The sequence below is a fragment of the Carassius auratus genome, chromosome 20 (assembly GCF_003368295.1).
Source record: "Carassius auratus strain Wakin chromosome 20, ASM336829v1, whole genome shotgun sequence".
NCBI classification, from domain to species: domain Eukaryota; kingdom Metazoa; phylum Chordata; class Actinopteri; order Cypriniformes; family Cyprinidae; genus Carassius; species Carassius auratus.
In genome coordinates, this window is record NC_039262.1 from 27638515 (window position 1) to 27700596 (window position 62082).

The 62082-nt window shown below is 39.4% G+C and overlaps 1 protein-coding gene across 4 annotated transcripts; it reads right to left on the bottom strand.

The window, feature by feature from the left end:
* Positions 1-6243: 6243 nt before the first annotated feature.
* LOC113037698 (mediator of RNA polymerase II transcription subunit 23) lies at positions 6244-59244 on the bottom strand. 4 transcript variants are annotated; one of them, XM_026195027.1, is made up of 31 exons: positions 59051-59244; positions 58882-58913; positions 58621-58708; positions 58353-58477; positions 58000-58111; positions 57557-57655; positions 56988-57089; positions 56837-56906; positions 56631-56743; positions 51633-51728; positions 51172-51189; positions 44836-45036; positions 43908-44051; positions 39457-39602; positions 38946-39191; positions 36444-36586; positions 36198-36372; positions 34895-35058; positions 34598-34722; positions 33218-33423; positions 28297-28477; positions 26060-26230; positions 24183-24399; positions 22892-23128; positions 21521-21686; positions 20389-20415; positions 20046-20118; positions 19573-19787; positions 16083-16203; positions 10061-10192; positions 6244-6672 (listed from the first exon to the last, which is right to left on the bottom strand). In XM_026195027.1, the coding sequence occupies exons 1-31, from the start codon at positions 59099-59101 to the stop codon at positions 6508-6510; spliced, it is 4161 nt and encodes a 1386-aa protein (XP_026050812.1). In that variant the 5' UTR covers positions 59102-59244; the 3' UTR covers positions 6244-6507. The 4 variants fall into 4 exon arrangements, with proteins under 4 accessions (XP_026050812.1, XP_026050814.1, XP_026050815.1 ...); XM_026195029.1 differs by lacking the exon at positions 51172-51189; XM_026195030.1 differs by lacking the exon at positions 20389-20415.
* Between the last annotated feature and the right edge of the window lie 2838 nt (positions 59245-62082).

Below are 62082 nucleotides of genomic sequence, written 5' to 3' on the forward strand. Positions count from 1 at the left end.
AGCTCTGTAAACATTTCACCATCATGTTCACAAATGTCCACTTAACAGCTCGCCCATAAACCAGCAGCAGTAACAATAAACACTGGAGCGCCACGGCAAACCTCTCAGCATCCACAGGGGGATCATTAAATCCCACAAATCAGTGTTAAAGGAGCCGCGGGACCCTGGAGGCTCGTTGAGCTGTGCGTATGGCCCAGCACTGCCTCGTCTGTGGAGACATTTCTCTACAATCATTCGCTTGTCAAAAACCAACTGCTCACAGTTATGAAGCACTGCCAAAAACTCTCTTTCAGTGAGGAGTGGTACTAAAAACGCTAAATATAACTATCCATATGGCATACTGCAAAACAAGAAGTTTATGAAAAGACTAAATAACTCAAGGCAGCTCATAATAACAATAAGAGGAAAGATGACTAAACGTCTTGATTAACCCAGTCCTAGATGTGTGCTAGCAGCCTTCACCAGCTATGTGTCATCTTAAACCTAACCTTAAAGTCATGTCATTTAAATCATGTTCATGGAGTTTTATAGAAAACTCAGTTTTTATATGGCTTCCTTAGTAAAAAAAAAAAAAAAAAAAAATTCTCTGTAGATATATTTAGTTCTTATTTTCTATTGTATTCAAGTTTGGATACACTTTCTTTCTCTGAAACCAGTCGAGAGTTTCCTTGGCTGTGTTTGAGATCATTGTCTTGTTTCATCTTCAACATCCTGGTACTTTAGGTGTTGAGACTGAAGCAGCTAATATTAATTTCCACTGCTTTCTAATTACTGACTGAATTACTGGCTTTCTGCGCCTCTCTTTCTTCATGTGTTCAATACTTTATCCCTGGGTCAGTCTACTTTATTACGCAGAACTTCATTTCTGAACTTATTGGTATTGTTTTATTTGTATGTATTAATTACTTGAATTGTTACCAACATCTGGTGAAACTTTAATCTCAACAGCAGCTTTAGAAATATATCTACTGAGAAAAATGCTGTGTTCAACACTAATTTTACTCACCATATTAATGTATACTTTGGATTAAATAAATGTATTTCAAATATATTTTAGAATATAAATTTTTTCTAAGGTTGTCATTTTAATTAAACAAAAATAAATAATCCATAAACATAAAAAGGTAAGTGCACAAATGTATAACATTGGCCCTAACTATAACCAAACTAATTCTGTAATCTGCAGAATTGTATGACATTTCACAAGCTCCTCTCACTGCAGATGACAAGCTGATTCATTCCCTGAAAAACCTGATGGTTATGGAGTAATTTGCTTCAAATGCAGTTTATAATTGCACATGAAAACACTAAATATAATGGTAGAAGACAAGGGAAATAACGGGAATTACAAGACAAAGTGTTAAAGATGTAAAGCAGAAAAAATACATTAACACAGGAAAAATGTGTAACACTAGATGCAAACAGGGTAAATAAGAGTTTTTGTGTCTATTTCTTAAGGGGTGGTCATACTGCACTTTTCGTTTCATTGATTTCCATTCATACGCATACGAATGCGTCAGACCGGAAATGCAGGCTCATGCGAAAATTTTCCCATTTCGCTGCGTTCGAAAGTTCAAGTTTGGTGAACTTTGACCTGCGAATTCGCATCACATGAAGTCGTGTGACCAGTAGATGATCGATACGTCACTGTGTGACCTCTCTGTACAGAAATTTAAAAAATGAAGTGCTAATTTTAGACAAAGCGCAGCATCCTATTTTATATCATTCATATTTAAAAGATAATAAAAAAAAGAAGCTGCATGGTTCGCAGTGTCAATGGAAACAGGAACAGATGGCACATTTGAATGAGAACACGTTCTATATTTTTTTATTGTTTAGTGTGTATATATTTATAGAGAAAGAGTACAATATAATAAGACGCTTTCGACGCCGTCACCAAAGACACAGTAAAAGCACAGATTAACCCATGTTGTGATAACTGAGGGGAAACCGTTATATTTTGCTCCCGCCCATATTCGCAGCGGCGTCCGAAATAATTTTGCACGTTCAAAGTGTGACTGCACCTTTAAAGGGTTAATTGGATGCAAAACTCACTTTTACATGTTGTTTGAAGATAAATGTGTGTTGAGAGTGTGTGTACACAACCAGCCTATAATGATAAATATCCACCCAGTGGTATTTTTTTAATCTCTAAAAATATCCTCTTTCAAATCAAGCTGATCTCAGACTCTTGGCTGTGTGACGTCACACAGACAGGCCCCTCCCACGGTTTTTGATTGACACTGGTGACACCACCCTGAGTAACTGTCATCAGACCTCCATTGTTTCACCGCTGGAGCAGATGTAGACAAGAATGACTCCTAAGAGATTGAGGTGCTTTGTTGTTGGATGTAATAATGAACATAGCAGTTGTCATTTACTCCTGACATCTGAGCAGCTGAAAATGCAGTAGATTATGTTTATTTCTGAAGGGAATGCACCCCCCATCTACCTAAATGCATCTATGTTCACACAAATCATTCATGATCCAGCAACACCAACAGATGAAGCGAGTCTAAGGATTTCTTTTTTTAATCTTAGCAAATTGTCTTTCCTTATAATGTGCTACTTAGCAAGTTTCACGGCTAAATGCAGCTAAATGCGGCTAATGTAAACAGGACGGCTCATCACCCCACGGAAGAGAGGGGCGGGGTAAGCAGAGCTCATTAGCATTTAAAGGAACATGCAACAATTCAGGTTGCTCTGAAAAGAGCTGTTTTTCCACAGGGTAAAAAGGGTGTTTTTTACGCTACTATTGAGAAATTTTAACCAAACTATGTTACAGACTTTTCATTAAGTCCCTAAAGAATCATATCAACTCGTGGAAAATGGGCATCCAATGACCCCTTTAAAATAAAGCTGGTTGTATGTCACATTATTTATTACTTATCATCAGAGTACAGTGATGTTGAAACTGGACATTTACACCACAGTCACATTGGACATTTTGGAACTGCTTTTGGCAAAATAACATCAATCCAAAAGAGATAAGTAAGTTGAACTTGCATGACTTGGAATGCAGTGTCAGCAGACGGTAATGCAGTTTCACAGCGTGGATGTGAAACTGCACTCTTGAACTTGAACTTTCATCCAGCACCATACTGAGACTAAGCCAAAGAAAACGCCATTTTGATTACAACAATTTGTTACGCTTCCTTTCGGGTTGTTCGGAGCGCCAGCCACTTTTCAGCGTGTCATGGACAGAACCCCCTGACTGCATACTGCCTATGCCACTTCCTGTTTGGGTGACATCATCATCACCTCCAGTCAGGATTGGCAGCGTCATATGGCATATCTGCGGGCTGTCCTACGAGTACTGAGAGGGACCGGGCTAACGATTAGCCTGAAGAAGTGTGCGTTGGGCGTGTGGAGGTCAGGTATCTGGTAAGGTGGCAGGAGTTGTGAACTGTATGAGAACCAAGACCAAAAAGGAGGTGAGACAGTTCTGGCGGGATATTATAGAAGGTTTGTAACTGATTATTCAGACCTCACCAGGCCGCTGGATTTGCGCATCTTCTCAGTTAACAACGGCTCTGTGTAGTAACAGCTGCTCTATGTGAAATCAAGCACCTGATGATATTTACCGCTGATTAGAGAACCAGCTTTACTGATGAGATGCACATTAATCATTGGCCGACATTTACTGCGCACCCCTACCTGTTTCCACACGCAGTCACTGCATCATCAAACTATGCTACATGATCTTTTTTTAATTTTAATACCTCCCTCTAGTGGCGAAAAATTACATATTGTGCCTTTAATAGTGTTCATTGTCTGTTTGATTACGTCTTTAATTGTTTTTACTGTTCATTTCTGCCATATGTACATAAACTCACAGTCACCACTGATAAGCTACTACTAAATATTGTAGAAACTTAATTTTCTGTAAAGTTCCTTTGCAGCAATCTGTATCGTAAAAAGTGCTATACAAATAAACTTAAATTGAATTTCTACATTTCTCGATTATCATTGCATTATATGTTTGGATCATTTTAATCTCATTTTACAAAAACAGACTAGTAGAGATATACTGTATATTGATCATTTTATGTCAGTATCTGCTGCACTGTTAAAGATCCTGAAATATTTGAAGGCCAAATTATGATGTTATGATGTTGCTTCACTTTATATCAACATCTCATTCAAATTCCTCAGTTTATAAAAGAAACACGTGATTTGTTCATGTGCTCAGTGATGTCATGGAAATATCTGCCTCATTTACTGACAGAAAAACATGACCATTTATTCAACAACAGTAAAATGTCAATTGCAATATCATAATGACATCTCTTCTACTATGAATACATTTGGAAATGTGTCAAAATGTGTCTGGTTCAGTTTTTAATTTCCATCGATAGAGGTTTAATGTTTTAAGAAGTTGGCTGGTTTACATGACACCAAAAACAAACAGCTGAACATTGACTGATCTTCTTCTGCAGGTAAATTCAGTATTGTGAAGTGTGAGGGGAGCAGATATACGTCACATGACTGTAAGAGCTCAAACCTCACGCACATGACAAAAACCAGATGCAGTGGAAATTAGTTAGCCAGCGTGTCCTAACGCCCGTTGAGTGCTTGACAGCACTTTCTGCATAAAACATGAAGCTATAAAGAGGTGATCTTAACATCTGATCCTTTTAACACTTCCATTGACTGAGTAAAGCACAAGCTCTCCATTATGAGTTATGTAAGCATGCTGTAAATGCTCAGGTGTTTCAGTAATGTGCATTACATTAACAGAGCTTCAGAAACACAAGCACTCCACGCTTCAGTCACGCTCTGATTCCTCCAGTCCTCCTCCAGACAGACCAGCATTAACTTCTGATGTACCTGAGAACAATAATGGCCATCAAACTGTTTTGCATGTTTCGCATAATTTATATTATATATAAACATAATTTTCTTAAATATATACATGCATGTGTGTGTATTTATATATTCAGAATAGATATACCCAGCACACACACATATTATGTAAACAAAAACCTTTATTTTGGACACGATTAATTGTTTGACAGCACTTATATATTTCTATCATGACAACTCTCAGAGTGATTGGCATTGTAATATACATTGCAATATTAACGTGTTTGGTCTTGGAGGAATAGATCTGCTAAGACTTGATACTGCCAGTACATCCACAACACGCTGCTGTGAGCATGGAGTAAATACTGCTGCTGCACATATAACATATGAATAACCCCCATATCATACATGATCACCCCAGAGCAGATCTTTACAGGTGGAGCTGGGGAAGGTGGAGGGTTTCTCCATGCCCACCTCCATCTGTCAGTGGATCACCAGCTTCCTGACAGACAGGCAGCAGCTAGTGAGGCTGGGAAAACTTACATCCAGCACCCGTACAATCAGCACCGGAGCTCCCCAGGGCTGCGTTCTCTCCCCACTGCTCTTCTCCCTGTACACTAACGACTGCACATCTAAGGACCCCTCTGTCAAGCTCCTGAAGTTTGCAGACGACACCACACTCATCGGCCTCATTCAGGACGGTGACGAGTCTGCTTACAGACAGGAGGTAAAAGAGCTGTCTGTCTGGTGCAGTCTTAACAACCTGGAGCTGAACACGCTCAAAACAGTGGAGATGATCGTGGACTTCAGGAGAAACCCCCCTGCACTCCCCCCACTCACCATCATGAACAGCACTGTGACTGCAGTGGAGTCATTCAGGTTCCTGGGCACCACTATCTCTCAGGACCTGAAGTGGGACATTCACATTGACTCCATTGTTAAAAAGGTGGACTTCCTTCACCAGCTGAGGAAGTTTAACCTGCCACAGGAGCTGCTGAAACAGTTCTGCTCAGCCTTCACGGAGTCTGTCCTCCAGGGGCATCATGCATTCATGATTTTTGAGGGGGCACATTTGGAGGGGGGGGGGGGTATAAGTCATGGTTGTCATGTGACACAGCAGCTATGACAGCACTGTATAACTGTTATAGTCTTATGTTTTATGTATTTTTCCTTTTGATTCAAAACAATTCCAAACATGCTTAATATATCAGGAAATACCTCGATTCTCAAATACGTGTAAGTAAACACGTTTTGCACCTTTATAGATTGTTATTTGATCAATATATGGTGATGGGAAAAGTATTGTAATCTATTAACATAAACCAGGCTTTTTATTTAAGTGTCATATCATGCCATAAAGTATTTATGATGTAGATTCACATACTATGATAGTGTGTCTAACAGACACATAAAAGGATAGAAACAAAAGCACAGGCATAAGTTTGGTTACCACATGATTACTCTTTAATACACACACACACACAAAATAAAAAAAAAAAGAGATGAAAAAAAACTACTCTACCAAAGTCCAAGCTAAAGGCTCCAGGAAAAATCTTGATAATAAACACAACACCCCTTCAGGGTCATTGCTCCATGAAAATAAGGCAGGCGCTAGAAGATTGTGCTGGTTTTTAAATGGAATCAAAGCCTCGCTCGTAAAGCACAGGTCAAGTCACATGATCTTCATACTGTGTCCAGAGCTCACTGGGCCACAGACAGAGGGATGCTGGGAGCCGCAGGGGACGAGACGCTGCTGGACGGAGGGACGGAGGACGCTGCCGCCGCAGGCTCCATCTTACTGATGTGAGTGATGAAGCGCAGACGGAGACACATCGCCGGCCTCAGAGAACAGATGATCCTCTCCACCTGCGTGCGCACACACACACACACACACACACACACACACACACACACACACACACATCAGCCCTGGCCACCTTCCTTCACAATCATATTAGACAGAAATGAAGCAGAGCGCCGATCTCCCAGTCACGTGACTTTCATAGTCAATCATCTCATTACACTTCGAATTACAGTATTGTTCAAAATAATAGCAGTACAATGTGACTAACCAGAATAATCAAGGTTTTTAGTATATTTTTTATTGCTACGTGGCAAACAAGTTACCAGTAGGTTCAGTAGATTGTCAGAAAACAAACAAGACCCAGCATTCATGATATGCACGCTCTTAAGGCTGTGCAATTGGGCAATTAGTTGAAAGGGGTGTGTTCAAAAAAATAGCAGTGTCTACCTTTGACTGTACAAACTCAAAACTATTTTGTACAAACATTTTTTTTTTCTGGGATTTAGCAATCCTGTGAATCACTAAACTAATATTTAGTTGTATGACCACAGTTTTTTAAAACTGCTTGACATCTGTGTGGCATGGAGTCAACCAACTTGTGGCACCTCTCAGCTGTTATTCCACTCCATGATTCTTTAACAACATTCCACAATTCATTCACATTTCTTGGTTTTGCTTCAGAAACAGCATTTTTGATATCACCCCACAAGTTCTCAATTGGATTAAGGTCTGGAGATTGGGCTGGCCACTCCATAACATTAATTTTGTTGGTTTGGAACCAAGACTTTGCCCGTTTACTAGTGTGTTTTGGGTCATTGTCTTGTTGAAACAACCATTTCAAGGGCATGTCCTCTTCAGCATAGGGCAACATGACCTCTTCAAGTATTTTAACATATGCAAACTGATCCATGATCCCTGGTATGCGATAAATAGGCCCAACACCATAGTAGGAGAAACATGCCCATATCATGATGCTTGCACCTCCATGCTTCACTGTCTTCACTGTGTACTGTGGCTTGAATTCAGAGTTTGGGGGTCGTCTCACAAACTGCCTGTGGCCCTTGGACCCAAAAAGAACAATTTTACTCTCATCAGTCCACAAAATGTTCCTCCATTTCTCTTTAGGCCAGTTGATGTGTTCTTTGGCAAATTGTAACCTCTTCTGCACATGCCTTTTTTTTAACAGAGGGACTTTGCGGGGGATTCTTGAAAATAGATTAGCTTCACACAGACGTCTTCTAACTGTCACAGTACTTACAGGTAACTCCAGACTGTCTTTGATCATCCTGGAGGTGATCATTGGCTGAGCCTTTGCCATTCTGGTTATTCTTCTATCCATTTTGATGGTTGTCTTCCGTTTTCTTCCACGTCTCTCTGGTTTTGCTCTCCATTTTAAGGCATTGGAGATCATTTTAGCTGAACAGCCTATCATTTTTTGCACCTCTTTATAGGTTTTCCCCTCTCTAATCAACTTTTTAATCAAAGTACGCTGTTCTTCTGAACAATGTCTTGAACGACCCATTTTCCTCAGCTTTCAAATGCATGTTCAACAAGTGTTGGCTTCATCTTTAAATAGGGGCCACCTGATTCACACCTGTTTCTTCACAAAATTGATGACCTCAGTGATTGAATGCCACACTGCTATTTTTTTGAACACACCCCTTTCAACTAATTCAACTAATTGCCCAATTGCACAGCCTTAAGAGCGTGCATATCATGAATGCTGGGTCTCATTTGTTTTCTGAGAATCTACTGAACCTACTGGTAACTTGTTTGCCACGTAGCAATAAAAAAATATACGAAAAACCTTGATTATTCTGGTTAGTCACATTGTACTGCTATTATTTTGAACAATACTGTATGTTTAGATCAGTCTTTTTACATGATCCGTGGTTCTGTACTGTTTAAAAGTCTGGGGACGGTACATATATAAAAAAAAAAACATTTTGAAAGAAGCCAGCTTGTTTACAAGCTCAAAAACACAGTAAAAGTAAAAATGGTAACATATTACTACAGTTAATAACATGTTTTCTGTGTGAATCTGTGTTAAAGTGTAATTTATTCCTATGATGCTCCGCTGTATTTTCAGCATCATTCCTGCAGTCTTCAGTGTCACATGATCTTCAGAAATCATGATAATATGCTAAAGAAGCATTTCTGATTATTATCAATGAAGAAAACAATATTTTTGTGGAAACTCTGATACATTAAATTTTTCAGGATTCACAGAAGAACAGCATTTATTTGAGACAGAAATCTTGTGGACCATTATAAATGTGTTTACTGTTATTTTTGAACTCCTTATTGAATAAGAGATCATTTTGGGTAATATTAGCTGTTAGCGTGTGCACAGATCTGCACTTTGAATTTCCAGCAGAAATAGTTAAACCATTCACAAATCTTCTGGTTACTCATTTCTTCATACTATGATTTGGGACACTCTATTTCTGATATCAAACACTACTCAGGATGGATAGTATGTGAGCTGGAGGGCAGATTTAGTAACATGTGATCCGATGAGTGGAGCTCTTCTCTGAGAGAGAAGCAAACAACACACGCAAACCAGAGGCTCACAAACACCCAGCTGCTCTGTGAAACCACACCTGATTAGAGAACCAGCTTTACCGATGAGATGCGCATCAATTATTGGCCGATATTTATTGTATTATTATTTATTATAAGGGTCAATTTATCAAAATGGAAATTTATACATCATCTGAAGCTGAATAAATGATCTCTCCATTGATGTGTGGTTTGTACGGAGGACAATATTTGTCTGAGATACAACTATTATAAATCTGGAATCTGAGGGAGCACAAAAATCTAGGCCAACTTTACAACAGACTTTAGTTGTTTTATTATTATCTTCCCTTCTTTTTTATTATTCCATTTAAATCCTTTGTTTCTTTTGTTTTAATAAAAGGACTTACCACAGGTTACACTATTTTAAGGTGACATTGTAAAAGTGTAATTAACACAAGTCTTGAGTAATAATAATTAACTACATTTACTTACCACAGAGTTAGAGTTGGGGTTATTAATATTTATAGCTATTAATATAGCAAGTACATGCAAAGTGTGAACGTCACGTTAAAATAAAGTGTTCCCCATTAGATTTGAGACCTGCTCCACCCTCAGTGTTCATGCTTACAGCTGTGAATCCACAAGAGCGTGTGTGTGAGTGTGTGTGTGTGTGTGTGTGAGAGAGAGAGTGTGTGTGTGAGAGAGAGAGTGTGTGTGTGTGAGAGAGAGAGTGTGTGTGTGTGTGTGTGAGAGAGTGTGTATGTATGTGTGTGTGAGTGTGTGTGTGTGTGTGCGTGTGCGTGCGTGTGTGTGTGTGCGCATGTGTGTGAGTGTGTGTGTGTGTGTGTGTGTGTGCGCGTGAGTGAGTGTGTGTGTGTGTGTGTGAGAGAGAGAGAGTGAGCGTGTGTGTGTGTGTGTGCGTGTTACCTGGTCCTTGACGCTGTCCCCAGTAAACATGTATTTGATGTGGTACAGGAAGTCACAGATGGGGTCCATATAGGCCAGGTGTTTACTGTGCTGGTCCACAGCCTGAAGCATCTCATAAAACGCCACTCCAATCTGAGAGAGGGCCGAACACACAGCGGTCACCACATTCAGCACAACACAGTCACAGCTACAGCTCTGTCATCACCAGAACCATCATCTAACTGAACACCAAACACTCAAACCAAACTCACATCTCATTACACTGACATCAACGCTATCAAAAACATCAGAACTGTGTAACTATGCACAAACTGACATTATTAAGCATGAATGCACATTTTCAACAGTTCAATACACAAGATGATATTAACCCTTTAAGCCCTGAAGGTGTCGTTGTTCTGAGTGACAAACAAACAAAAGGTTGCTATTATTTGATACAACAATTTGATTCACTTTTGTACTTTTGGCGAAAAAAAAAACAGACTCATCTGGACATTCTCCTGCTGAGAAACCGCTGATGATAGTGTGAGGAAAACGTTTTTCATATGAGTCTTATTTGACATTCAATACATATATCTCAGGACAGAAATAAGCTAGGAGGGAAATAGGTTCCCCAGCATGTTAGCTGCATCTGTTTCAGGTTTTGTGCTGGCGATAGCATTAAATATCCAAAAGTTACAGCATTTTAGAACAAAAGAGGCCTTTTTGACTCCCTGAAGACATTTAAAAAGCTGATGTTTTCTGTGTGACATGCTGAAAAATAATGACTCAGAACTCCAAGACCATCGCAAGGAGAGTCTAAAGGGAGGTGTCGTTCGATAGAAATCTTTCTATATTAAACTTTACATTTGGACATTCTCCTGCTGAGAAAATGGAAGGAAAATTAGTGTGGTCAAAAGAAAATATTCATATTCTTATTCATATCTTGCAAAAGAAATGAAATGGGTGATGTATGGTGATATATGGGTGATGTTCCCTATATATGTGCTGTATGTGTATTCACTTTTGTTGTGATATCATGAATGAATCAAAAGTTACCGCATTAGGAACCAAAGTAGCTCTTCTCTTAGCCCTTGACAGGTTTGAAATTAAAGTAATGCCTCACTCTGGTTTAGTCAAAGTCCCAAAAAATGATGTGTTTTACTCTACTCTGTGAGAGCTGTATGTTTTTGACAGAGTACATGGCACAAAAAACATTTTGTAAATTAAATAGTTTTTCACTACTTTGTAGTTAATCAAAGTGGCTACATGCATTGTAAAGCTCAGACTCCAAGCTTTCCAATGGTATCCATATTTTGGATATCTGATTAGTAATCTGATTATGAACTGTGCTGGAAAAATGAGTCTGAATGCACACAAGCTAATTTTGAGCTAAGAAAAAAAAATAAAAAAGGAAGATTTGGAAGCTTTTGGTTGCATTTCAGATTCCAAAATGAGTTAATTAAGCCCTCGTCTAGCGATCCCAATGCTCTAAATAGTAATTAACCCTTTTGGATTGTTCAAATTCCCTACCCTTTCGAGTTGTTCGTGGATGAAAACATCCACTCAATTAAACTGACTGCTGTAAAAATTTATCAGATTCATATTTTTTTTCAATTTTTTTTTGCATAAATCTGTTAATCAACTTCAGTCCTGATCAAAACTACCAAATGTTTAAAAAAAATCCAAGAATTTAAATCTTTAATTGCCAAGTTCATAAATTATGTCACTGATTTGGGGGGAAAAAACACACAAAATTACATATTTTCAATATAAAAGTAATTGTGGCTGGATTTTTTTTTTTAACTTTTTATAACAGTCTTGGGCATGTCAAAGATTAGTAGCAACATTGGCTTTGATGCATTTTTAGTTTTTGTGCAGCATTAGATTTACATTTTTTCTCCCTAATTAGTTGTTGGTGGCTGTTTTTGCCCCATTGACTTACATTATAACGACATTTTTTGATTGCAAAGCCATGACACCATATAATCACGCATTCTTGATTGTTTGTGGTTTGCCTTTTGGGAAGAGGTAAAATTTGTTATTTTTACAGTTGATCACTAGGTGGGACCATTAACCCTTTAGATAGGCCTGTGCAAAAAAAGGCTTAGTTTCTGGCTTGTATATGGAGTTATATGGAGTATAACAGCAAATTATAGTGTTTGTGTGTGTGAGAGATTCTTGATTGTTGGTGGTTTTCCCTGTTGGGAAGAGGTAAAATTTGTTATTTTTACAGTTGATCACTAGGTGGGACCATTAACCCTTTAGATAGGCCTGTGCAAAAAAAAGCTTAGTTTCTGACTTGTATATGAAGCTATATGGAGTATAACAGCAAATTATATTGAGTGTGTATGTGTGTGTGTGAGAAAGAGAGAGACCAAGTGTGTGAGAGAGACCTTTGCACACTTACCTTGATGTATTTCAGAAAATCAAAATGTACACCTCAGCTCTCAGAACTACATGGAGTAAACAAAAGTGTATTTATGCACCTGCTGCCTTTTAATGGTGGTGAAAGTATTCAGTTGTTAAGTGATGAAGTAAGAAGCGCTGTTTCCGGGCCCAGGCCTCAACTCGCTTCACTTGACAATATGAACTCAGCAGCCGTTTATGAGCACTGTTTATTCATATTGATAATTTAAGCTAAACGCTTTCAAACTTAGGGTATACACTACAGTCTCCGTGCTCACAGTGTCCCAAACACAAATAATTTGTATATATTTTTTTTATATTTAGATTTTCATTGTCTGGCTATCAGGGACTGGTATGGAGTTAAAGTTTAAGATTATAACTTTTTCGCTAGTATTCTATCACATTGTGAGTTTATATTAGCACCTTTTGTTGTTTTCTCGTGGTAACTGATAGAGCGTTTGGACACGGAAGCGCTGCTACGTGACATCAGACTTAACAAGGGAATAGACTAAACAAAAGCAAAGTACATGGATTTAAACACTTGCATGGCATCGTGCTGGTCATTTAATGGTGAGAAGAGCAGCAAGCAACTTGTACCAAAGTTTTAGAAATGATTATGCAGCTTGACCCCTTCAGCGAGCTGCAGCTTATTTGAAGTTGGTATTGCATTTGGGTTCATAATACATTATGTTCACAAATTTAATGCAAAGTAGATTTTTTTACAGGATTTTAAGGTTTTAAACTGGCTTTACCATCAAGAAAAGATGAGCATTTCACATATAGGCCATCTGTACTTTTCACCATCAAAAGGCAGCATGTGCATAAACACACTTCTTTTTTTATTGTTTACTCCATGTAGTTCTGAGAGCTGAGGTGTATATTTGGATTTTTTCCGATACTGTACATCAAGGTAAGTGCACAAAGGTCTCTCTCACAGCCTCTCTTTCTCTCTCTCTCTCACACACACACACACACACACACACACACACACACACACACTATAATTTGCTATTATACTCCATTTAACTCCATATACAAGCCAGAAACTAAGCCTTTTTTTGCACAGGCCTATCTAAAGGGTTAATGGTCCCACCTAGTGATCAACTGTAAAAATATTTTTTTTACCTCTTCCCAAAAGGGAAAACCACAAACAATCAAGAATGCATGATTATATGGTGTCATGGCTTTGCAATCAAATGTCATTATAATGGAATCAATGGGGCAAAAACAGCCACCAACAACTAATTAGGGAGAAAAAATTTTAATCTAATGCTGCACAAAAACTAACAATGCATCAAAGCCAATTTTGTTACTAATCTTTGACATGCCCAAGACTGTGATAAAAGGTAAAAAAATATCCAGTCCACAATCACTTCTTATATTGAAAATATGTAATCTTGTGTGTTTTTTTTCCCAAATCAGTGACATCATTTATGAATTTGGTTAATTAAAAAGTTAAAATCTTGGAATTTTTCTAAACATTTGGTAGTTTTGATCAGGACTGAGGTTGATTAATAGAGTTATGCAAAAAAAAATGAAAAAAATATTTATCTGGTACATTTTTACAGCAGTTTAATTGAGTGGATGTTTTCATCCACGAACAACTCGAAAGGGTAGTGAATTTGCCCAGAGTGTACCGTTGAGTTTTTGAAAAATTTCAAAGCATTTCCCCAAAATATGGGTCAAAATAAGATTCGTCACCAAAAATCAATCCATTAGCTCAAACACAGAGAAAGCTGTGGCCAAAATAAGACTCAACTTTACCCCCTAGTGGACGAAAACGTCCCCAACAACCCACAAGGGTTAAACATCTAAAATGATCTTTATTTGTACATTTTATGAGAGGAGTACCCTCTTCTCTACTCACTTCTAGCACATACTGTAGAGACAGAATTACAGTACATCAGTAGGCTATATGTTTTAAATGAACATTTGGGGAAATGCTGGGAAAAACATCTGTTGTGTAACATCATAGATGGTTTCTATGAACGGCAACAAAATAAACATGAACATGCATGCTTTTGTAGCCCAAACTTGATTTCTGGTAGAATTCTGCAAAGAAGTCCCTGTAGAGTACATTATTACTGATAACAAACTAAATGCATTTGCTGTGTAAATCAGACGTGCATACTGAACATGCAAACTCATTCTCTGCCAGCAGGAGGTGCTTTTGTAGCAGCAGAGATAGAGGTTTCCAGTTAACAGCTATAGCTACACAAAGCAGAGCTCCGCTCACAAACGCTGCTTTATCAGACATCACAGGCAAGATGAAATTAACTTGATATCCAACATTTTCTGAAGACGGTCGGTTTCCTGCAGAGATGCAGTGCCAGGTTTTGATTTGGAAACATGCAGTGCTCATGTTTATTCATGTATGCTCAAAGCCTTTTGGAAAATCAATTTGTGGCGGTCAGTTTTGATATTGTGACGGGCCACCACAAATAAATCAATGCATGAAAAACATCTCTCAGCACAACACCCCGAGCCCAACTTCAGTCTACTCTAAATCTTTTGCTCATTGTGATTCATTTTTCCAGCACAGGTCACAAGTTTTAGTGGGTTTTACATGTTAAGTCACATTTTAAGCGACACAATATTATCGTTTTTTGTCTATTTCAGAAAACAAAATAAATCCAAAGCCACAAGAGAACCAATGCATGTCTCTGAGCATCGCACTGGCGTTCAGTTACTAAATTAATTTTAATTAAATTAAGCAAATCAGTGAATGATTCAATGACACACTCATAAAAAACAGTCACTTTCTTTGCTCTTAAACGAATCATTGATCCATCTGAATGAAATGGTTAAGAGAATGATTCAACGACTCGTTTTGACTGTCATAATCATTATTAACTGTCATTTTAATCTTCATTTTTTAATTATAACATATTTAATAGCTTTTATTTTTGCTCACATTTTCATTTTTAATAATGAATCTACATGACAAGCACTTATTTATTTATGATGAGAACAGATGAGCAGAGACTGTGCATCACTCTTCATGATCAACAGCAGAAAAAAAGAGCAGCTGTTGACTTTTCTGACTGGCAGGATTTACTAAGCACTGCAGTTTACTAGATGCTCATTCATACTGATACAAGTGATCCATCTCGGCTATACAGTCTCTGATATTATGACATGTTTAACTGGTTCTAGTAAGAGTGGTAGGGGAGCGCAAGCAGAGCAGGGTCTTCACTGGAGTAGTGTTCAGAAACCCTTTACTGCCACTCCTGAAAACTGGTATGTGTTCATTTTTGATACTAGCATGTTTGATCAGGAGGGTGTGAATGCTGGCAGCGACATTCTGTACTGGTGAAACAGATGCGATCCAGACCTGTTTACCAAAGCAGAGTGTTCAGTGATGTAGAAAGAAGCGTGAGGGTTTCTGGGTAAAAGTGCAGTGTGTAGAGAGCACTTTCATTAGCTGGACTGCTTCAAACAGCCCCAGAGGAGTTCAGCATGAACTACTCCCCTCGGCTGGAGCGCTCTCTAAATGTGTGTGTGGGCTGCTTCACAGGCTTGTGTCTAATCAAGTCAGCTCCCTCTCCCATGAGGCTCTGCTTTGAAGAGTCAAGGTGAGTGACTGTGAAACGGGCAGGTGTGTGTGTGTGTGTGTGTGTGTGAGCATCTCTACCTCCAGCATGCATCTGGTCCTCTCCTGCTGGAAGCGCTGCAGAAACGGCCCCACCAGGTGATACACATACAGCAGCTGGAACTCTGTCTTCACGATGGGCTTCAGCACCTCCGAGAGGAACCTGACACACACACATACACACACACACACACACACACACACACACACACACACACACACACACACACACACACACACACACAATGAAGACACCAATGATCAATCAATAATCACAAACTATTCAAACCACATGATACTAACTGCTGGCCGTTTATGGAGGAAGAAATGCAGCAGTTTCAGCATGAATAGAGAATGAATCCATCTTTATTTGACAATCTAACTCTATAGCACTCTCTATTCTAATTCTATTCTTTAAAAAAATTAAAACTTTAAACTTGAACTCTATTCATTTACTTTCTGCTTGTTTTCTTAAAAAAAAAAACTAGCTTCTACATCCTTTACATTTAAGAACAAGCTAAAAAAAGGCCTGTAAAAGGGCTCTATTCTTTATATATAATAATAAAAAACCTTGTTACGTGTGCTGTGTTAAGTTAACAGACTGATTTTGTTTATTGTGATTGCTTCTATTGTCCTCATTTTTAAGTCGCTTTGGATAAAAGCGTCTGCTAAATGACTGAATGTAAATGTAATGAATTTGTAGTGGTGTGTTTTACTACTGCACTGAACACATTTGAGTCTCAGTGAGTGTGTAATGAAGATCTGTTCACAGCGGATGACATCATCATGACTCATGACATCATGATCGATTTGCCCTGAGCTCAACCAATCATTAAACCCATTTTTATGACTTTTTTGAACTCGTCGGCTTCTGTTATTGATCACGTGAGGACCGGAGCTTCATGAATCTGCTCACGGTGCAGTGTCACTCTGCTACGTTCAAACGCTTTCTCTCTGTCGTATGCTCAACACTGGAACTCAAATGAAGCGCGTCTCATTCACATGAGCTGCAGAGGTGTTTCATCAGACGTGTGCTGATAGACGGAGTGTGTCAGACTCTCACAGCTCCTGCAGATCCCAGACGTCACAGTGCTGTCAGCACAGGGCCAGCAGACACATTCACACAGACACATCAAAACAAACAGAGCATGTGACCGCTGCACTGACGCCTCACAGCACGCGCACACACACACACACACACCCAGCACAACTAGGGCCCCATGAAATCAATTCTGTTCCCAATTTCATTTTTTTCTTGTTTTATTTTTTTCCTGGACTTTTTCATGGCTGAATTAAATTGTATCAACCAAAAGCATGTCTAATTAAAATACTGAAACATACAATTCAACATCAATTTATTAAAAGTTTAACAAAAATAACATCTTTAGGGCCCCATGAAATGTTCTATTTTTTTCTTACTTTTTTTTTTTATCAAATGCATAAAAACAGCTTTGATGTATTCTTAACAATAGCCTTATGATTTTTTTTTTTTTTTTCAAAATTATGTTTCCTATCAAATGAAAACACGCTACATTAATTTATCTTTCAATTAAGGAAAATTAAACATTTTATTTTTTGGCAAACAAAGAGGATTTACTATTAAAAGTAAAACATGGAAGAAATAATATGTAATTATTCCTTAAAAGATAAAGTGGTAATAATTGTATTATTAGTAATATTACATTCTACTGAACATTCGTAATGTATTTCTTGCACAATGTCTTCAAGTTAAACTGAACTTTTATTTTGACAGGTTTCTGTTAATACCTGTCGTTTTCTGTTTGTATATGATATGATGCTAACCGTTAGTGTTAGCGGTTCTGGAGATGTTCATGTCCTCATTCAGTGAGGCAGCAGATGCTGAAGTCACTTCAGTATGTGTGTAATAAACAAGTAGCACAACTGTTTGATAATCAGAAATGTTTCTTGAGCAGTAAATCATCATATTTTCATGATATCTGAAGATCATGTGACACTGAAGATTGGAGGATGATGCTGAAAATACAGCTGTGCATCACAGAAATACATTACCTACACTTTAACAGAGATTCACTCAGAAAACAGCCGTTTTAAACTGAAATAAGATTTTACAAAATTATTGGTGTTTTTACTGTATTTTTGATCAAATAAACGAAGTATCGGAAACTTCAGAAACTTCATACCGACCCCAAACAACAGAAATTATAAACTGATCTTTTATTTACTTTTATAATGCACAGCTCCTACAGTGATTGAATAAACAGCATGTTAAGATGCTAAAAAAGGTTTGTTTTCATAATCTTTTATTAGAACCTGCTCTGTGACTGAAACTACTTTTCAGATGATGTTCCGAAATAATCTTTTTCAAAACCAGCTTCACTGTGGTACAAAACTGACCATCATTCAAAACCTCAACCTATTACTGAAGTAAAATGCATTGTGAACAACTAATGAAGAGTCGGTGCATGCACAGGGGGCATTCTGTCATAAACACACAGACTCGAGCACAGAAGCGTGTTCATACTTCATCTGAGCCCACAGATGTGTCTCTAAATGAGTTGTGTTGTGAGGGAAGAGATGAAGAGTGTGTGGAGGCAGCAGGTGAACTGATCTCAGCTCATCACTGACTCATCCTCACACAGCTACTCAACACAACATTTATCCATTCATCAGGGGATCTGCGGGGGGTTACAATCACAGTTTAGGCTTTTTAAGATCTGCACTAATAAAATGAATACTGTTTGTCCATTCAGAACAATCACATACAACCACTAGCAGCACCAGGATTTTTATTGTAGGTGGGCCTAAAGAAAACCTTCTCAGCAAAACAGGGTAACTGCAAGAGCATATTCAATATGCACTGAAATTAGGGTTGTGCCGATAGACGATAGTATCGTGTCTCGACGATAGTCAGAGATATCAACGTAAGCAGATTTCTCTGTCGATAGTCAAGACAATATTAGGCTCATTCTCCTATTAATGAATTAAATTACAATAATAACTATTATTATTTTTATTAGGCTGCCTATTATAATGCGGCTATCAAACTGCCCAGCTATTTCACTTCAGCACCGCATTTCTCACACACACACACACACACACACACCGCACACGCAGGAGGATTAGAGCCTGTATTTGGTGAAGTTGTAATGCTTTGACTCGAATAATACATAATATCCATGAAATGAACGAGATAGAAAATGACGAGTTGGTGTCCCACACATTTAACGGCTGGTTGACGGCATTGCCCTCTTTTCATACATGAGAGATTAACTCTTTCTTGCAGTTTCAAATAAAGTAATAATAACAAGGTGGCAGAGCAAACTTATCGTCCATAGAGGTTCTCACGCCTTGTTATTATTTTCATGCACTCCGCATTATAATGTGATGCATGCAAAATACATAGTTTTGGCCATTACAAAGTCTATAACACACACGAAAATAACACACAATCCAGTTTAATGGCTGCTAATAACAGTTCAAGGCCAGTAATGTCTGTCTGGCCCAGCGGTTCAGTGTGCAGGGTGTGTTTGAGACGGGCGTGAGGTCTTACTTGGGTATGAGTGAGAGCTGTCCGATGCTGGAGTGATGCCAGACGGCGTGAGACAGAGCCAGAACGTAGCTGCAGTGCATCTCTGAGTACGAGCGGTGACAGGCGGTGAAGTCCAGCAGCTGGAACGGGTAACCCACCCACTCCGTCTCCGAACTCAGAACCGCACTGCTGACCACACTCACGATACGGTCGTGAAGCACGATCCAGTACGGCTCCTGACACACAGAGACAGAAAGCTCCAGAAAATCACTTTACCTTGAACAGAGATGCTGAGTTCAAATCATCTGTCAATTACGGTTCCCAGAACAGTGACTACAAACACCATCAGGGATTGTAAATGAAGCAGGGTTATTACAGTTAACTAAAATTAAACTTGACTCTTACAGTCTCTAATGCTGAATGTAACCCTAGCAGTAGAATGCACATCGTGAAGCATGAGAGTAAGAGTAAATAAATGAAGATGGTGTGCGTACAGGCAGAGCTGTGATGACCAGGCCGATAGCATTCATCCACGCCGTGATGTTCTCCCGAGGAACCAGCGGCTGACTGCAAAACACACATCATTTATCATTCACAGGACTCTAATACAGGAATGGGTATAGCCCTATTCAGACAGGACTAGCTCCACTGGGGGTCGTTAGAGAAATCTGTGCTTCACAAGCCCTATTCAGACGGTAACTGTTTCTCAGGGGGACAGAAGTGATTTTCACCATTTACAGAGGTAGTGAGTGATTTAATCACCATCTGAATCCACATGACGTACGAACACTGTACGCTAACTTTTGTAGACTACTTTGGTGTATTGCATAGGCCTACCTATTTATTTCTTCTCCACCGCAGCGACTGGGAGCAGAAAGAGAAGAAAAGCATGCAGACATTAAAAATGAGTCTTTATTATGCAGCAGCAGATATGCAATACAATTTCAAAATGTGTATCATAAACAAACACATATATCGTAACTGTAGCGTATCTATTTTCCTTTTTCTAAACAGGAGATTTAAATAATCATATAATGAACAGGATTATGTGTTACAAATTATGCTTGGAATAATAAAAATACATTTTATTACATATTAAGGATACATTTTTAAAGATAATTATGTGGTTCGGAGGATCAGAGAACTTGCTCCTTCACTGTGAATAAATTGAGTTTTATCAATGAGGTGATATGTAGATTTATGCTTACAGATGTCAATATGAGAAACAATTACCATCTGAATCGGGCTACAGCTGTATTTCGTGATGTTAATTCTTCCATGTCTGTGTTTTTCCTCACACAATCTCTGTAATAATTCCAGAGCAAATGACCTACTCTTTTTCAGTGAACTCTGTGATCTTCTGAGAACTCTAATCCATCCTAATGTGAATATCTGTGATTGCTGATCATGTTTGTTTCACAACACGCTTCCTTGAGTGTTTTGGCCAAAGTGAATTAACATATACAGTCTTACCACACGCATGTTTGATATGTTTGCCTCCCGGTAAAGAAATGAAAAATACCAATAATAAAATGAAGAGCCAGATCACGTAAACTGTAAAGACTGGCTTCTGTAATATCAGCATCAGTTACTCACCTTCATTTCTGAACTCAATTACACCATGTGTTAATTACAGATGTACCTTTATAAAATTAAACATGGGTTTACTACTAATAAATGAGATAGTTAAACTAAAGTAGCCACACGTTAACATGGTTTTACTGTACTACTAGCGATACAGCTTCACCATGGTATCTGTAGTAAAGTTTTTGATTTACCATCAATCTGAATGACTGTACTGTACACAATGCATCTCTGTGACACCCAGGTGTCCAAAACAGACCCTCACACCTCTGTAATAAACACTGAGATAGATTTGAAATTCGCAGTTTAGAAATCTAGTCCTGTCCAAATAGGGTTTATGTCTGTGCATCTCCTGACACAACTCTCACAGCTCATGAACTCTGACCTCTTGAGCACGACATTGAGCAGAGCGTTGCCCACATCTTTCCCCGGCACGGCCAGAGCCATCAGCTCCACACAGGTGACGTGCAGCGCGTGAGCGGCCGGATTGGGGAACTCGTTAAACCTCCAGTCACAGTTGGGGAACGGCCCTGGAGATTTACCTGCCATGGGTGGCATGGGTTAAGGAAGCAATTCTTGACTCGTCTCTCACCACATTCAACACAAGACAACATCCACTGAGTGAACTTTGACCCTTCTGCAAGACTCTTTAAACTAGGAGTTCAGCTCCAGCCCTGATCAAACTCACATGGATTCAGGTTACTGTTTAGTTAGCCTTGATTCGCTGGTTCAGGTCTGTTAGATCGGGTCTACATCTAAATCTACATCGCTCTGTTTAGCCCCGCTCACCAATTCTACATCGCTCTGTTTAGCCCCGCTCACCAATTCTACATCACTCTGTTTAACCCCGCCCTCCAATTCTACATCACTCTGTTTAGCCCCGCCCTCCAATTCTTCATCACTCTGTTTAGCCCCGCCCACCATCTATACATCACATTGTTTAGCCCCGCCCACCATCTATACATCGCATTGTTTAGCCCCGCTCACCAATTCTACATCACTCTGTTTAGCCCCGCTCACCAATTCTACATCACTCTGTTTAACCCCGCCCTCCAATTCTACATCACTCTGTTTAGCCCCGCCCTCCAATTCTTCATCACTCTGTTTAGCCCCGCCCACCATCTATACATCACATTGTTTAGCCCCGCCCACCATCTATACATCGCATTGTTTAGCCCTGCTCACCAATTCTGCATCGCTCTGTTTAGCCCCACCCACCATCTCTAAATCGCTCTGTTTAGCCCCGCCCTCCAAATCTACATCACTCTTTTTAGCCCCGCCCTCCAAATCTACATTGCTCTGTTTAGCCCCGCCCTCCAAATATGCATTGCTCTCCCGCTCACCAATTCTACATGGCTCTGTTTAGCCCCGCCCATCATTTCTATATCACTGTCTGTTTCGTTTAACAGATCATTTGTACTGTACTGAGTATTTATGCGTTTTTAACCTAAATCACAGCAGCGTCCATCTGTGAAGGACAGAGTGTCAATTAACACAGCTCTCAGCCAATCACAGCAGAGGGTGTTTACTTCTGAGTCTACAATCCTCTGTTTCTATTCGACCAGAGTGCTCTGATGAAGGGGGTTAAAACAGGACAGAAAATAGTCTATTACTTCCAAATGATGATGTTATTTGATGTAAAAGTCTTGATAACATTATAAGTGGACCTCAGAGATCAGTACAAAATAAAAACCTGAGGCAGCTCATGACCCCTTTAAGGCCGTTTGGTGATCCTCACACGCTCAGTAAAGGATATTATCCACGAGCCGCCCGATGAGTTTGCAGTAGTACGTGTCATCGGGGATCCAGACGTTGTCTTCCCGAGGGTTCATGCCACACTTCAGGTAGGTCTCGCTGAGACACCAGCCAGGCGTGCGGTTGTCCTTGAGCGAGCTCATGATGGCGTGCACCAGCTTCCTCTTCAGACTGGTGCGATCCCGCAGGTGTCTCTCGTAATAGTGCAGCGTGTTGTACAGGTACGTCACCGGACGATCTGCACATAGACAGTTTTAGGATAACAGCAAAAAAAATTTGATTCATTTAATATCTACAATACCAGTCAAAAGTTTTTTTTTTAAGGAGTCTCTTTTACTCACTAAGCCTGCATTTATTTGACCTAAAATACAGTATTATACAGGCAGTATTAATAATAGTAATATTTTTACTATTTAACATAACTGCTTTCTATTTGAATATATTTTAAAACTTAATTTATTCCTGTGATTTCAAAGCCGAGCATCTTTACTCCAGTCACATGATCCTTCATTTATTATTATTATTATTATTATTATTATTATTATTGAAAACAGCTGAGCAGAATACTTTCAGGTTTCTTTGATGAATGGAAAGTCCAGAAGAACAGCATTTATCTGAAATAGAAATCTTTTGTAACATTATAAATGTCTGTATCATCACCTTTGATCAATTTAATGCATCCTTGCTGAATAAATGTATTATTTCTATATTTTCATTTTTGGTAAAGTGTATAATGCTACAAAAGCTTTTATATGAGATAAACACTGATCTTTGGATGTTTCTATTCATTAAAGAATCCTGAAAAATGTACTCAACGGTTTTAAATATTGATGATAATAAAAATGTTTCTTGAGCAGTAAATCATCATATTATTCTGATTTCTGAAGATCATGTGACACTGCAGACTGGAGGAATGATGCTGAAAATACAGCGGAGCATCACAGAAATACATTACACTTTAACACAGATTCACACAGAAAACAGATGTTTTAAATAGTACAAATATTTAACAATATTACTTCTTTCGCTGTATTTTGGATCAAATAAATGCAGGCTAAGTGAGCAGAGGCTACTTAAAAAAAATAATAATAAAGAAAAACTGATTCATTCAAACACTTGAATAAAACCATACCATATTTATATATAATTTTCTTATGTTTTGTATTCTTTAATGATTGCACTGTCCATGGAGCGGACCTGCCTCACATTTCACTGCTGGTCTCATGCTCTCCATATAAACATGTGTGTGACAAACTGAATCTCTACAAGCCGGTGCCCATCATGACTCTCACCGTGGAACTTGTAGAGCCCCCCCAGGTGATCGAGCAGCGTCTCCAGAGACTTGGACACAGGCAGCAGCTCCAGGAAGCGATGGATGACGATGTCGAACACAGGAAGGAAGCGCAGACACACGTTCCCGAAGTAGATGGGCAGGTACTGTAAGGGCAGCTGAATGGGAGGGTTGACCTGCTCTGCCAGGCCTTCGAAGTACAGCTTCTCTGGGTACTTCTGCACGGGACACAGCGAACCAGCTCAGTACGAACATAACCACCGTCCCAGAATAATATTACATCTTTACAACCTTACATGCGTCATGGTTTGAACATCATGCTCGGGTCAGATCAGGTCAAACTGTGTGCTGAATTATGTTTGCCATTCAGCACAAGTACACAACAGATGAAATGTCAAGGCAATCTGAGGTCAATCTCTCTTTGAAATGCCACAGAGAAGTGAAGATGGGAGGAGGATAATAACTGTGTGCTCGTGACATTTCAGACAGCCATCAAGCTTGATATGCAGCCGAATATCTTGAACTGAGATGGTTTCCTGTTTCATATCTAAAGGTCGAGAATAGTTTTATACACAAATCCATGACTAATGTACACCTGTGAGAGGACGGCTGCAGTCTCTGGGGTGTGTTTCATTATTTACACAGGTCTGAGAGTGAAGGGCACTAAGGACGGTAAATCAAGCACAGTACGGTCAGAAGAAAAGACACTGAATGACTGGAAGGAGACAGCTGCAACAACGAGTGTTCACTGGATTAGAGAAGGTTTGTGAGCTATATGCCATCAAATCTTCACTAGATATTCAGAGTTTTGTTGGTTAGGAAATGGTACATCCACACACACACTGTATTTTCCAGTTAGTTTAGTTATGTCCGGTAAATAGTCAGTAGTGGATGAATGGAAAATCTGAGCACAGACTCACCCCACCAATTCTACGGTAATAATTTGCGGTAAGAGCTTTATGGACACTGCTGCTGCCGCCATTATCCAATGTGTGCTTGCTGTGTGTTGTTAATGCTTGATCTTTCCCCTGTCAGTTCTAGTGCTGAATCCATACATAACGCTGAAACAAACTACTGACCTTAACCTGTACGGGGAGCATTAATGTTTGCTGCACTGCATCTTAGTGAAACGCATCAAATGTGAGCTGTCACACAGAGGATACTGGGAACGTCAGTTTACATTTTTTCTACTGTAGATTATAAAATGACTTGTTATTTCTCACTTCCCAAAACTGTGCATTTAAATTTCATCAAATGTCCCATAAGATCTTTTAACATATGTGACCGTGGACCACAAAACCAGTCATAAGGGTCAACTGTTTAAAACTGAGAATAAATCATCTCTCCATTGATGTGTGGTTTGTTCGGAGGACAATATTTGTCTGAGACACAACTATTATAAATCTGGAATCTGAGGGAGCAAAAAATCTAAATATTGAGAAAATCATCTTTAAAGATGTTCAGATGAAGTTCTTAGCAATGCATATTACTAATCAAACATTAAGTTTTAATATATTTACAGTAGGACATTTACAAAATATCTTCATGGAACATGATCTTTACTTAATATCCTAATGATTTTTGGCATAAAATAAAAATGTATAATTGTGTCCTATACAATGTATTGTTGTCTATTGCTATAAATATACGTCTGTGATACTGATGACTGCTTCTGTGCTGCAGGGACACGTATGGAGTAAGGGACATTACCGTTAAACAATTTGAACAGTTTTTACCATTAAAATTAGGCACATGGTTAGCATCCATGATATTACTGAACTCTGAAATGAGTCTGACTGGGTTGCCTAATGAAATCTGCTGTGGGCTGGGTTTGCACTGATCCCGTGTTGTTAGCGTGTAGCAGGCGGTGTGTGTTACCTTGTGGTAGGTCATGTGTTTGGTGTGCCAGTCGCTCTGCAGCCAGTGTTCGGGAGCGTTCTCCTTCACGAAATCACCGACGCGGTTGCGGAAGTCGTTGGGTTTGAGGAGGAGGAGCTGGATGATGAAGTAGCAGACCTGAGCCTCGTTCCCCTCGTGACTCCTCATCGCCTGCGTGCAAACACAGCCTTCAGTGCATATGTCTCAAAACGTTTGCTCAGTGAAGCGTGTTGAGACAGCAGTGCTCTCAGGAAATGTTTTTCAAAAGTTCAGGTTTTGGCCATCGGATTGGATTCAATCTTGAAAATGTGAAAAAAAGAGGATTCTAAATCCTCTGTTTGTGGTGTTCAAAACATTTCGTAAGATTGGGATACTTTTTATCCAAAAAAAACAGGATTATTCTAATCCCAGCAGAAGGGTGTATTTCAGGAACAAAAATGTACTGGTTCAAAAATCTGTAACGTGTAAATATCCCCAAATATTATATTTAATTTAAAGTTTTGCTTTTTTTTTAAATCACTGATTGTAAACTACATTGGCACAATCATCAGAGATGAACCAGAAATAGTTATTTGTTTAAATGCTGTGCTAAACATCTCATTGTTCCCATCAGCATGTCCCATGTACAAAAGTAAGATGGGTAACGTGATCCTGGATTCCTAAATCCAGATGAGACGTTCTGAACAGCTGGCCCCAGGATCTGCACAGAAGCGCAGCAGGGTCAGTGTCACTGATGTGATGTTCGATCGGACTGATAAATGCAGCGTGTGCGGTCCAGCAGGAAGCTGATTGATCAGTGCATGAGAAGGACAATCCTCAGGCTGTTTACTGGCCTTCTGTTAGCTTCTGACACACAGATCATGTTTCACATGCACTTGCTCTCACATGCTGTGCTAAAAGGCCAATACATCCATGAGTCAAACATGAAACGAAGCACAGCTGAATCACTGGAAATACAAACATAACGCTTTTTGGTAACAATTGTGTATGTAAATCAGAAACAATGAATCTGCATTGTGGATTTTGGAATTGATTTAAATAACGCCTCAGTAAACACAGTTTACTTTCCATTGATTAGGTCTTTTTCAACTATTTAATGATTGGTTTGAGTAATTGCTCACTCAAGTCCCATTGTCTCAGCTATTAGTGTGTCTGTTTAGCTTTAAATAAAGCAGCACTGCAACCAGAAAGAACTAAACCTGATGCTCATGTCCTCCAGCATGACCAGAGACCTTCCACAGAACAACCTGAAGAAAATCACATGATCAGTTACGTTCTCTAAGTTTACTGTTATTTGATTAGTCATTAAAAAATAGTGGCCAAACTGATTTTTTTTTAGTTGATGGTACGTAGAGGTGGGTGATAAGTCCTCCATAAAATGCACTGCACACATCTGAATATTTGGGTTGGACTGTTCTGGAACAGTGTTGAGATTCAACTTAACCACTGATTTCTAGTTGTGTCCTCTTTTGGAAGAACAAAGTATTTTCGCAACAGTGAAACAGAGACTCCATGACATTCTGACAGCGGCAACAGAGAGGATAGAAGGTACGCCTTCTCTCTTTGCGTGAACATTTAGGCGGGGTTATGTAAATCTTCCCACACTGTGATGCAGAGATGTGGGGTGTGTTTAAAAGAGGCGTTTTAGGAACCAACTTTGATGAAGAATTTCTTTTTGGATCTGAGAATTTAGTCTCTACAACTTTACAGATCATCGTTATGCACCAAGAGCTTGTAACACTCCAAAGAGAAAGAAAAAAAATTGAAATCACATCATATGGCCCCTTTAATAAAGGGTTGATTCTTATAATAAGCACAGCATTTTCGAGTCATGGCCAACACATGTGCCTTGCACTTGATTTCTTTGTTCAAATCTATTACAGGATTAAAACAAACCTAGAAAAGTGAGTGACCACATTGCTACATTAAACTCTGTGAAATGTTGAGTTGGTCACAGTGCCGTTCTGCTGCCGATCTAGACGCACATTAATACTGAATTAGCAGCGCGCTTACTGGATGAATTCATTACAGCACAACTATAGCACATAAATGGAAATCATTTAAAGAAAATATGGGTACACTCTATTGTGATAGTCCACTTTAGACATTCTAGTAGAATAAGTTGACATGTACATGCAGAGTTACGTCCAGTCAGCAGGATGCAGTCTGCAGTGTTAGTTGTCAGATGTTAAGACAGTGTACTGAAACTAGCAGAGGCTGCAGAGGTCAGGGCTCACCAGGCACAGGATGAGTCTGTCCAGCGTCACAATGTTGTACTTCCACACCATGTCGTTGAGGATCTCGATGCACTTGTTGAGCTGCTGTCCTCCTGCAGACGTGCTGAACTCGTACACCAGGAAGTCTGCGAAGGTCCGCACGTGTGCCACCAGCGCCCGCGCCCCGATGCGCTCCAGCACCCTGAGGAGAGGACACAGAACATGGTGCTCGGCCGTTATCACACCGGACTCCTTCTGAGATCAGAGATTGTGTGTCTGGCTGCTATCAAAGATGCTTTTTCACTCATTTCATTTTAATAGGCATGTTTGATAGACACAGTGATCAGCACGATCAAAACATGTTTCACACAATCTACTGCATGTCTTCTGTCTCTGATTCACAGTTCAGAGTTTTTATACAGGCAAAGCTCTTTTAGTGTGATTGTACAAGCGTCCAGATTCAGCTGCTGCTTCTGGCGTCTAATCTTAAGAGGTTTTGTTCAAGTAAAGCTCAGAATAACTGCAGTAATATTTCCAGATGAACACTTACTGGACTGAAGCAGATCTCGAAGATCTCATTGATTTACATTACAAGCATCAGAACTTCACATATACTCATCAGTATCTACACCAGATTGTGAATAAAATTGAGCTGTTTTTAATCTCTATATTCTCATTATATCAGACTATATGAGCCAGAAAAGAGTGAAGCATCCATCATTTCATCAATGTCACATTATCACATCCCAGTCCTGTAGAAACACAGTTCAGCTCAGAGAAAACACGGTCAAGAACTGGCTGCATCTCTCAAGAGACAGAGAGAAACCAGAGAGAGTCAGGAGAGACGGACATCTCTGATTATCATCAGTGTTGAAAACAGTTGTGCTGCACAATATTTTTGTGGAAACGGTGACGTGTTATTTTTCAGATGAATAGATAGTTCAAAAGAACAGCATTTATTGGAAATGGAAATCTTTTGTAACATTAGAAATGTCTTTAAAAGATCATTTGTGATCCAAAACAGTGATGTACAAGTTCACTGAAATCCTCTCATATTTGATAATACTGCCGTAAAACGTGCCAATAAATGTTATTATTACTGTCTCATTTACATACAACACTCTTAAAAGTGTTCAGCTTAATTGTAGAGTCAGGAAGAGGGTGGAAACCGACCATGAAAAACTAAATGCTGAAGGAAACCTTGAACAACAAAAAGTGTCAGGAAAGAAGAAGAGACGGAGAATAAGAATGAGCGGAGCACACAGGATTACATGAGGACTCGGTCAGCGGCCTGCAGTGGGATGACAAGCAGAGTCTGTGTTGACTGTCATCTGACAGGCTGAACATTCAGCTCAACACGTCCAGTGATTTAATAGCACACAGCCTGTGGATCTCTCTGATTGCTCAAACACATCTGTGCCCGCAGCCCTGCTGGTGTAATGAGGCAGAGCTCGTGACTGGGGAATAAAGTGGATCACACATTCAGCCCAGTACAAACAGCCTTTATACAGCCCAGAGCAGCTGCAGCCTTTGATGACATTAGACCACACACACACACACAACATACTAACATCAGCCATTCAGAGAGAGACAGATGAGCGCTGGAGACAGTACAGCACTAGCCAGACAATCCTCTGCAGGGTCAGTGATTTCAGAAGTCTCAGTACAATGAAGCAGTGTTACTGCTAAACTAATTAGTGAGTCCCTGGAGCACAAACACAGTCTTGGGTCGCTGGGGTATATTTGTAGCAATAGCCTAAAGTACACTGTATGGGTCAAAATGATACATTTTTCTTTTATGGAAAAAATCATTATGGTAATTAAGTAGAGATCATGATCCATGAAGATATTTTTTTGAATTTCCTACCGTAAATATATCAAAACTTATTTATTATTTTATTATTCATATCTTAATTTGATCAGCACCATTTTCATAAATCCAGAAAAACTAAAATACACCAAGAATATCTTAAGAAATATTTCATAGGGCCATATTATTGTAAATCATTCATTTTTGAATTGACGTTTAATTAACCCATTAAAATTGAATCCAGATCAATTTTCCCAAATTCAAAACACAGAATTTGGGAAAAATGTATTTGATTACAAATCAATTTAATCATTAAAACGGAGTACTGAAAATTTAAAACTGAAAGGGGAAAATCCAGAAAAGTCCAGAATCCAGAAAAATTTACAAAATAATTTATTGGATTTCATAGGGCCCTACATTGCTTTATATAATAACTAGAAAATTAAGCAAAGTGTTACATTTATATTTGTTATTGTGCCACTTCATATTCACATGGATTCATTCCACAATACTGCCAAATAACAGAGAAATGTATGTTTTTAACATGAATCTGAACATTAGCCAAAAGAGATCCTAACTGGGGTTGAACATTTGAGGCAGCCCTGGGAGAGCCTAGGATCTCCAGTTGAGATTTACTTAGCTTCAATAGCTTGGCTGCTTGCCATCTATGGTTCAATTTCATCAAAAGATTCAATCATACTAGAAACAATGCCATTACTGTCAGACAATGCCATTACTGTCAGGGTTATTGGAAAGTAACTGAGTATCACTGGTGTAGCAGGAACATTTTTAATTTCTGAAAAACTGAGCTCAGGTAAGCATAAAGAGTGCAAACAGCAGAGGTACTAAAACAGAACCCTGAGGGACCCCGCAATCTACCTGGACAGCAAAATTCCTACTGCTTAAGGAGGTGGTGAATCATAGTATAGCCATACCCTATCACGATTCTGGTTAAAAGTGGTCAAAGCAACCTCTTCCTGATGGAGAAGAAAAGTTTACAACAGTAGCCTTAATTTTCTTTTCTTTTCATTTTTGGATGAAAAAGTAGAAGTAACTTCTGGTAGGGTTTAGATGATGCATTCCGTTAAGTAGCAGAAATAGGATGTAGAACTGATGATGGTTTCAGGCTACTTTCATGCTCTGAAATTAGTTAATTTACAAGATGGACCCTTTAAATTCCTTACTTGAGGCCTAGAGTTTATTATTTCCTATCTTTGTATTCAGGTTTTCTATACTCTCTTCTAAGAGAGCATTTAGTGTCATTTATCCTTAAAGTCTCAGTCACAAACAGGAAATATAATGCTGGTTTAAAAAGGTAATGTAACCAATTTGTAAACAATTTGTTCAATATCATCCCTGCAATCAATAATGCCATGTTAACAGTTAGTGGCTCAGAGAAAAATTACAGATGGAGAGCAGTATTTCAAGTGAGCTTCTGTACCCTGAGCAGGGTGATGTATCAGAATGAGAAACTTGTCATCGCAATTCCAGATTGTTGACTGAGCACACAACAACAACAACAACAACAACAGCAACATGATCCACAAAGGACCTAGTGAAAACGTTGAGTGATTCCCAAGAGCCATGCACTGATTGAAAACTCCGACTGACAGTCGATATAAATCCTTTAGACAGTAAAGATCCAATGTAGATTAATAAAAGCCTGTGGTGGAAAGAAACCAAGGAGGATCTTTTTTTAGTTACCTATGTTTTGTTAGTAGCTTGTTTAGTGTGGCATATGAGCAGATTCGCTGAAGATTGACAACTTCAAGTTATGAGAGGAAAAAGGAGAAAAAACAGGCTAATCATGGAGATCTTTCTTGGTGCAGTTTTTATTATTTTTCTGATTTGGTTTTATCTATTGCACTAATGCAATATGAAGAAACTTATGAGCATCATATGAGACAATGTAATATGATGTTGTAATTACGACTTGCCGAAAATAAAATCTATAGGTATAAAATAATTACAGCATATCACAATGTTAGTTTAAACATTTAACCTAGATAAATGAGAGCTATTAGGCACATATCCAATTGTTTGTGCAAAGAGTGGAAGCTAAAGCACTTCAGGACATCAGTGCAAACAAAATAAAATAAGCCATTATTTTTGTTCATAAAGGTAACAATAATAAATCGTTCGGAATTGTAAATGATCTTATATTACTTTTATTTGTGTGTACTTACAATATCAACAAAGCGTTGTGCTTTTGTAAAATAAAGTAAACAAATAGGATGCGCTTTCTTGTCTTTAGCAGGAGCCCTCACAAAAATGAAACAAAGACCTCACAGACATGATTAATATATCTAGAGATAGCTTTGATTATTAAAAAAACTAAATTCAAATATAAGACAAAAACTCTTACACTATGTAATCCATGAAGATGCAAATCTTTCTGAAGGTGCATCCAATGAGGAGATGACGAATCAGGATTGTCAACTTCATCTTTGTGACACTGACTCAGAAAACAATCGTTTATTAATTATTCAAATATCTCCTCACTATTTCCCGCCGACACATTCATGGCATCTTATGCTGGGGCTTTGCTGCATGACTTAGCCTATTTAATGCGCTCATGTCACGTTGCTGTGTGCCATGGTCACAAAAACTCATTTGGACACATTTTTAAGCATTATGGTTTAAAAACAAGTGATTTAAGCCACTGAAACGCAAACAACAGCACTCTGCAGTCTGTTTCTGAGCATGATTTCTCCATTTGGATCGGATCAAGGTTGGGTCATGTTAACACCTTAAACTAAGCGTACCAGAGTTTGTTTGGAAGCGGACTGAGACCACCTCTTCAGCTAGGTCTTGGTACAGTTGTTTGTTGTGCAACTGAGTGCAATTGCTGTATTCACACCAGCCCAAAAGACCAGCACCAAGAGGGGAAACAAACTTGATTCAGTCGAATCAAGCAAGACAGATGTGAAAACACCTTAAGTTCACATCCCAGTTCAGACACACCAGAGAAAGCACAAACAGGTTTTAACAGCTTAAAGAGTGAAGGAGGCTTTCTTACATGGTACACTTTCAGGACATCCTGAAAAGAACAGGATCTGGATGGATGAACCATACTTTAAAAATCACAAATCTAGTGAGGTGTACTGAAACAGGTGGTGAGAGGTGACGCACCTGAAGCCGATCTGGTTGATGTGGTCCGTCTCCAGCAGCATCTTCCACAGCAGACACAGGAAGAGGGGCGGCGAGCCCTGCATTGAGAAGTGTGTGATGATGTCGTTCTCAACGGTCATAGACTTCCACTTCCTGTACTCCTCCTCCACGTTCTTCTTCAGGTTAAAACGGCTCTCCTGTGGAACGTTATTCTGCTTGAAGAACGCCTGGGAAATGAGCACAAGAGAGAAGAGAAGTTATTATGAATCTCATTAAAGCTCCACCATGAACTATACAGACATCTATGACAATAACTATATCAACGTCCACAGCTCCAGCTCTTTAAAGTCAGCTGACGATTGGGATTTTTTTATTGTTCATCAGCTGGAAAAATCTTGCTGAAAGTAATTCTAACAATATTGTTCCTCTGTGCCGTTATCGTAATAGCTTTGCTGTGGACCATCCTTGGTGTTAAGCATCATTGAGAAAATCGTTGGATATTTCTATATTCTTGGTATCTCTGACTTTCAGGTTCCAACTATAAAAGTGTTCAAGAACCAATGCTCAGATGACAGCTCATAGGGAAACAAACTGAACTTTACCAGTGTTCCTGCGTCACGTTATAGATGTTCATTACAAACACAGCTCTGACGATGGAGAATTCTGAGAGGAAGTGATGTAAACCAGTGCATTTAAACCTTCTATCATCCTTTAGATACACTAGAACTCCACTAGACTTCATCATCTAAATGCCATTTCAGATGCAGCTTCTATGTTTCCTCTGCATTGCAAAGATTCATTTTGTTGATTGATACTTTCATTTGCTTCACAGCCCAAGTATTTTATTATAATTGACCGAACTTGACTCAAATGATAATGGACACTTTTAGAAAAAATGGCTTTAAGGTAAAAATGACCATAAAAGGTAAAAATCAATTTAAACTTATTGGAAAAGATTAATTTCTGTCACTGCTGTGAACTGACCAGCACACAGTGTGAAGAGTGTGAAGAATATACAAGACTTAAGAGTCAGCTTTCAATAACTGCCTTCCATCCGACTTTAGGTACAAATCTGTAAAAGATAATACCTCAAAAAAAAATGTTTAGCAGACATATAATAATCCTCACTTTTTCCAATCTGCAGAGGTTAAAATGAGTTTTTTGTTGCCAATTTGTTGTAAAAATAAAAACACTCACCAATCAGTACCGAACCAAAAAATGTTTTGGTACCATGGACTAACTGGATTGTGGCATCCCTAGTATTTACTATTATTGACACACTATTTTCCTATTTAATATTGTAAAGCTTCTTTGACACAATCTGTAGTGTTAAAAGCATTATATAAATAAAGGTGAGTTGACAACTGTTGTGAGTCGGAGTGTGCACAGGTGTGTGAGTACCTGCAGCGGAGCGGGGAAACAGCTGAGAGTGTGAGACGCCCAGTTATGAGGTGTGAAGTTCATGATGGTCTGCAGGATGTCCTTACACCAGGTGCCCTGGATGGAGTCCGAGCCAGTGAAGAAATCTGCACCACACACAGACACAGGAGTAAGGGACAAACAGATTTAGAAAAATTATATTATCAGATCTTATTTTAAGCATGCAAGTTACTTGACCAAATACTAAGTGAGAGAAGACTACTCATCAGGTCAGTTCTGTAATGTGTGTTTTAACAGTGTGTTAGCGGTGTGAAATACCTGTGACGTGTGTGGCTCGAGCCAGCGTGAGGATCAGCGCTCGGTTCAGCTCCTCTGACTCGGCAGACAGCACAGTTTTAGGGTCATTGAGGAAGCGTGTGAACTGCGGCTGAACCTCTGAACTCCCCAGAGCCGTGATCAACCTGAGAGCGGTACTCTCGACACTGTCCACACAAACACACAGAATGAGTACAGACAGCAGGCCGGCACACGGGCACTGACACACTACAGATGCTACAGCTGCAGCTTACAGATGCAGGAACTGAGATGCACTGGATTAAAACAAAAAAAACAATTATAATAGAGATCACGATTATGATGATTCTGAACTACGCTAAATAACATGGAATTTACTACTAGAGGCTGTGACGAATTATCAATCGCCTATTTCTATAAAAAAAAATTTTTAATTTAATTTGAATTATTTAAAAAATGTTTGAATGAATGATTCAATGACTTACTCATACATTCTTCACTGGTTTCATTCCTGAATGAATCAGCATTTTTTAATGAATCTCTTGAATGACAAGTACTGTGCAACACTGTATTGTGATATTTTTTAACTTCCAGAAATGAGTAGTCTGTGATAACTATTAACTTTTGCTAATTAACTTTAAGCATGAGGTAGTGGAAATACTAGCTGCATCTCAAGAAGGCTGTGTCCTAAATGTATTTGTCGGCTGCATACTTCATCGAAGCTGCTTTATTTCAGTATGAAACTACTACATTCCAATATGTGACCCTGCACCACAAAACCAATCATAAGGGACAACTTTTTTTTTTATTTTTAATTGAGAATAAATAAGCTTTCCAATGATGCATGGTTTGTAAAGCTAGAGATACAACTATTTGAAAATCTGGAATCTGAGGGAGCAAAAAAAAAAAAAATCTTAATATTGAGAAAATCATCTTTAAAGTCCAAATGAAGTTCTTAGGTATTCATATTACTAATCAAAAATTAAGTGTTTTTGTATATTTTATGTAGGGAATTTACAAAATATCTTCATGGAACATGATCTTTACTTATTATCCTAATGATTTTGGTTGATAATTTTAACCCATACAATGTATTGTTGGCTATTGCTACAAATTAGTGCTGTCAAACAATTTATCACGATTAATCGTTTGACAGCACTACTCAAACATACCCGTGCTATTTGTGACTGGTATTGTGTTCCAGGGTCACATCTAAGAAAGTACAGTAATTGACGCCTCAGGAGAAATAACAGTTAATTATGCATTCTCATCTTCAGTGAGGAACATGATTGACAAATGCATCCTCCAAGTGTGTGCGGCAACTCACCAGAGGTGCAGCTGGTTCTGATTGGTCTGTGGAACCGCGGCGAGCGAGTGAAGGTGTGACAGGAGCTGCACGCGGTAATGAGGCTGAATGTGGTGCATGCGGTAGCTGAACATCTCCAGCAGCGTGTGCAGAATCCCCCACGCGTGCGACTTGAACACGTTCGGCAGAAGCTGACCTAGTAGAGGAAGCACATACAGTCACACACAAGGACAGTTAAAACATCGCTGAAGTGTGAGTCAGACTTACTGATAAAGCCCTTAATGCCGAGGGACTCGATCTCCATGTAGACCAGCAGTCGGCTGTACGTCTCCACCAGGGCTGGGGCCAGGGCTAGACTAGACTTGGCATGGGCCAGTTTAATGACACGGGTTGCAATGCTGTGGATCAAGCTAATGGGAAAACAAGAGGTCATCTGAGAATGTGAGCACATCTACAATACATAACACACACACACCTGCATTCATCCATGGTATACAGGATCACTGAAGAAACCTTTATGCAGACAGGACTAGCAGCCTTAAGGTCCATGCATTTTCATATGTGTTTTTACATATTTCATCCAAAAAAAAATTGTCTGATGCGTATTAATCAGTTGCAAAATAATTCACAAACAATACCAAATGGAGTCTTCCAGCAGTAAGGATGATTTTGTTGTCTTCTCTTCTTAAAAAGAGAGGAAGGAGAGGTATCCTCCTTCTCAAGGAGCAGCAGGATTGGTGCATGCGCTCTAGAAAGCTTCATCCATGTTCAGTGTCGGCTTTACTTTTTCTCATTAAGTTATGACCGATATCAGATATTTCTGAACTCTTTTAAGCTCTCACTCACATTGAGTTCTTCTCAATGTGAGCGTCTGTTGTTGTTGCAGTCTCAGCTAGGGCGGCACGATAAACTGAAATGAGTGACAACGATGATTGTTCTCCATTTGTTTTTCTTCTCTAGTTACGGGTGATCTCGCGAGTCTCCGTGATATCTCGTGTCACTGTGAAATCGTTCCTAAAGTCGACAGGTGTGGCAAGGTTTAGTGTGTGCATCCAGAGGATTATAAGGCTAAAAATCAGTTGAAACTGTCTTCATGTCTGTGGTCTGCCATGGTTTTATTGGTTGGTCAGTAAACATGGATCATAACAGTAAAAACACTGATGATAATGCTGAATCGTAGGCTATCTTTGGTAGAAAGACTTTGAATATCTCTCACTGAATGACACAGGAAAATCGTGCAGTGTGTTTTCATGTTTAATACAAAAAACTTAATACTGGGGTCAGCTCCAGCCCTGATCAAACACACCTGAACCAGCTAATCAAGGTGTTCAGGGTTACATGAAGACTACAAGCAGGTTGGATTAAGGTTAGAAACAGAAGTCTGCAGGATGGTAGCACTCGGGGAGCAGGGTTGGAGATGTCTGATCTGGAGGTATCCAGCACCAAAGACTCATGAGGGGACCGTTAACTTAGTAACAAAACAATTAGACCAGAAAAACAAACAGCAAGTGCGGCTGCGTTGACCTTGGACCTCAGAAAACACAGTGGACCAACACCAGCAGATGACATGGCACCTCAAACCATCACTGACTGTGGAAACTTTACACTGGACCTAAAGCAATTTATTTCTGGATTGTGTGCCTCTCCTCTCTTCCTCCAGACTCTGGGAACCTGATTTCCAAAAGAAATGCTAAATTTACTTTCATCAGAGAACATAACTGTGGAGCACTCAGCATCAGTCCAGTCCTTTTTGAAGCAAGACGCTTCTGACGCTGTCTGTTGTTCAAGAGTGTCTTGACACAAGGAATGTGAAGCTGAAACCCATGTCTTGCATACGTCTGTGTGTAGTGGTTCTTGAAGCACTGACTCCAGCTGGAGTCCACTCTTTGTGAATCTCCCCCACATTTTTGAATGGGTTTTGTTTCACAATCCTCTCCAGGGTTCCCTTCTCTTCTCTATTAATGTGCTTGGACACAGAGCTCTGTGAACAGCCAGCCTCTTTTGCAATGACCTTTTGTGTCTTGCCCTCCTTGTGCAAGGTGTCAATGGTCATCTTTTGGACCACTGCCAAGTCAGCAGTCTTCCCCATGATTGTGTAGCCTACAGAACTAGACTGAGAGACCATTTAAAGGCTTTGCAGGTGTTTTGAGTTAATTATCTGATTAGAGAGTGGCACCAGGTGTCTTCAATATTGAACCTTTTCACAATATTCAGATTTTCTGAGATACTGAATTTGGGATTTTCCTTAGTTGTCAGTTATAATCATCAAAATTAAAAGAAATAAACATTTGAAATATATCAGTCTGTGTGTAATGAATGAATATAATATATATGAATGGAATTAGTGAAATGTGAAAACTTTTTGATGATATTCTAATTAAATTGACCAGCACCTGTATTTAATAAATGATCTATATTTTATGAAAATAAAACTATGATAAAAAATAATATTCATTTATGCGACTGCTGATTGATTTGTTTGTTCCTATGTAATTACTGACTGTTTACTTGTCTTTAACACTTTAATATTTGACATTTATATTAGTCTAGGTGTTTTTGCTGTGGTATTTTTCTAAAACACAGGCAAAAGTTCCTCTTCTGTAGCTGCAACCGAATACTTTGTAAAAGACACAGAATAAATGTTTGACTTCATTTTTTTTTTTTTTTATCTTACTGGAATCAAAACCAGGAATCGGTAAGCAGAATCTGAATCAGAACTGATAAAATACAAACGATACCCAACCCTAAACTAAAGTAATGTCCTCTCACCTCATCTTAGCGTGGACGGTGAGGGAGTCCAGCAGGTTCATGGGTAAAGGCGTGACCGAGCCGGACGCCATGCAGTTGGTGCCGGGCAGAGTGATGCGCATGCTGCCGTTCCCGTAGATGGTCTCCACCAGCACACCCATGGGCAGCGTGAAGCACTCGGAGTTTGTGGAGTACGCGTTACACAGCAGAGCGATCTTATAGTCAGTCATGGGCAGACTCTTATTGCGCAGACTCTGCTGGAGAAACCTGAACACAGAGAGGAACAGGAAACAGATGAGCAGTCAGTCTGTGTTAGTGATGGAACAGTTCCCTGTAAACACCTGAACCGTACAGTCCAGCACACAAGAGGAGCGCAGTTCAAATTAAATCTGACGTAAAACAAAAAGGGTTCGGCTAATTTATGTTTCGGTTGATGAATACGTATTCTGACTTCCCAGTACATTACAACGACAGCGATTAAGAAAAAAGAAATGTCTCTTGTTCAGTGTGAGTGTGTGTGTGTGTGTCTCACTCGTGGTGCAGCTTGAGCGAGTGTGGGATGGGGATCTGGAGCTTGGAGTTGTCGTTCTGAGCTTTGCGGTTCAGGTGAATCCAGATGCAGGTCATTGCGAAGGCGTGCGTGGACTGAGGCTTGTTGATGTCTGGGACTGGAATACACTACAAAACAAAACCGCAGGCAATTCAAAATACTGTCAAGATGCATGCAAGAACCAACTAGCACATACACCGTTCTCTTCTCCTCCTCATCCTGAGCATGAGAGCTGATCTCATATGCATCACAATTTAGGTGTGTAGAAGGGACTTTGCCTGTGGATAATCCAATAAATGTCAGTTGCTTTCTCAGAAAAAGTCTGAACTGAACTATTTTTAATGTGGATGCTGTCTCTATGTGACAGAAAGCCAAGATGTGACAGTAAATGCATATCTAATGTTACGAAAGATTTCTATTTCAAATAACTGCTGTTCTTCTGATCTTTCTATTCATGTGTGAATCTTGAGAAATAAAATGCATCACAGTTTCCACAAAAATCTTGTGCAGCACAACTGTGTTCAACATAATCAGAGATGTTTCTTGAGCAATAAATCATCATATTATTCTGATTTCTGAAGATCATGTGACACTGAAGACTGAAGTAATGATGCTGAAAATACAGCAGCACACGACAGAAATACATTACACTTTAACACAGATTCACACAGAAAACAGATGTTTATATTATAATATTTTACCATTTTACTGTATTTTTGATCAAGTAAATTCAGCCTTGGTCAGCAGAAGATAATAACTTCAGAAACGTTTCTAAAATCTGAACTAGCAGCAGGATTTAAAGAGATGTGAAGTCTATAGGATCATCAGTCGGTGCATGCAGTAGCTGAACTCATCTGTCCTTCACAGATGCTGTGGGATGATGGCTGGATCACAGCAGCTGGTCTTTCATCAGCTGTCCTGCTGGGCTTCACAAAGCTAACAGCTCTGAGGGTTTAAATAGCCGACACCATGTGCAAACATCCCTAATCACAGCATCTTCCCACAGGACTATTTCAGTGAGCTAATACTGGCAGCACTAATGACAGACAGTTTACTACAGGGTTCCTTTAAAACATTCCTAGGGAATTTAATAAGAATGTTCTGAATCTGTGGAAAGAGCTGTTTATTTGCAAGTGCTGATTTAGGGCCTGATTTATAAAAAGATCAGACAATGGGTCAACACAAAAACTGTGCTGAATACTAGTGATGCATCTAACCATCTGGCCGAAATTAACTTGATGATGACAATATCAATCTCCATCAATATAATCTTTTAGTCTACGCTGTTTTCAGTTGATGCATGATCAAAATTCATTAATTCATTAAATAGCGATCAAAATAAGTTTTGTGCTCTGTTACTTGAAACAAATATGAAAAGTTTCAGCTTTCAAACTGTTAATTTCATAACAAAAATCAAAGAACAAAAATGTGTTTTGTCACGCTTTAATGAGTGGTGGCTGATCACAGTTTCTCCTCCTCTACTAGTTCTAGCAGCAAATAAACACAAATGAACATCAGATGTTGTTGAAAGAAACACCACAACTTACTGAAATGAATCATCTCTCAATCATCACTCACTCAGCGTTTCAACCGCAGAAAGACCTCAATAAATCTGCTCATGAACAATGCCATGCAACGTCACATTTATGCTCAGGAGAGACATGCTACGACCATAAACTCCATAGTTGACTAGAAAAGTAAAAATACTTTGTCATCTAAAGTATAAGTATGTATATTTTACACATGTATTTTTTTTCATCCATTATAAAATGATTTCAAATTTCAAATTTTCAAATATAAAAATATATCGGCTTTATATCGGCCCCCTGCTTTCCAAGATATCGGCATCCGCTGTCAAAAAAACTATTTTGGTCCACCACTACACTATATTGAATATTAATTACAAATCTTGGCATAGACACGTAAATTATATTCAATAGATTGATTATCAATGGGAAAAAAAAACTGATTAAAAGACTTAATTCAACTAATTAGGTTCATTCTGATGTTATTCTTCAGAATATCTCTTCACCGATCCCTGAGAATGTGGACTTCTTAAGGCTTCTTGCAGACATTTAGTCAACTAGATGACTACAGCACAATGAAACCAGCGAGTTGTGCTATTTGAGAACGTGGGTCCCCTCTTTTTCTCACTTTCCATTGCTTTTTAATTAAAGATGCTTCGATCACAGTTTTCTTGGCTGATTCTGGTTTCTGATTCTTTTGTAAGCATGAGCTGCCGATACCGATTTGTGCCAATTCAGCTGACAGCATAAACAAACAAAAACCTCTGAAAACTAGTTTTTAATGCAAAAAACTATTTATATAATAAGCAATGATTAAACATTACAGTTCCCCCAACCGGGAAAAAGTTACAGATGTTCTCTCACTTAATTCTCAAAATAAAGTGATCTGTTACAGCTGCTGTTTAACTGTACTGTTTAACAAACCTGTGGTTACATTTCAACTGAAATCCATATCAATAAACTCCATCTTTCCACTGCAGAAACACTGAAGTGGCATTAAATGTGTTTACAGATGAAGCAGAGGTGCCATAAATTCATTTACACTGCAACATTTTTAATGCATTAAGAATTTTATAAGATTCATATTTTAAATATTTTTAAACATACACATAATAAAATGTTAGGAAAAATGCAATGATAGTTTTAAATATGACACCACACCAGTAGGTGGCGGTTTGAATGAGTGAGTCCTAACGTCCTTTAGGGCTGGGCGATATATAAAAAAAAAAATGATATCTCGATATTGTCAAAATTTTTACGATATTCGATATATATCTCGATATGTTTGCATTTGCATTTAAATAATAAAAAAAAACATGATTTTCATATAAACAGATTAAAAAAAAAAAAACTATTTAGATTAAACAGCTAATTTAAGCAGTTAAAAAATCTAGACCAAGAGATCACTTACTGCTTTTTATTAAATGAATACATGTAGGCCTATATGTAACTGAAGCAGTGCAAATTAAGTACAGTAAGTGCATTCTGTCAACTTTTTAGTGGATGCAATTCACAATTTATACTATGCAACTGGGATAAGTATTTTATTTTAATTTTTTAACAAGTTTTTAAGCTAAGAACACAAGTCTGTCAACTGTCTGCAGTTTTAAGAGAAGCTCTGTGGCATGAACCTATGTTCCTACTGACATTAAAAACCCTCTTAGATGGGGAGCTAGTTGCTGAAGCACATAGCTATTTCTTATATATTAATATATATAAATGAATACCAAAGACTTTTGCATTCTCTCTGTCTGTTATGGAAACTGGTAAACATATCAGTGAAATTCCCCAATAGTAATTCCAATTGGCCATAGCCTATGTTTCTCTATTCAAACATCAGCGGTCGAGTAAGTGCATTTATTTTGCGATCACAAATGCAAACAATACAGTTGTGATCTCACGACAGAACACAGACCGACTGAACGACGCTTTCATTAGATCGCTCAATTCCAGCTTGTTAGTGTTTTCAGATCATCGTCGGCAGCTCTTCCGCTATGAGGAGTGAGCACGTGCGCATGGTTGCCAGATTGCTTAAAATGAGCAAACACCGGGCAGAAAATGTATCCTTGTAACAGTGGAGCTCTGATTCGGAGATTTAAACTCTTCTTATCTGGCGACCACTATCATTAAGCTCTCGTAGTAGAGGGGCGTAGAGCAGTTACAGGTTCCTTTTTTGGACATTCGGCGCGTTTTTTTGGGAAAGTATGCTTGAATTTGAAATATTCGATATTCCCGATATATTCAAATTTGACATCGTCGTCAAAATTATTCCGATATTATCGCTAATATTCGATATATCGCCCAGCCCTAACGTCCTCCATTAAACAGATTAGTTCAAATTACTGATTCATTCAGAAAAAAGGCAAGCGACTACTGTCTTTATGAATGTTACTGAATCATTGACTCAGTTTTGGAATTTTGCTCGTAAAATGCTGCATTTATTTCCCGGTCCCTGGCCAGTCGAGCGGTGCAGCTCTGTTTTAAATAGCTTGCAAAAATGGGGAGTGCATTTTACTTTCACTTTCAAATTAGTGGCAATTCTGCAAAAAGCAATTGTTTCTTTACAGCTCATTTGCGTTTTCCTTCTTTTCCTTGCATTAAAATGTACTATAAGTTTTACTTTCACTTTCGAACTAGCAGCAGTTCTGCGTCAATACAAGCAGCAACAAAATACAACTTCAAACTCAACTTGGTCTGTAAATTTGTCCGTCTCACCTCACTCTCCTCACGTGATAAATGATATCTGATCTGGGATTTGATTGTGCACTGAGCAGCCGCATTCAGTTTTAGACCGGCTGAATAAAAGAGTATAGCAGGGCCTGCTAGCACTTAATGAAGCCTTCATCAGATGAGCATGCATTATGAATTCATGAACCTTCACAGCCTGCTGTGAACGGAGTCACTCACCTCTTTCTCGGGGTACAGCAGGTCAAACAGCTTCATGACGGGGAGGAAGTCAGCCAGAGCATTCTTCTGAATACTTCCTGAGATGAACTGAAGGAGCACCCACATCAGGTGATCCCTGCCCTTGATCAAACCCCGACCGGCCAGCTATTCACACCAGGAGGAGAGACAGAGACAATGAAACACCGCAGAAGTGTAATTCACTGTGTGTGTCTGTGTGTGTGTGTTTGTGTGTGTGTTTGTGTGTGCGGCCCCGTCCCAAATGGTGCACTCTGTGTGGAGAATCGGTCAGTCTAGTTTCAGGTCTACCCTTGTCCATGAAAGCAAAAGGTGTGCCATTGATCATTTTATGGTTGTGATGAAAATTCATCACGTTAAAACCATTTTGAAATCAGATATTTATAATTACAAAAAAAAAAAGCAAATATTGTTGGAAAGGTCTTTATCTCAAGGTTCCATTTTTGGTGACTATTATGTAAAAGAAGTTCATATTTTGAAATACAGGAAAATAGTTTTTAAAACATTCAATTGCGCTTGGGTGTCATCTGGTGGCTATTTTTGGTACAGTGCCTCAATTTTTGTGATCGACGAAGGCTTTATACAAGTATATTTTGAGCTTGTACAATCTATTGATATTTCAGTGAATCATATGGAATGAGGTAATACTGTTTATATGATTCAACTGTTTGATACAAGCACTTCTGAAAGATAGCAGAGGACGCAGAGTGAGCTAACGTGGGGAAAGTGCACAATCCAATCAGTTGTGCACAGTTTGTAGCAGTAACAGTAAAGTGACTATTGCAATGGAGTCTGTGCTTTAGTTTTTTTCATTATCAGTCAAGTGTAATTTCAGCTTTTACGGTTAACGTTACGTCCCTGAAGTGTGTGAATGCACCGTCTGGGACAGGGACCCCCCCACCCCACGCTGCACCTTCTGATGGAGCGACAGCACCATGTGAGGGAAGCTAGCGAACTGGAAGAGAACGAAGAAGATGAGCTGACTGGAGAGATGCTGCCACAGGAGCTGACTGGTGCCGCCGTCGTCGAACTGCTCCTCCGTCTCGGACCGCTCCATGGCGTACACCACCAGATCCACCAGCTGGTCCTCCAGAACCGGACACCTCTGCTTGTGCTGCAGGAGGGCAGAACAGCGCACAGAAGCGCACTTTACACAGACCACAACCACTGCAAACACACCAGTGACTGGGCCTGTGTCTCTCGTCTGGAGACATCACTCTTCAGGTCACTGCATGCAAGCTGGACAGATGTACTTCAGTACACTAGCAGACCTATCACTATCACATTCTGGTGTTCAGGAATCAGGACCTATTAGACTTCCTCCTCATTACATCAACAGGCCAGGACAAGCATCGCTGACATATGAAAGCAGTCGACATTCGGAGCTAACATTTCATAATAGCAGAAGACTTTGCAAATGACCTGGGCTCGTATTCACAAAATATTTTATCTTACTTCTAAGAGTTCTCCTTAACAGCAGTAAAAGAAGGGTTCTCTCTTCAAAGCTGTTCTCACAGCTGCTGAGACTAACTTGTGGTGAGGAACAGAGAGAAGTCTTCAGCTCAGAGTGAGGACAGGTGGATGATGTCACTGGGCTTATTAACTATGCACACACTGATTGGCTGATAGTCTCTGTCAGAGATTTATTCGTAGAAATACTGTAGAGTGCAATATTGTGTTGCCATATTCAAATAAACGTTTTAAAATAAAAATGTTAATTGTCACAGTAAAGTCATGAAAAATAATAAAATCATGTCAACATATGAAAAGTCAACCATCGATTAATTATGTTAATTAGGGTGACTTTCATCCAAACAGCAGGGGCACTTTTACCCTAAATACCAAATTATTTCATTATTGAAAAGTATTGCTTTGATTAACTTAAACAAAACTGAAAATTATTAAGAAGACCATTGTCTCAAAATATATTCAACCATTTTTAGAAATTATCATTTGATACTTAAATGTACAAAGTTTTTAAAAGAACATTAAATATTAGACTCAGCCAAATTTGCACATGCATGTTGAAAAGCGAATGCTTTGGGAAGTGCTACACAAAATTTTTCTGTTAACCAGTGGTTTAAAGAAGATATTAATAACAGAATATATATTTTATAATACAACATTCTTTAGCCCTGTTGTACCCTACTATTTACAACAAAGGCCCTTGGTTTGGACATGAAATCCAGGACGTTTATTGACAGGTGATTTGAGTAGTTTCATTTTAATCCATGTGTTTTTGGAACGTTATTATTTATTATAACATGGAACCTGGAACTGTTGCGTAAACCGTTATGAGATGATGAAATTATGAGAAGATGAAATTATGAGAAGATCAGTTTTACATTTTCATTTTTGGAATGAGGAGGAAGCTTATAGTTCTGAAACCTACTGTACGTTCTCATGATTAAACTCATTTATTCTAGGAGCTCAAAAAAGATTGATTTCTCCGAGTGTAATTCACTGTTCTTGAGTTACCCTGTCTATTTCATCTTTTCCAACATCATTTCAGTTCATAGGTCTTTAATACGATTACAATAGATACAATACAATACGATTTCTGACCACATTTGCGTGTAGTGATTGATTACAGCTACAGAAGCAGCTATAATCTTACTCGGGGATGGTTATGGGCAGTCTACACATGATAAACATGAGCTGTTGTATTCACTGGACACACAGAGCATATCCAACACGACCTCACGACGGTCACAGGAGATGGCCAAACACAAATGGGACACGCTTCAGAGCAAAACACACCCATGAAAGCATGACATGAAGATGCTGACAGAAGCCCTGATCGCAAGGAGAGCTGCAGCACATGGTCAGATTAGATCAGCGTTTGTTGGGCTGATTTCCAGGAGCCTGCTGCTCGAGGGTCAGGAGGGCAACAGGTGCACATGATACAGGTACGCTGCAGCTTGCCCTGTAAGGAGGCATGCAGGGATGATCTCTCAGCGATGCTGGGGCGCTGGGTGTGTCTACACTCGGTTTATGTTCAAAGAGCCCATGAAATGCAGGAAGCCAAAACCCGGATAGGAGGATTTTAGCACTTTTGATTACATCACCCTGAAGTCAATGGGGGATTTAATGGGTTTTTGGTTAAAAGGCTCAAACACGTTCTGGGGTTAAAGGAAGAGTTCATTTAAAAATAAAAATGCTAACTTTCTGGGGAAAATGTTCATAAAATCTGAAAGATTATTCTGTATCTTAATGGTCGTGATGTTGAAGTCATGTGACCATGGTTTAGTTTATTTATAGCCTACATTTAGCGCTTTACTTCTGCCAAATATATAAAGGTTTCAAATTCATAAAAGTTGTGTTGATGTGTGAAGATGATTAAACATGTAAGAACCATACATTTGTGCTGGATATAGAGCTTATTTCCTGCGCTGCAAAGAAGCTACGTTTATTTTTTTATTGTTTCCAGCTTAACTATCGAAAAAATCTTAAATCAAGATGGATTTTCCCGACACGTAAAACAGAAAGCAAGATTATTTTGCTTAAAAAAAACTTTTGATTTTATTTAATTTTTTTCTGAAAATAAGACTTTTTTTTTGTCTAGAAAATCCTTGATTTAAGAATTTTTAGATAGTTTGGCTGGGAAACACAAAAAAAAACTTTGCTTGAAAAGCATTTTTTTTTCAGTGTGCAATAATCCAAAAGCCAATGGAAAACTCCTATTGGGTTTTTGACAATAGAACCAAAGTGATGCAAATGCACGAGCTGACCTACAAAAACACATCATCGCTGCAGCACTCTATTAATCCGTTCATTCACTCTAATGTTGATGTTTTTATTTTTTTTCAAACAGTGAACAGACTTAAAGAGATAGTTCCCCCAAAAAATTTTATTCTGTCATTAATTTCTCACCCTCATGTCGTTCCAAACCAATAAGACGACTTCTTCAGGAACACAAATTAAGATGTTCTTGATGAAATCCGAGAGCTCTCTGACTGCTACCACGATCAAGGTCCAGAAACATAGTAGGGACATCATTAAAACTGTCCATGTGACATCAGGGGTTCATCCGTAATATAAAGAAGCTACGAGAATACTTTGAAAGCAAAAATAATGACTTAGTCAACCATTTATTTTCTTCCGGGTCAGAATTTGATGTGCGTTCACAACAGAACCATGACGCATTTAATTTGTCATTGTTTAAGGGTGGATGAGCTCAAAATTAATAGACGTTAGCATTAGACTAAAAGACACAAGGCTCCCGTTAGATTTCATGGGGTCTTTAGAAGCACACAGCACAACAAACTGACTCACGGTTTAACAGCACCAGCTCCCATACAGTCGACATTAGAGCCTGACCAATATATCGTTTCGCCGATTTTATCTGCCGAAACGAGCCTGTCGCCGATATATCGGTATCATGGAATATACTGCCGATATTACTTTTTTTTTTTCTACAGAACACAATGCAGGTAAAACGTTTGAAATGGTGTAATTACTTTGTTTGTCCAGCAGAGCATGCTGCATTGTTTGGAGCATTCATTGACCTGGTTGAAATGCTTTAAAGCTTAAGTCTATGTAAACCATTGAAACTCTGCATGGCCATATCTCAGTAATGGCGTGGCAAATCCGCACCTAATTCGGGGGATCCCTTTTGATCAAGAAACCCTCTCGGTTGCATATCAAGTGTACATCTAGGCTCTCTTTCGAATGAGACCATCCTTGCGTCGATAGCCCCCGGGGTTCGGGAGTTACGGGTGGTTAAATTTACGGTCTGGTGCCGACCTATCTAGCGATCCCAAGGGGCTACAGATGTGCAGAAGGTGGTGTTCGAGAGGGCTCCTCGAGCTGAGGGGATACCCCGAATTTGGTGGAGATCCGCCCGCGTGTTTGAAAGATAGTGACAATGGTCAGCACTTACACTTCAGTGAGTAGGTCTCTTGTTCAGGCAGCAATACAAATTGTAATGTATTTTTTTTACAGCGGTGGGGAGAGCAGGACACAAAGTAACACTTTTTGACTTTCTCAGTTTGTGTAAATCCAAATAGGGTTCAGAATTTTTTTTAGTTTTAATCCACAGTAATTTTACACTTTGTCTAGTACAAATATGTCACTTTGTTTCATAATTACGGTTTTCTTTTACTCTCAAAAAATGGAAGTTAAATTTGACAACATGCTTTGTAAGTGGAGTACACTTTGACATCCGAGGGGCACGTTGTGACATATATAGTCAAATAAAATAATGGTGTTTTTTTATTAAATAAAAATAATCTGATTTTGGATTTTGACAATGAACATTACAACCATGCTTCGGACATCCTACATAAACAAACTGCCTCCACTACATATCTCTGTCACGTCATTATATGTGTCGAGTCACCACATATGAGTGATCATTGCCAAAGAATGTGTTTATGGATATATATTCTCTTCATGAATAAACTTTATTCTATATATAGTGCCAGTCAAATGTTTGGACACACAAATGGGAAAGTGTCCAAACTTGACTATTACTGTACTATAATATACACAAAGACTATCGGCCGATATATATCGGTATTTGCATTTTTTTTTCACTCCCTAATATCAGTATCCGTCCCAAAAAACCCATATCAGTCTGGCTCTAGTCGACATGTGCAGTATTTATCATCAAATTCATCCATGTTTACTGAACAGAGATGAATAACTGTGAGGTAGGTTTGTGCTTAAGGAGTGGTGTTTCCCTGCATGTGGGAGTGAAGCATCTGCACACAACACCCAGAGAGAGCCATCAACACCAACAGAACACACACACAGCATGCGCCGATCAGGGCTTGAAATTAACAGATTGGCTTCATTCTCAGGTACGCTTTATCATCCCTGACAGAGGGACAGTGATGTGTGTGTCCCTTACTGAACAGCTACACCAGGACTGCGTCTGTGATTCCAGCCTGGATTCATATTAGTGCAAGTTAAAGGGGTTTTTCTGTTATCATTTACTCCCCCTGTTGTCATTCCTTTCTTCTGAGAAACACTAAACAACAATGTATTTTGAGATATTTCAACAAAAAAAATCCCAACGCTGGAAAGTCAATGGCCACCACAACCATTTGGATTTTAGCGTTCTTCAAACTATCATCTTTCGGTTACGGAGAAGAACATTACACAGATTTGAATGACTTGAGGGGAATAGATGATGTCAGAAGGATCATTCGTGGGTGAAAAATCTATTGCACTCGGGTATGTTTATTATTTCATAAAATCACACTCATTAAAATATGAGTATGTCATTTCTCATCTATTCATAGGAGATTAAGGGTCAGTCTCAGGAAAAAACACCATGTCTGTCCAAATGACCTCCTACTGATATAATAACCATCTTTATTAATCTTCACACTATCACTATACTTTTTTGTAAATAGTAAAAGAAAAGCATTGCTTGTTTTGTTTTTTTAATGTGAATATCAGTTTCACAATATCAGAATATCAAATATTTTCCAATGCAGATTATAAATGTAACATTTTCTCCTTTAAATGGTGATTTTATTTGTAAAACATCAAAATATTTTGGCCACAATGGTATCAAGTATCTGTCTTTATCAGCCTTTCATGAGATTCACACGCCATGTAAACAGGCTTTATAGCTACAAAATTATTTTGTAAAAGGAACACAAATAGTCCTTGGAAAGAATAATGACTGAAATAACAAATGATATGAATCCCAGGTTTACTGTGATGGTGTTAGTCTAAGAGATAACTTAATGCTGTTAACACACATATTGGGTTGATTTCAAAATAGTTTACAAATCAAACACTTAAAAAAACTAACTACAAGAAAATAGGAGGGTTTATTGTCCACCAATGTCTGTGCAAATGAGCATCAAAACATGCTTTCTTGTAAATAATAATAAACACTGAAACATTTTAGCTTAAATGGCATTGTTTCCTGTGAATGACCCACATACTATAAAAGTATAGAGGACTTTTCTGATCTAAAATGTCACTGAAAAGAAAAGGAGAAGTTGGATTAAAACAATCTAAAAGGTTGTTTAGTTTAGCGAAAGAGAGAAGGCAGTTTTGAGCAGTTTGTCTGAAGGTGCAGAAGATTGGTGTGGAAAAGCTGATGAGTTTCTCGGCCAGTCTTTGCACGCAGCAGTCAGTAATTTCAAGCCCTATGTTTGTTTTCTGTTTTCACTGGAGTTGTTCTTCATGGGTTTCAATCGTAATAAGATGTAATTGTTCGTTCTGGCTATGAGGAAGCTTCCAGAGTCTGGTTAGTCACAATACAACAGTAAGATTGTGAACATACCTGAGCAATGTTCAAGGTCTAGAGCATTGGAGGAGGAGGAGGATGGGCGGGGAGAGACAGGACAGAACAAAAATAAAGGAGGAAAAAAAAGAAAACACAAATACAGTGACTAGGAGGCCAGCTCCAAGTAACCCTGTCAGTCAAGCCAAACCACACCCCCAGAGACAGGTACGAGAGGGACAGGTGTGCGATACTCCCTACCAGACAGACCAAAGCACACAGAGAGAGAGCGAGAGCGAGAGCTGGCGGCTCATAGAGGAACTAGGCTAGTTTGGCAGGGAGTATGGTGGAGGCTGGCCAAAGTCATTCACTTCCTGTGGGACTACTCAAACTACAGCAGCTGATCTCTCCACCTCCACCAGCCTCTCTTCACAGAGAAGAGGATGAGCACGTGAGGCAGAGGAGGGAGAGAGAGCACTGGGAGACAGAGAGAGAGAGAGAGAGAGGGGGGAGGGGGGTACCTGTTTGTTGAGGCCCAGCATGTTGCACACCATGTCTCTGGAGTACGGCTGCTCCAGCACATACCTCAGCAGACCCGTCTGCGGCTCGAACAGGTCCTACACACACAAACACACAGGACTGTTTATAACCACACACACGGCTTTGGTTAAACCAACATTCATATGAAAATACATGACATCTAAAGCTGCACTATATCTGTGTCCTTAGAACACGAAAGCTGTCATAAGTAGCACAGGTATATTTGCAGCAAAAGCCAACAGTGGGTCAAATTTATAAAATTTTCATTCATTCCATTAGGATATTAAGTAAAGATCATGTTTCGTGAAGATATTTTTTATATTTCCTACCGTAAATATATAAAATCTTAATTTTTGATTAAAGAGTAACTAAACCCTAAACCAACTTTTTTTAGTTAATGATCTGTAAGAATGGGGCTTTATTAGTGCTGTTCATTGATTCAAGTAACTTTTTTGACATTTGAGTATAAAGTGTTTTAATTCTGCAATATATGGTGTAAAAACGTCTGAGTGCTGCCCTCTTCAGGTTGCACGGTGGCTACTGCAGTTAATGTTTCGTATTGGATGTTGCGGTGGCAAGTGACGAAAGCAGTTTCCAGCTCACCACGCCCCTCTGTACGAGCTACCACGCCCCTGGCAGTATAAAACCATCTTGTTCCGTCAAAATCACTGTAGTGAGTCAGGAGTTGGAATTGCGAGTACTGAAAAAGACCAGGATAGACTATTATAGCATCTATTTAGCATAGCAATTATATAGTTATTTAGATCTTCAAGTTGGCGTAGATTTATCTGTATTTAGTACAGTGGTCAGGATGGTACGGAGGTGTGTTGCTGGTTGTGACAGCACTGCTAGACTGCATAGTTTATCAGCAGACTTTAAAATTAGGCGCCAGTGGTTGCATGCACTTGGCCTGGAGGACCGCAAGTTCCCGCCTAGAGCTGGAGAGTGCCAACTGCATTTTACACGGGATTGCTTCTCCAACACAATGGAGGTGGAAATGGGTTCTCCACACAGCTCGCGCTGAAAAGCGACGCGATGCAGGAGTTAAGAGTGCAGTTTGAGCCGGTTGCTCGAACTGATATGAACTGACACAGCAACATCCTCCACTTCAGGTGAAAGTGGAGGAGAAAAGTCCTCTTCTTCAAATGACCGCTCTGTTGCAAAGCTACTTGCTTCATTACAGTCACTCTCCATTTTAGCGTCTCTGACAGCAGCTGTCAATCAATCCGTCAATGCGGGTCTCAGGTTCACGCCACACTCGCTTAGCCCTGCCCTCGGTTCGTCCCCTCTATCTACGCTGTGATCTGCCCACTTTTCAGCATTTTTCTAATATTTTCACTTCCTGGACGCGTGGAGGGCTATCCAAGGCATTTCACTGTGGATACTGGGAATAATTCAGCATGTATATTCTCTTCAGTTCAAATGCAGACCTCCCCGCTTCAATGGTGTGGTCCCATCACTGACTTTGCCCCAAAACCCTTCCATTCTGAGACAATAAGTTCTCAGTCTGCTCGAGAAAGGAGCAATAGAGCAGCACATTCTACCCTCAGATCAAGCGGAAATGCACATCTTGAATTATCTGGATGATTGGCTGATTTTAGTCCACTCAAGAGATGTGATAATCAGTCACGTGGAAACACTGCTTCAACATTTGGATACTCTGGGATTGCGTCTGAATATGCAGAGGAGCGTGTTCACACCGAGTATGCTTGGACTCGATGGGGATGCGAGCCCGCATCTCTCAATAGCGCATAGAGGCACTGAGGGAATTTCAGAGGCTTCTGGGACTGATGGCAGCGGCTTCTTCAGTTTGCCATCTGGGTCTGCTGCATATGTGGACGCTGCAGTTCTGGCTGAAGATTCGAGTTCCGCCGAGGGCGTGGTCTTCACCATGTACTGATTTGAACCGACAACACGTCTGTGGTCTCGTACATAAATCACCAGAGCGCTGTGTGTTCCAGGGCTCTATTCAAACAGGCAGTGAGTCTCCTGTTGTGGGCTGACCGACACTTTCTTTCCATAAGTCCTGGTTCATGGACCAGAGAGAGTTAGTGGTGGCTCCCCCATGGCAAATCCCCCTCAGGAAGCCACTGCGAGGACCCTAAATGAGTGGGATGCTCTGCAATCAAGAGTGCTGAGCAGACTTACAGAGGCGCACGCACCTTCTACCAAGCGCCTCTATGCTCTGAGGTGGGGAGTTTTCACAAAATGGTGCCAGGACATTGGTATTGACCCGGGAACCTGTTCCGTGTAGGATGTTTTGCGCTTTTTCTACAGCACAGATTGGATTGCAGGAGTTTGCCATCCACGCTGAAGGTGTATTTGGCCGGTGTCTTGCTGCTTTTCATTCCCCAGTTGACAGGCAATCGATTGGTAAGCACCCTCTGGTAATCAGTTTTCTAAGAGGAGTGAGGAGTTTGTGTCTTTCATGACCACACTCCGTGCCGCCGTGGGATCTAGCCTTAGTTTTGAGGGCTCTATCTTTAGCACTATTCGAGCCCTTAGCTTCAATAAAAGATAAGTAGCTTTCCCTGACATTGGAGACTTACACGCGCTTTTGGTGAATGATGATTGCATCTGTTTCGGACCTGGCGACTGTAATGTCACTCTCCGGTTGAGACCAGGTTACGTTCCGAAGTCACTCAATACACCATTTAGAGCACAGGTTGTTTCCCTGCCCGCCTTATCTGCTGAGCCGTCAGCCCCCACGTGACGCTGATGATCAGAGCGTTGTTTGCCCTGTTAGGGCTTTGCAGATCTATGTAGATCGCTCGGGCCTTCGTCAGTCGGACCAGCTGTTTATGTGCTTTGGTGGATGTGTTAAGGGACGTGGTTTTTCAAAACAGAGACTTTCTCACTGGATTGTAGACACTATTGCTTTGGCTTACAAATGCCAAGGGAAAAATTGTCCCCTCAACATCAGAGCTCATTCTGCGAGGGCTATTTCTTCATCATGGGCCTGGTATAGAAGTATGTCTATCCAGGATTTATTTCTTGCTGCTGGCTGGTCATCCCAGAACACATTTGCCAGGTTTTACAAGCTGGATGTACCCTCTGTTGTGTCACAAGTACTTTTGGTGAGTTAAGTTACTTTCATGTGTTGTGAACGGTTATAACCGGCTATACAGTAGTTGCCATGGCTGCTTACTCTGTGTTATGGTTTATATGGTTTATGCAGATGTCATCGTTAACGCTGTCAACTCTGTTAACTCTTGTGCTTCAGTGCTCATAATGTTGTGTCTGCCCTTCTCAGTGCAGCCTTCGTGTTCATTGCATTAAGATATGCAAATTTTGTTAGGGTCGGAGCAGATGTTTCATTGGTCTGGTTCCACCTATCAGATGCGAGTACTCTTAGCGACGCGGCTATAGGCTAGAACTGTCTTGCTTATGTGTGGGTGTGATTGACCCCGTTCAGGGCTTATCTTCACTGCTTTTACAGCAGGATTTAATACAGTCCCCTTATACATCAATAGCTGACATAAAGTTGGGTTACCACTTCGAGAGAAAACGTCTTCGGTTACTATCATAACCTCGTGATGCAGCACGCTCCGTAGAGCAGTTTGTTCGTTTAGGGCTACTGTAGAAATATGTAGTGTATGTAGATAGAAATAGCTCAATCTAAGGCAGCGGTTCTCAATTCCAGTCCTCGTGCCCCCAAGCTCTGCACATATTGCATGTCTCTCTTTGTTAACACACCTGATTCAGAAAATCATCTCGTTAGAAGTGAGCTTCGTGCATGAACTGTGTTCAGATTGACATGGTCTCTACACAGTGTTTACTGCTCCCTACTCCCTGAGCAGGGAAATATGTTGAAGTTTACTTCACTTCGGAACAGTCATTCACAGATTTGCGTTGCGCAACGTCCGTCTGCACACACGGACAAGTATGACATCATATACCTCTGTAAATCAATACAATTTAAATTCACGTCTCACACACTTCCAAGCACTTTGAATGGAAAATATATGTTCGCTTCGAACTGGAATCATGAATATCACTGAATATGCTGTAATGTCCACTTCGCAGGGCACTTATTTTCAAATAGAGCAAATGTCTGAAGCAATAAGAGAAACATACAAAATGTGCAAAGCAGGAACTGAGAACCGCTGATCTAAGGTAATAAAAACATATTGGTTCATTAACAAAGGACTTTATAAAGTCTTTATAAGGTCACACACACACATAAATATATATATATATATATATATATATATATATATATATATATATATATATATATATATATATATATATATAAATGATACTACAATATGGCTAAATGTATAGTGAAATAACAAATGCTTTTAATTGAATAATATGTTGCCAATTAAGTGACAAAAACCAGCTGTGTATATATTTATTTGCAAACAAGCATCCAAAATAACAGCTTGATGGAGAAAGGTTTGAGTTGGTTCATGTAATGAGTACACCCACATTTTTTCAACAAAAAAAATGGTTCATGCTCAAAGCTTTTTTAATATTATTTTTTTTATATTGCAATGAGTATTTTAGAAAAAACGAAATATTAAAATGAGTTTTTCCAATCTCTGCAGTCCTACAGGCTGTTAATTGTCCACGATTCTTCCATCCTGAATATAAATATATAAATAATGGCATTTTCTCTTTATAGTCAAAAAAAGTTTGTATATTATTAAAATGTTCTTCACGCCAAGAAAAAAACATTTATTTTAGGAAGCGGTCCCTGAAAGATTCTGTGAGGAACCAGAAATACTTCTGACATGGGAACCCTGGGAAACCCCTTTGTGGAAACTTTATTTATAAGAATGTGTAAATGAAAAATCATTTTCTTTATTAATCCAGTGCCACTGATCAATCAGTCAGAGTAACCCCAGAGTCTGTGTGCTTGGATTAGAGTTGTGTGTCTGTAACCATCCATGATTTCACATGATCTTAATGCTCCTCTTGATGTTGGATGAAACATGACCGTGAGTGTTTTTCTGCGAGGTGGAGAGCGGTACCTTATCGTAGGGCAGCATGCCCCTCAGCGGGAAGCGCAGAGTGCTCGGGTCCAGTTTCCACGAGTTACAAATGGCCCCAGAATTATTAACCACTGGGAGAAGACTGCAGCGCCCTGCAACACATTCTGACATGTGACACTGCCGCAGAGGCTCATGGGATACATCTTCCACACAACATGAGACCAGGATGTGTGAAGGTGTCTTACCGCAGATGGAGTTAATACGGGCAGTCGGTCTGAAACTATCGACGAAGTCAGATATCAGGCTGCCCAACAGCTGAAAAGAAGCAGAGGGTTGGATGTCATTAACTGAGGATGAATCCACACTGCCTTACCTCAGCAGTCTGAAGAGCGTTACCCAGTGTGAGAGCGTGCCCTCCGGATACAGCTTCCTGATCTCCGTCACAGCGAAGTACGCCGGCAGCAGACAGGCGTTACGATCCAGGATGTACTCCACCACCTTCACACAGGAAGAAGAATCCAGACAGGTGAAGTCAGAAGTGCTCTCTTAAACATATCTGCTTTACATGCTCACTGTAGTTCCTTTAAGGTAGTTTTATTTATTACCATATATGTCCATAACTGTCATTTTTCACACACACACACAAACAAAACAAATTTTGTTGTGACATTTTACAAAACTCAAGACTTGGTCAAAATCTCACGTTATAAAATATGAAGTGCTATGCAGGCTATTAAAGACTATATTAACTGATTAGACAGTAATGCTTATAGATGATTGACTTTTTAAGGCTAAGAAAATCGATGCTGAATCGTTTCTCAATTTGTGATGCATCTATATATTTTCCCAGCCCTACAAAAACAGTGAGCTGTCACTGAAAGATGAGGAGTTTGCATCCCAGTCAATAACAACCAGGAAACACTAGAAGGGCCATCATCTGTGTGTCGTGCTGTGGAGAAGCGTACTTCTCTCGCTGCCAGCAGCTGCTGGACCACAGCCGAGCTCATGAAGTTTGGGACGGTCTGAATCTTGTCCAACACGGCCTTCAGCAGATCCCTCACACCCTGAACATCCACAGAAAAGAGTGAACAGAAGAGAAGAAACACAGAGAAGAGAGCGTAAATATATCCTGCTTTCCTTCACATAATAAATGTGACATACTACAGAGCAAATCTCAACTATTTGTTGTTTATATCATCACAAATGTTAAACTATACTATCAGACAGCTCTAAACATGGCACATTAGGCATTAAGCTGTTTTACACATGAATATAATGATTTTCTGTGAAGCTGCTTGGAAACAATGTGTGCTTTGAAAAGCATTCTACAAAATAACTCGGTTGCCAATCTGTGAACTCATTAAAACACACTTTAACTGGAAAACTATGGCATTAGTTTATTCCTCACCTTGTAGTCGACTCCTCCGATGATTTTGCGGATGAGTTTGAAGGTCAGAGCCCAGAGCTGAGTCCTCTCCCACTCCAGACTGTCCGAGCTGACCAGAGCCTGACACACCATTCTGGAAAACAGCGTTACACAGTCAGAGTCCTGATCTCCATCAGTGAGGACGTCAGCTGCTGTAATAGTACTGGAGAAAGACTGTACCACTACACACCATAGATGACAATGCATGTGTGTGCATAACATGACTTGTTTTAGAGAGAACACAATTTGTGTGTACTACGACTTTCTTTTTCCAGTAGTAGTTATAGACTAATAGACTAACCTCAGCATGATGTCAGACCTCGAGGTGTGTTTACCTGGGAGGAAGCAGACTGGTCTCCACAGCCATGGCCAGACAGTCATAGAGGAAGGCGATGCGTTTGGGGCTGTGCTGACTGTGGATGAAGCGGACGATCCACTGCACACACTGATCATGTGACTCCTGCAGTCACACACACACACACACACACACACACTGATCATGTGAGTAGCTGTAATCTAATACTATAACTCAGGGTGTATTCAAGTTGAGCCACAAATGTGTGACTGAGGAACACCTGTATGTGCAGATGAAGAAGAGCTGACCTGAGGAAGAGTGCTCCAGTACTGTCTGAACGCTCCTAAACAGCTCACCAGCTTGGTCCTCTCATCCTCCGGACTGTCCATAAACATGCTGCACACACACACACACACATATATGTGTATATAACACTCACACACACACACACACACACACACACACATATATATATATATATATATATATATATATATATATATATATATATATAAAACACACACACACAGTCCTCAGGTGTGTATTCGGTCATGTTTTTGTTTACTCACCCAGCAAACGCCTCTTCAATCACTTCAGTTTTCTGACGTAAACAAACAAACATTACACGTTTAAATGTTTATCCTGTGATATATTCGTTTGATAAAAGAGTCTTGTCTGGACGTGCTGTACGTTATATGAGGCATTATATTTGTTTAAATGAATGTACTGATCACCCACCACTACATCCTCAAAGATACTCTGCAGCTGGCTTTCCATTGGGCCCGCCATAACGAGAGCAGAACAGGACTGCACAGACTCAGATGTTCATGACTGAAGTGTGTGTGTGTTTAGATGAATTAGACGCTCTCGCGAACACAACAGAAAACTAGCGCCAGAGACAAACCGGAAGCTGGTGCGCCGCCGGAAACACTCCGTCGGTACGAACATAGTTACACAGCGATGGTTCCGGTTTCTGTCGTGTTTTCGAGATAATACTAGAGCAAAGAAATCGAAAAATCAATAAACCTCCTGAAAGAAATGCCTTTTTTTAAATATATAAAAGATTATTAAATAATTTGTGTTACAAATAACACTCCTTGTATACTTGTCTCTGTACAGATTTATTTTTTTAACACTATTTTACTCTTATTTTAGTTTCTGTTTTGCTTTCTCCTGTATGCTACATGGTAAATAAATGTGTCTATTTTAAATGTACGGTTTTTTTTTTATTTATTATTTATTTATTTTTTTTTTGATAAATAAAATACAAAATAATTGATTGATTTAGCGATGGAGCACTTTTAGGAGTTAATAGTTTATGTGCAAATTTTCTGTAGTCGATTGCCCAACCTCAATTGTAGTACACGTATCATATTGTGACGCTACACTGGTTTACACAAGACTTTTCAGTCTTGGTCACCTCTAAAATACCCTCTTCTGTTTGGGTGCTTTCTAATTCAGGGCTCTTGCCAAACCAAGTTCAGGAAAAGATTTTCCTTCCATGATCCAAAATACTTTGTGATCAGTACTGTATATCCAATCACTGTCCATATTAATAATTATTAAATAATTACTGTTGCCAGCCAAAGTGTACAAACAATGAAACAGAAATTACACCAACAACTAGTGATTATAAGCAATCTCATCTCTTTATTAGATACCAACAGGATCCTACAGGACTAAGCGCCGTATTTCCTTCAAGAAATATCCAAAAACATTACCTCCTTTTACTGTAGGTCCTTCCCTGATCTCTGGCACGCTTTAGTAGTTCTGCTCAGTCTTGGGCCTCCCCATCCCGGACGAGCCCCCAACTGATAAAAAAAGTGTTTGAGAAGATCTAATCTGGTTGAGTGATGGAGCACAGTAAGAGGGTAGGCTACCCAGGACCAAGAATGACAGACACAAATAGTGTTGTTCACTCAAGGTTCATATCTTTATTGTGTGCGGCATATTTATTAGAGCTGGGAAAATAAATCGAACCATTGCGAATCAAGAAATTATTCGGCATCGATTCTTAGATTTTCTGAACGCATTGCGATTCTTTGTCAAGTCGATCCTGAGCTTAGTTTTGAACAGCAGATGGCTCTGCATGCTTTAGAAACAGCGTCATAAAAGCATTCTGAGCCGAGGAGAAAGCACAGGCTCAGTCGAACACACAAATGCTCTTCAGCTCTTCTTCACAATGTATTCAGAAGATCTCAAACTCCATCCACGAATCAATTCTGCATCAATTTATCATCACAGCCCTAATGTTTAAATGGGTAATAGAGGAAGTGAAACTGTCAGCTCAGCACAAGTAAAGGAAAAGGACTGCCAGCTACGGAAAACAACATATGACCCACTGATCTATGTGTGATTTTATAGATCAGTGCATATGACCATGATGCATTGCTACATATAGGAGGACACAGAAGAGCACAGGGTGTTACAGCACATTACAAATAAATAAATAAGATGCATAGAAAAAAAGCAGGTATGAACCAAAACCAGTATAGACCATGAATGGATATCTTTCACAAACTATGTCATTTAACTTTTGACTCAAAAGCTGGTAGCTATTGAACATGTCACAATTTTTCTGTAGGACTACAAGACTCGCTTTATAATTGCTTTACAATAGCTACTCATGTGGTGTAAAGGACATAATTATCGTTCTCATTTTCTGTGTGTATAAAAAGAGAGAACAGATCTTTTGTACTTTGATTTGTGTTTACTTTCAGATCCCAGGCAGAAGAACTAAATGTGACATTATGTTGACTGAGAACTGAGAAGAATGCCGTTATAACCACACAGTTACAGGACCAGAAACAAAATGTCATCAGCACATTTTCTGTGCATCTTTACACAGTTAAGGCTGCAATAATCTGTGTAATGACATAATGCAGACTGAATGATGCCAGCTCTGACCCACCTCAGTATCAATGTATATGGCGCTCATTGCAGTGTAAATGCATTCATGCCACCTCCAAGCAGCCTTAAACACTCGGTGTAAAGATAAATAAAAGCAACCTCAGAAGCGCTCTGTGCCAAATTTAGGTCAATGTGTAAGAGGTGCGACAAAAACACATTCTTCAGTGTTTGGAGCACAGGTAATGAAGTCACACCTGTATAACCAGTCCACTGCCATACCACACACTGAAGGAGAAAAGCTGAAGCACTTAACATAACGCTGCGATGAACACCGCTGTCATTTACAAAGGGAAGCAGGGCCGCGGGAAGTAATTTTGAACAGGGGGTGCTGTGATTTTTTTTTTTTTTTTTTTTTTGACAAAAAACCTATGAGCCTATAGGCCTATTTAAAATACATTTTAAAAATAAATACATTGAGATTTACTACTTTATTGTCATATACACTTCAGTGCACAGCCAGCCAGGGTCTGAAACACAGACATCAGTTCTCAGATATGCGCAATGCGTTATTAATCTGAAGCAGAATCAGAAATAATAGTTTAATAATCGAAAGAAAACGAAATAATTACTTTCATTACAATTTCAGATAGCCTATACATACATGCAACTTATTTAGATACAACAAATAATATTACAACAAAATATAATATTAAATCAAACTTCACAATAACGCTAAAACAATGCAATCGATTTGGTCAGCTGGCTTGAATCACTGCACGTTTATTTCACACGCAACTCTATTAACTCGAAAATCTTTTTACGCACACCACAAGGAAATAATCTCTGACTATTTAAGCAATTTGTTTATTGAACAGTTCTCCACATCCATTACGCAAAGAACACACGCACAGTATAAAGCT

What these genes read in the sequence shown, in the direction of transcription:
- LOC113037698 (XM_026195027.1), bottom strand. Translation starts at nt 59,101, where the DNA reads ATGGCGGGCCCAATGGAAAGCCAGCTGCAGAGTATCTTTGAGGATGTA. An exon ending in GCATGCTGCCCTACGATAAG is followed by an intron (nt 51,729 to 56,630) that starts GTACCGCTCTCC and finishes TTGTGTGTGTAG; the next exon opens with GACCTGTTCGAGCCGCAGAC. An exon ending in ATCAACCAGATCGGCTTCAG is followed by an intron (nt 28,478 to 33,217) that starts GTGCGTCACCTC and finishes TCCTCTCCTCAG; the next exon opens with GGTGCTGGAGCGCATCGGGG.